Below are 71,390 nucleotides of genomic sequence, written 5' to 3'. Positions count from 1 at the left end.
GTAGAGGCAGTGTTTGTGGTGATTGTAGTCGTAGGATCAGCAGTTGTGGTCAGAGTAGATGTGGTAATGGTGGATGTAGACTCTGGGGTAGTGGTTGTAGTTTTAGTTTCTCGGGTGGTAGTTGTAGTTTCAGGAGTTTGGGTTGGAGTTGTAGGGTCTGTGGTTGTAGCTGTAGTTTCAGGGGTTGGGGTTGTAGGGTCTGTGGTTGTATCTGTAGTTTCAGAGGTTGGGGTTGTAGGGTCTGTGGTTGTATCTGTAGTTTCAGAGGTTGGGGTTGTAGGGTCTGTGGTTGTAGCCGTAGTTTCAGGGGTTGTGGTTGAAGTTGTAGGGTCTGTGGTTGTATCTGTAGTTTCAGGGGTTGCGGTTGTAGTTGTAGTTTCATGGATTGTGGTTGGAGTTGTAGGGTCTGTGGTTGTATCTGTAGTTTCAGAGGTTGGGGTTGTAGGGTCTGTGGTTGTATCTGTAGTTTCAGGGGTTGTGGTTGAAGTTGTAGTTTCATGGATTGTGGTTGGAGTTGTAGGGTCTGTGGTTGTATCTGTAGTTTCAGGGGTTGAAGTTGTAGTTGTAGGGTCTGTGGTTGTAGCTGTAGTTTCAGGGGTTTGGGTTGTAGGGTCTGTAGCTGTAGTTTCAGGGATTGTGGTTGGGGTTGTAGGGTCTGTGGTTGTGGTTGTAGTTTCAGGGGTTGGGGTTGTAGGGTCTGTAGCTGTAGTTTCAGGGGTTGGGGTTGTAGGGTCTGTGGTTGTGCTTGTAGTTTCAGGGGTTGGGGTTGTAGGGTCTGTAGCTGTAGTTTCAGGGGTTGCGGTTGGGGTTGTAGGGTCTGGGGTTTGAGTTGTAGTGTCTAAGTTGTAGGGTTTTGAATTGGAGGAAAATACTGGAGTTGTTATTTCGGGCGTTGTGGTTGGAGTTGTTGGGTCTGTGGTTGTAGTTGTAGGGATTGTGGTTGTAGTTGTAGGTGTAGGGGTGGTAGTTGTAGTTTCTGTGGTTGTGGTTGTAGTTGTAGGGATTGTGGTTGTAGTTGTAGGGGTTGGAGTTATAGCTTTGCTGGTTGTAATTGAAGGGGTTGTGGTTGTAGTTTCTATGGTTGTAGTTGTAGGTGTAGGGGTGGTATTTGTAGTTTCTGTGGTTGTGGTTGTAGTTGTAGGGATTGTGGTTGTAGTTGTACTTTCTGTGGTTGCGGTTGTAGTTTCCGTGGTTGTAGTTGTAGGTGTAGGGGTGGTAGTTGTAGTTTCTGTGGTTGTGGTTGTAGTTGTAGGGATTGTGGTTGTAGTTGTACTTTCTGTGGTTGCGGTTGTAGTTTCCGTGGTTGTAGTTGTAGGTGTAGGGGTGGTAGTTGTAGTTTCTGTGGTTGTGGTTGTAGTTGTAGGGATTGTGGTTATAGTATCAATGGTATATTGCTTATTCACCTTCAGCTGTTGTGATGCAATGTTGTAATTCTGAATGAATATACTTTTCACAATTGCACTGTTGATGAATTTTGTATCAAACATAACGGCGGCATTCGCTATGACTCCAACTGATGCAGGCCTGTGGATAATGGCAATATTAGAACAAGGGCAAAGCAATCAACCTGGTGACTGAACTGTAACATATTTTCATCATGTACTAGTTTTCTTGATTATTCTTAAAAGTATTGGTATGGTGTGTTGAAGTTGAAGAAGAACAGTACCTGAAGGTCATTTTTGCAACTCCACCATAGAAGTTAGAAGTTGGGCATATCGGCAACTCACAATCGTACACACTGTCGAGCTGCAAAATATAACACAATGTTTGAAAACGTATACAGTATAAGTCTTAATCAGATTCCAACAGATGTGCGTAATGTGACGTCTGCTGGTTGCTGATTTTCTGGGCTAGTAGTGTTCCTCCCCGCCCCTTTTCCCTATGCAGAAGCAGACTTCAACATAACTATTATTGTTAACAAAGTCTTAAACTAGCAGCTGTAGACATGAAATGAATCCAGATTGAGCAACTGCACGGCCTATTTTTCACCTAAAAATGTATGTATAGATTGTTCACAGACAAGATGGGTCGAGACTCGAGAGTGTGTCTATTTCTCCTCTCCGCCTGTCAGCTCTCCGGACGGGTTATGTTAACTGCCTTTCTCGAAAATACAACTCCACGATGAATGTAACAAATAAGATATCACTATATTAGATAATAATTAGATTTCTTGTTGAACTCAGTTATGTGTAGCGCAGAATATCCATAGCACAATACACAAAATATTGAAAAACATGTTGTGGACATGATCCCTTACGGGTCTCAAGCCATTTCATTCCAAGGACCCCCAAATTCACATGCATTTAGCCACAGACCCTCATCTGAAAATGTTTTGTTCCAGATACCCCTTTACAAGCAGTGTTGGGCAAGTTACTTTGAAAGCGTAGCTTGTAAAGCTACAAGTAGCTCACCATGGCAGTAGCTTGATCAAGCTACATAGCTACCCCTGGAGAGATGTAGCTTGTAAAGCTACAGCTACATGGAAAAAGTAGCTCAAAGTAGCTCAGCTACTTTTTATTTTTCAGCGTTAAATTGAGAAGACCCCTCCTCCCCTCTGGGAGACCCCTCCTCCCCTCTGGGAGACCCCTCCCACCCTGCTCCCCTCGGGGAGACCCCTCCTCCCCCTGCTCCCCTCTGGGAGACCCCTCCTCCCCCTGCTCCCCTCTGGGAGACCCCTCCTCACCCTGCTCCCCTCTGGGAGACCCCTCCCACCCTGCTCCCCTCTGGGAGACCCCTCCCAGCCTGCTCCCCTCTGGGAGACCCCTCCCACCCTGCTCCCCTCTGGGAGACCCCTCCTCCCCCTGCTCCCCTCTGGGAGACCCCTCCTCACCCTGCTCCCCTCTGGGAGACCCCCCCACCCTGCTCCCCTCTGGGAGACCCCTCCTCCCCCTGCTCCCCTCTGGGAGGCCCCTCCTCACCCTGCTCCCCTCTGGGAGACCCCCCCACCCTGCTCCCCTCTGGGAGACCCCTCCTCCCCCTGCTCCCCTCTGGGAGACCCCTCCTCCCCTCTAGGAGACCCCTGCTCCTCCCTGGGAGACCCCTCCCACCCTGTGATACCAGGGCCAATCAGAGGCCAATTAGAGGCAGCTGTCAAGTGCTGATATGCCCTCAAAGCAATCAGAAAAAGGAACAGTCCTTGATTTTTCAAAGGGGGTTCTAGTACAAGAATTAACACAGCAACCAATGGTCAAAATTAATATATTTCTTTCATGTTATTGCCCAAAATTGTAGCTTGTAACTTGAGTAGCTAAGCTACAAGAAATGACCCAAAAGGTAGCTGAGCTACTTGACGAGGTACACAAATATGAATGTAGCTAAAATACCACAAGCTACAGCAAAATGTAGCTCAGCTACGTAGCTCAGCTACATGTAGCTTAATACTCCCCAACTGTTTACAAGATGTAAAATGTTATTTTCTAAATGCTATTTTCAAATAGCCGATGTATATAGGGTTAATGCTGCACTATGTATAACTTGCCTATTCAAGCGGGGATTTGAACCTGGTTTGTGCTGACATTTTTACCATTGATCTAATAGAGCCTGTCTGCTTGCTCAGGGAATAAGTTGAATATTGACCATGAGGTAAAAATTGTCAGATCCTGTGTCTATGTGAGACATGACCTTTGACATGATCTAAACGTCTCAATAGAGCAGGGAGACAAAACCTGAGACAAAACCTAAACCTACCAACCTTGGACAATATTACATTTAATTCATAAAACAGTAGAGTAGAGTAGAGTAAAGTAATGCCGCTTTAAAGTGGTTGCTATTAACTAATTTAGCTGGGGACCCCCTGGAAACCTCTCAAGGACCCCTGGGGGTCCTCGGACCCCACTTTGAGAACCACTGCCTTACACAGTACTTAAGGGTTACAAATGGAGTTAACCAATTAAGCCCTGTTTGATATACTTATTTATTGTCTCCACCAGGCCGAAGGCATGTGGGGAGAGTATGTTTTGCACTCCGTCCGTCCGTCCGTCCGTGTGTCCGTCCGTCCGTCCGTCCGTCCGTTAGCAGCTAATCTCGGCCACCGTTAACCCGGTCGATGCCACATTTTGCACACACACTCCCTGGATGCCAACAATGAACCTCTGCCCCAAACTTTCCAGAACGGCCTGTTATAGCGCCACCAGGAGGCCGCTTTGTGCAAAACAAGTTTTTGCACAGTACACCTACAGATTTTGTCCAAACATCACGCAAATTGGTACACAGTCTCTCTACAGCCATTCAACGAAACCGCTCTTTCAGATTTCTCACACTCCATCCTGATTGGTTAAGATTGGCTTCCAAAGTTCACAGGAGTGCTCAGTTTCAAACAAAATGCTGCAAATCATGAACACATCGCGTGATTTCCGTGAAATTGTGCACCCACATTCCCACTAGGCCGAGGACAAAATGCCACATGAACAATTTCAACTCAGCCTCAAGGTGGCGCTATAACTGGCCAAAAAGTGTTTTTACCTCTAACTGCACGGATCTGTGGATAACTTTGTATGCCAACTCCCTAGAGGCCAAGGAAAAATCTTTGTCTGGAATTTTTCACATCTGCTCTTTATAGCGCCACCAGGAGGCCGACATATGTAAAACACATTTTCTATTATTACTCCTTCAGATTTTATCCACATTTCACGCAAATCGGTACACATCATCTCCATAGTCATGTGATCAAGACAGGTTTGTTTGATTTCTCATATTCCATCCTGATTGGCCACGATTGGCTCCTACAGTTTTCAGGAGTAGCAAATGGCCACAACTCCTCAACGCAGCGTCCGATTGCGATGAAACTGTGCATGCATATTCCCACTAGGCTGAGGAAGAATCCTGGTGGAGACCTGTGCCGATTGGCACTTTATCTAGTTTTTCATACAACGGCCAATCTCACATGTCTGCCTTGATCTACTACTTTTGCTATTATGCTATTTTTATTGTCTCCACCAGGCCGAAGGCATGTGGGGAGAGTATGTTTTGCACTCCGTCCGTCCGTCCGTGTGTCCGTCCGTCCGTCCGTCCGTCCGTCCGTTAGCAGCTAATCTCGGCCACCGTTAACCCGGTCGATGCCACATTTTGCACACACACTCCCTGGATGCCAACGATGAACCTCTGCCCCAAACTTTCCAGAACGGCCTGTTATAGCGCCACCAGGAGGCCGCTTTGTGCAAAACAAGTTTTTGCACAGTACACCTACAGATTTTGTCCAAACATCACGCAAATTGGTACACAGTCTCTCTACAGCCATTCAACGAAACCGCTCTTTCAGATTTCTCACACTCCATCCTGATTGGTTAAGATTGGCTTCCAAAGTTCACAGGAGTGCTCAGTTTCAAACAAAATGCTGCAAATCATGAACACATCGCGTGATTTCCGTGAAATTGTGCACCCACATTCCCACTAGGCCGAGGACAAAATGCCACATGAACAATTTCAACTCAGCCTCAAGGTGGCGCTATAACTGGCCAAAAAGTGTTTTTACCTCTAACTGCACGGATCTGTGGATAACTTTGTATGCCAACTCCCTAGAGGCCAAGGAAAAATCTTTGTCTGGAATTTTTCACATCTGCTCTTTATAGCGCCACCAGGAGGCCGACATATGTAAAACACATTTTCTATTATTACTCCTTCAGATTTTATCCACATTTCACGCAAATCGGTACACATCATCTCCATAGTCATGTGATCAAGACAGGTTTGTTTGATTTCTCATATTCCATCCTGATTGGCCACGATTGGCTCCTACAGTTTTCAGGAGTAGCAAATGGCCACAACTCCTCAACGCAGCGTCCGATTGCGATGAAACTGTGCATGCATATTCCCACTAGGCTGAGGAAGAATCCTGGTGGAGACCTGTGCCGATTGGCACTTTATCTAGTTTTTCATACAACGGCCAATCTCACATGTCTGCCTTGATCTACTACTTTTGCTATTATGCTATTTTTATTGTCTCCACCAGGCCGAAGGCATGTGGGGAGAGTATGTTTTGCACTCCGTCCGTCCGTCCGTGTGTCCGTCCGTCCGTCCGTCCGTCCGTCCGTTAGCAGCTAATCTCGGCCACCGTTAACCCGGTCGATGCCACATTTTGCACACACACTCCCTGGATGCCAACGATGAACCTCTGCCCCAAACTTTCCAGAACGGCCTGTTATAGCGCCACCAGGAGGCCGCTTTGTGCAAAACAAGTTTTTGCACAGTACACCTACAGATTTTGTCCAAACATCACGCAAATTGGTACACAGTCTCTCTACAGCCATTCAACGAAACCGCTCTTTCAGATTTCTCACACTCCATCCTGATTGGTTAAGATTGGCTTCCAAAGTTCACAGGAGTGCTCAGTTTCAAACAAAATGCTGCAAATCATGAACACATCGCGTGATTTCCGTGAAATTGTGCACCCACATTCCCACTAGGCCGAGGACAAAATGCCACATGAACAATTTCAACTCAGCCTCAAGGTGGCGCTATAACTGGCCAAAAAGTGTTTTTACCTCTAACTGCACGGATCTGTGGATAACTTTGTATGCCAACTCCCTAGAGGCCAAGGAAAAATCTTTGTCTGGAATTTTTCACATCTGCTCTTTATAGCGCCACCAGGAGGCCGACATATGTAAAACACATTTTCTATTATTACTCCTTCAGATTTTATCCACATTTCACGCAAATCGGTACACATCATCTCCATAGTCATGTGATCAAGACAGGTTTGTTTGATTTCTCATATTCCATCCTGATTGGCCACGATTGGCTCCTACAGTTTTCAGGAGTAGCAAATGGCCACAACTCCTCAACGCAGCGTCCGATTGCGATGAAACTGTGCATGCATATTCCCACTAGGCTGAGGAAGAATCCTGGTGGAGACCTGTGCCGATTGGCACTTTATCTAGTTTTTCATACAACGGCCAATCTCACATGTCTGCCTTGATCTACTACTTTTGCTATTATGCTATTTTTATTGTCTCCACCAGCCGAAGGCATGGGGGAGAGTATGTTTTGCACTCCGTCCGTCCGTGTGTCCGTCCGTCCGTGTGTCCGTCCGTCCGTCCGTCCGTGAGCAGCTAATCTCGGCCACCGTTAACCCGGTCGATGCCAAATTTTGCACACACACTCCCTGGATGCCAACCATGAACCTCTGCCCCAAACTTTCCAGAACTGCCTGTTATAGCGCCACCAGGAGGCCGCTTTGTGCAAAACAAGTTTTTGCACAGTACACCTACAGATTGTGTCCAAACATCACGCAAATTGGTACACAGGCTCTCTAGAGCCATTCAACCAAACAGGTCTTTCAGATTTCTCAGACTCCATCCTGATTGGTTAATATTGGCTTCCAAAATTCACAGGAGTGCTCAGTTTCAAACAAAATGCTGCAAATCATGAACACATCGCGTGATTTCCCTCAAATTGTGCACCCACATTCCCACTAGGCCGAGGACGAAATGCCACATGAACAATTTCAACTCAGCCTCAAGGTGGCGCTATAACTGGCCGAAAAGTGTTTTTACCTCTTACTGCATGGATCTGTGGATAACTTTGTATGCCAACTCCCTAGAGGCCAAGGAAAAACCTTTGTCTGGAATTTCACATCTGCTCTTTATAGCGCCACCAGGAGGCCGACATATGTAAAACACATTTTCTATTATTACTCCTTCAGATTTTATCCAAATTTCACGCAAATCGGTACACATGATCTCCATAGTCATGTGATCAAGACAGGTTTGTTTGATTTCTCATATTCCATCCTGATTGGCCACGATTGGCTCCTACAGTTTTCAGGAGTAGCAAATGGCCACAACTCCTCAACGCAGCGTCCGATTGCGATGAAACTGTGCACGCATATTCCCACTAGGCTGAGGAAGAATCCTGGTGGAGACCTGTGCCGATTGGCACTTTATCTAGTTTCTTGTGTTTTTGTGGTGGAAACTGTCAGAAAATATTGTATACCTTTGACAATAAATGTCCACCCATATCCCTTCCCAAAGCAGGTTGTAACCGGTAACACTCAGGAGTGTATGGTATCATGGTTACTGTTAGGGACCTCACCAGTTAATTGACTTCCTATTTAAGAGTGTATATGGTATCATGGTTACTGTTAGGGACCTCACCAGTTCATTGACTTCCTATTTAAGAGTGTATGGTATCATGGTTACTGTTAGGGACCTCACCAGTTCATTGACTTCCCCGTACAGTTTCCCATAGTCTGTTGAAGAGGAATCCGACAGGGAGCTGTTGTAGACCCTGTTTTCAATCTTCATGGGGATGTAGAACTCTCTCATGTCTGCCATGTAACTCACTGGCAATTCTGGAAAACTGTAACACACCAACCCTGTGGAGGGGGGGATATAGAGAGATTGTGTTGGTCGAGTTGATTGATTAGTGTTTGTTTGTTTGTTTGTTTGTTTGTTTGATTGATTGATTGATTGATTGATTGATTGATTGATTGATTGATTGATTGATTGATTGATTGATTGTTTTATTGATTGATTATTAAAATAGGTTATACAAATCAGCAATACATTGTGAGCTTGTTCCATTGTTGTATGACACCTCAAACTGAAACTATTGACCTTATGCACACAGCTCGCATCTTGCCAGCAACGTGCTAACTAGGTGCAATTTCCCATAGACATATAAAGCCTCTTCCGGCTCTGGGCTGTCTGTATCTCATTCTCAACCGAAGGCAACATGGAGGCAACGGTAGGCGATGGCGATGCAGGTTCAGGTTTATTTGTCATATATATTGTATAAAATACAATGACATTCTTTTTGCTCCCAGCACTCTCAGTCTTACAGACATATATATACAGGACAACAAACTATAGTCCAAAAGAGAGAAAAAAAATAGAGCTTGTTTTCAATAAAGCAACCTCCGGCTGCCTCCTGCATTATGTGCAAATTCAAAACAGGTGGTACGCAGGGTGATATCTAACAAGCATTTCCAAACTCCAACACTTTGAAACAAAATCACATGCAAGGAATTTATTGACAGGAAGTAGCTCATAATATATCTTTGGTGGATTTTTATGAAACAAACACTTTGCAGATTGAAAGAGGATAATTCAAGCTTTCGGTATAGCTGCAATGTTGGTGAGTTTGACATAATTTAATACAAACAGATAGGACTTTTCTGTTTGTATGTATGGGCTGTCAATCAATGGGAAATTGCATCTAGTTAGCACCTTGCTGGCAAGATGGCAGCCGTGTGCATAAGGTAAATTCCTTTATGAGGCTGCAGTCCTGCAACTATACTGCTGCCGATTTATTTTGTTCATTATTACATATACTGTATATTGTTACAGTATATGTTAAAGAAAATAAAACGCACTAAGGTGGGGGGAAATGGCCACACTCCCAAATAAATGGGGAGGCATACTTTGGTTAGACATAGCATTGGTTAGACATAGCATTGGTCCGACTGGATTAAGGTTGGTGAGGTTTGCGTTAAAACGACCGGATTAAGGTTGGTGAGGGGTGTGTTAAGACTACCAGATTAAGGTTGGTGAGGGGTGCGTTAAGGGTTGGGAGAGGGTTAAGGTTGGGTTTATGTGTTCTGCCCCGTGGGAGGTTTAGGGTTAGGGTGAGGGTTTGAGATATCGGACCAATGGTATGTCATGTCTAACCAAAAGCATGCAGGCCTAAAATAAAAGAGAACGTTCCTTAAAGGAGAATTCCATGCTAGAATGCTTTCTTATCTTTCTTACCTTTCTTTGTAGTTGTTACGTCCCCACCAAAGAGGTCCAGGTGTTTTTTTGTGCAAAAACTCCTTATTGGTTATTTTCCCTACCATAAGCCCTCAATGAATTGCATTGCATTGAATGGGAATTGAATGGGGCTATGGGGTGTTATGCTAATTTGCTTATTTCCATCGAAAGAAGTAGTAAAGTGTGCCGCTTGGGATATTATTTACATTATGAAGAGAGGATATATACAAAGAAATTATAATTTTGAGCGATGGAAAAAACGAATTAGCACAACACCCCATAGCCCCATTCAATTCCCATTCAATTCAATGCAATTCATGTAGGGCTCATGGTAGGGGAAATAGCCAATAAGGAGCTTTTGCACAAAATAACACCTGGACCTCTTTGGGGGTGACGTAACAACTACAAAGAAAGGTAAGAAAGCCTTTTAGTATGGAGTTCTCCTTTAATAGTCGTTTGTGTGGCTGAGCATCCCCTGCTTAGGAAAGCACACACCTACTCATGTCAGATGTATTTGTCAACGAATCAATATGAATATTTCTGGATATATATATATATATATATTTAAATAATCGTCTAATTGAATAGTCTGATTAACAAGTAAACCCCCCTGGCCTGGGCCGTGGCTCAGCGGCCCAGGCACCTTGGCTGGTAATCCAGTCTGGCAGTGTGCCGTGGGTTCGATTCCTGATCCCAACGGCCTTTACTGCAGTCTCCATGTCACCCCCCATCTCTCTCCCCATTTCCTGCCAGCCTATACTCTCTATCCCTGTGGCGAAAGCCAGAGTCCCTCTGATAATACTTGGTCAGTCCATTATTCCCTCTACACCAAATCTCTTTGGCATCTACAAGCTCACGTTGTGACTACTATTAATCCAGAGCGAATTACAGTAAGCATTGCTTACAGGTTTAGAACAACACATTATATAATTATATAGTAGTATATAAATAGTCATCAAGAATCATAAGCAAGCTAAGAACCTATAGCATCTGTCTAACAGTAGAATATCTGTGAAGTGAAGCACAGCTAGACTTTGTTCACTGAATTTGCTGAATTCAAGTCAAATAATGGTGGCGCACACACTAATAGCAGAAATAGCTACAAATACAATTGTGGTGGTGTCTGTTTGCTAGGATTGCGCTTACAAGCATTCCACTTAATTAAGTGTTTCTCCCAATTTGTCCCAGGCTATAGTACTCTGCCTTGGGTCTAGGGCGGCTTATTATCCCGCCCTGTCTTCACATATTGTAGGCCTACAGTAAATATTAAACAGGCACATTTTCTTTTAAATTCCTATTTTAATCTTTAGCTTATATATTTTAAATATCGTTTTTTGCTTAAAAAGGTATGCTATTGACACACTATTTCTATTTACTATATTCCACTGCGCTAAGTTTGATTTGATGATTCAGGACTCTTGAAAGAGAGTCCTAATAAAGTCAAAATCAATACCGTTACAATTTATCATTGTTACTTTGAACCTATACTATTTGTCTTCAACTGCTGTCTATATTTATTTATTTTCAGGAGTATTAGCTTACTTTATCTGTTCAAACAAACCATCCAATGCCAGAAACCCTGTTTCAAAACAAATAAGAATTTGCACCATTGTCTTACCTGAAAGAAACGAAAGCAATAAGCATGTGAGCCTGCACGTCTGTTGCAGTGACGGTGCCATGTTGATGAGAGGTGTGCAGAATCACACTGGGCTAAATACAGCTCCTTGACAGATGTAGGCCTATATGTGATGCTATTGGACTAGTTTATCCTTGAGGATAGCGTTCCATCTCAAGGGTTTTATGCATGGCATCATGGGCAGGTCCTATAATAAATCACACCTCTGTTTTATTAACTTGTGATTCACTGATTAGAAAGGCATATTTGATTAATGTGCAGCCTACTGTATTTACTTTCGGTTTAAACGTTTGTGAGTAAACGTCAATGCATCTGTAATAAAAGTAGTACATTCGGACAAGCCTACGCAGTCAAATCAGGAGTATTTACTCAACTCATGTGTTTACACAAAACAAACGTTTACTGTGTAAACGAGTTTCGGAGACACTGCTCAGTTAGATACAGAGATGGAGATCTCTGTATCTGTCTGTCCCTTTTGTGCCCATATATGAAGATCACTGATGTCATTAGTGTATGCCCATTTTGAAGTTTGAAGTCGGCCCTACAGGGCCAGGCCCTACAGGAGCCCTCAGACAAGGTTTCTTCGACTATGCATGCACCTCATGGTACCACGTCATATTAAATTGAACACCCTTAACCCTGTAAAACCCGGATTCATTTATGGAAAAAAAATGATTTCAACCTTACTACTACTTTTTACTACTAGGACTATAGGAAAATAATAATAATAAATTCATAATTTACATTTGGGAGATATCTTTCACAATAATAAATTAAACATGTTCTACATTCTAATGATCACAAAAAACATATATTACAGTTATTTGACTTAAATTTGACTTTAAATATACTTAATATCAATATTATTTTGACTTAAAGGTCAAAGGTCATAGGTTACAAATTGTTCAAAATTCAGAGTCCAGAGATTTTTAATTTGTGTGAATTTCAGCCTCTGTGGGGGTATTTATATGCAAATATGACCAATGGCATTGCAATGAACATCAATGAGTCTGACTAAATGACGTTTAGTGAAAAAATAACCTAAAAATATATTAATTAATTAAAATATGTTGTATTATTGCAACAAAACAAGACAACAAAACAAGACAGTCCCAGGCCAGAAGCCCAGAACCCACTCACCCCCGCTCATTTTGATAGGTTGGGAATGGTTTAGGGTTGACAGTTGACACTAGCCTACACTAGATTCGCTGCACGACTTCGATACGGTAACTCACTCAATCAGAAGTGCGAACATCTCACCCCGAAAGTCCGGACAACTCACCGGTCATGTCGCCCAGGGTGAGAGATGTATTACTTTCGGGGTGAGTTATGTTATCCACTAGCTCAAAAATGAGGAGAGGTCCAGGTAATAGGTCCGGGACGGCTGCAGTGTTAACTGTTTTACTAAAATAATCTTAATTGACCTGGCAAGGAGAAAACTAGACTGAAGTGATTAATGTTTCAAGCTATTATGGGACATATTCATCCCCATTATAGCCCACATTTGGTGTGCTATTAATTATAAATGATGGGTCGATTATTTAGTGTGAATTATGTGTGATTTGCCTGATAGATACCCTCTGTCTATGTTGGTTTGGTTGGTAACGTAATGTTCTTATATTAATGCCTAGTTTTACTGTCTTCCATGGTCCTATACGACAAGTGCACAGTTCTGTGTTTTGTCAAAAGATGTATAAAAACTATAGCCTACAAAACGTCTCATTGCGCAAAACGGACTTTATTCTGCGGTCCTTTTTGCCCTCCTGCGGACAATTTGAATATTACAAGTGAGGCTTTTGATTGATTGATTGAAATATTTATTAACAGTTTGTAGAATTTACAGTACATTTTAAGCACAAACTCAATACAAAGACTGAGGCGCTTGCAATGCATTTGATTGATAGGCCTATGTTAGACCTAGAATGCCTGTGATCATTTAATTATACTTCGTACATTGATTGCATCATTGCAATGTATTTGGTGATACCTGCAAATTCAAATCTACATTTTGTGCTGAATCTAAACAGATTACAGATCAGAACAAGGAAAATCTAAAATGTAAATAATAATAATAATAATAATAATAATAATAATAATAATAATAATAATAATAATAATAATAATAATAATAATAATAATAATGGGGATGATGAAGTTTAAAAAATATATATTCCACTTTATTTTGAAGTCCACTGGCGGAAGTGTTTATGTTGTCGTCGTAGACGCCACTCTCTAGCTCACCCACTGCAGCCTCAGACCAGAAATCGTTGCAGCCCGGCGTTGAGCGCTGAAGAATTTCTCCGTTGTTTCTGTGTTTCCAGTCACCAAAACGTCGTACGCAATGAGGTGACTATGATACTTTACATGTGTATTTATATAAACGTCAATAACATGGACACGAGGACGGGACGTAGTTTATATGTAGTAATAATAAGCAGCTAGCTGTTGGCTAAACCGCGCGTGCAGCGTGAGATGGAAGAGGAGGCCTTGCGAACACAGCTTAGCCAACGTGCTAACGCTGCTAGCTCAGCCGAATGGATGAATGGAGATGGATTTATTTAGCAAAGAAATGTCTTGGTCACTTATTTTTCTATTTTTTAAAACATTTTCGTAATGGCAAATAAGCTCACAACGCGTCGTGGGCTTGATGCTCGGGGTATTTTCACAAGCAAGCATAAGCACGAGAGAATGAATGGGTTCAAATGGGGGTGGTGTGTGTGTGTGTGTGTGGCAACAAAGCAGTCGACCTAACACTAGTGGACAGACGGGCGATGCTATATCGATATATCGATATATAGGTCAACATTTTATATTTCCCCTAGCCCCAAAGTCCCACTCCTACACTTGGTGTCTAATATTTAGGAGTAGGACCCACAATGCTCACAGCACATCAAATTGTGCTGTGCTTTTAATTTAATGCACATACTAGGTACATGTTTTTTCTTGGGTGGCCATACTTTATGTATATATATATATATATATTATATGTGTTAACTAACATGTTATTTCTGCTACAATGTTGAGAAAAAACCAAAAAATTGGAAAATGAGTTCATTTCGATTTTTGATTGAATACTTTATTAATTAACAGTTTGGAGGAAAAAAAACACCACCACAAGCCCAGGGCTTATTTCCATTGAGGTCCTGTGTGTTAGATTCATCAAGAAATTTAAAAACATACAATGGGCTATATACAATAGTTAGATTATTTTCTTAATTCAGTTGAATTTAATTGAATAACTGAAACTTTTTTATATAATCAATAAATCGATTAATTTCATTAGCCACTGAAGTATTTCATGCAAGGCCTCTATTGTTGTTATACATTACATTCTGATTCAAGTGTTTCCATCTTTCAAGTTGCTAAATCATGTCTTTTTGTCTCCACAGAGGCGATCGGGGCCGGGGAAGGGGAGGTCGCTTCGGCTCCCGTGGAGGACTCGTACAGGGGTAAATGACAAATGTTGTTGCTCTGTTACACTGTATCTATTCATTGTTAACACTCCGATTGCCTGGGGTTATTTAATCCATTAAATCATATCAGCGATTTATAGCAGTGGAGCACTTTTCCCGATGGACCGGATGTGGATGTAGCAGCTAAAAGTAGCCAAAACACTCTAGAGCCGATCGACAACAACGGGAGTTTTTATTACTTCTGTCGCGACTAGTGACTGGACCGCGGTTGGCCGTCTAACACAGGATCCTTTCTTAGAATTGGACGGGATGATTTAGATCGCGAGTTATTAACGTTTTAAGATTGTCGTTCTCGTCGGCTAAACAGAGGGGTAACATTTTCGACGACGTACCACTGTTGCGTAACATCGAGTATTGCGCAACAGGCGCTCCTAGGCTGTGGAGCGATGTGATCGGTTTTCATATCAATAAACGTTGTCTTTTGGATAAAACTTCATCCTGGGCACTATGTGTTACTAATTTAAAGGACAGTGAACTTCGTCCTGGGCGATTGGAGTGTTAACTATAACTAATGTATGGCATAATTTGGTATTTATGGAATTCATGCAACTTGTATAACTTTATCCTATTCCGTTTTTTAGGTACCGTCCCTTTGTGCCACACATCCCGTTTGATTTTTATGTGGTGAGTAAAGGAGTATGCTTTGAGTGAACATCTGTGGTCATGTTTCTTTCAGAGAGTCAAAGTTCATCCTTATGAAAAGAGCTGGTGATGTATTATAGGAATGATCTCAACAATCTCAAGTCAGGAATCAAGATCGTTTTCTTTTCTTGAAGCCTTTTGCGGCTTGTTGTGTTTTCAGGGTTTTTGTGGAATTAAATGATACAATTTTCAATGAATTGCCCCAGAATTTAATTTTGTACGCTAGGGTTCATGTAGTAGAAAATAGATGGATGATGCTGAAATCAGCATCATTGAATTACCCTATTTCTTGAGTGCTTTTGTAACTTGCAAAGATCTCATATGATTGATGAATACATTAAAAGCCTATAAATAATATTAATACGCTTTTTATCTATTCACCAATGTTATATTGGGGGCCTACAGCTAGATAACAAGATTATTAGCAGTAGTCATGCGTTGCATTTGTTTAATGCATTTTTCTATCCTGTTAAACAGGATTGGTTGAAGAATATATATGCCTCTGGTAGAATACATGCATGTCTTTCTTACTAAAAAGAGTTTGTTAGAATTTAGAACTGTGTTGTGCTAACCCTATGTGCTTGTTGTGTCCAGTGTGAGATGGCCTTTCCCAGAGTGAAGCCTGCGCCTGATGAGACGGCGTTCAGTGAATGTTTGCTGAAGAGAAACCAAGACCTGAGCCCCACGACAACTGAGCAGGTGACCCTACCCACACCCCTATGAAACTAATTGATCAATTAACTTAATGAAACAATTGATTTATAATGGCTGTCATAAGTGAAAGGTTTCAATATGTGTCAAAATATGAAATGCCCTCACAACACGTGAGCTTGTAGATGGGCTATCTCAAATATCTTTGCATGCCACCATTGTGTGGCAAAGTATAAAATAGCACCGGAGTGGTTATATAGTGGTTATATAGAATGCAAAATAGAGTTGTTGTTTCCGATGTTCTTTTGCCTCAGGAACTTGACCTGCATGTGATTGTCCAAGCACTGCTGCTTTAACTCTTTGTCTTGCTTGTCTTCTCTTTGTTTAGTCTTCCATTTTGTCCCTGGTCACAAAGATCAACAACGTCATTGACAACCTTATTGTTGCTCCTGGCACCTTTGAAGTGGTGAGTCTTTATTTTTAACATGTCAAACATTAATGCAAGCCCCATGTAGCCTATACTGTAACTACATTGAGTATAGGATGCATAATACTATAATTACTAGAATCTATGCTGAATGTAATGATTGTTCCTAAAGTTAGACTGAAGTGTTTTTTGTCATTTTAAACATGGATCAAAATATCTTCTAAGATGAGGAATATATTCCAAAATGACTTATTCTTAAAATACATACGACTACTAGCGAATATTGGTAGTGTTGGTAAATGACCACATTCACAGGGGGTTTAGCTCTTATGTCACACACAGGGTGGCATAACCTCATATTTTATGCATGTTATAGGTGGAAACTTTCAAGTTCAACAAATAAAGTATAAATCTTCAAAAACGGCACAAATAGTAGATATATTCTACAAGTTGCTATTTGTCATATAGCGAAGTACTATATACGGCATAACCGCTTTAACTATATACATATACCACCTTCCCTTTAGAGCAAAATGTATGAATGTTTCTTGTTGCATTGTTCACAATACTCTGCTTTCCCCCCCATAGCAAATTGAAGAGGTGCGTCAGGTGGGATCTTATAAGAAAGGCACCATGACGGCAGGACACAATGTTGCCGACCTCGTGGTCATCCTCAAGATCCTTCCCACCCGTAAGTCAACACAGAGGGTGATGTTTTCATTCTGAAGATGCAGATAATCTATCATCTGCAGCTACATTTAAAGCATTATACCCTATTATACCCTATCCGTATATTAATTTGGAGTATGTTAGCCCATTTAGGACGGGAAGCCCTTTATGGGTTTTTTACCTTTCAAGACTGGAACCCTTTTGGGGTAGTTATGTACAGGATATAGCATTTTTCATTTTTTATATATATAATTTTTGAATATATATTAAGTTTTTTCAGAAAACTGGCATTTTTAGAATCTGGTAATGGGTTAATACAATATATAGTACATACATCTGGCATTTATTATTATTAATTATTATTACTAGCCCTTACCCGTTAGATATTTGCCCCTCCTTGTGGCCGTGGGGGGTACTGTGCCCGGGTGCGTTTGTAATTGACTAATAAATTCATTAATAATCATTAATGTGTCAAATCGAACAAAAGGGCTTTGTTACGCCCTCCATATTCATATGGTCAATGCCTGTGTGAAAAGGGGGTGATTGGTGCAGGCATTGAGGAGCTACGGCGGTGTTTCTGACACAGACACACACTCAGACATTGTTAGAATTATAGTATGATGATGATGATGATAGTATGATTATGTGGTCAAGTAGGACACCTACTGGTTGACGGGAGGTATTGCATTGAATTCTGGGCGGGACATGAAAGTTCCAGATTGCAGCTTTAAACACGCACACGCGCTCTCAGACGTTTTTGAATGTCACATCTCTGATGTATTTTGTCTCATAACAGTGGAGGCAGTCGCTGCGCTTGGCAATAAGGTAGTGGAGACCCTTCGCACACAGGACCCCGCTGAAGGTGAGTTCTGATTCTGTGTGTTATTTTAGTCCATGTGTCCAGAACCCAGAATTAACTAAAAACATAAAGTTAAAGTAATTCTCCTTATTACCATGTCTAGTTTAAAGTAATTGATATATAGACTCTCTTTACTCTGGTTTAGAACAATAATAACTACACGTGTGTGTGTGTGTGTGTGTGTGTGTGTGTGTGTGTGTGTGTGTGTGTGTGTGGTGGGGCGGACACAAAATATTCTCAGTCAGATATTTTTTTCCTTCCCATAATCCCCTTTTCTTCCTGTCATTGTCAGTGCTGTCCATGTTGACCAATGAGACAGGCTTTGAAATAAGCTCGGCTGATGCCACGGTCAAGATTCTCATCACCACTGTACCCCCAAATCTGCGCAAGCTGGACCCTGAGCTGCACTGTATGTATCCACACCATAGACTGTAAAAAATATGGACAAAGCGTTCCCCGGGTCTAACATGAACGTAAAATGAAGCCTGTAATAATATGCTAATTCCTGATGTAAGTCGCCATCTTTGGTACCAGCTGGCCATTGGCTGGCTCCGTTTTGTATACCAGCTGGTCATTGGCTGCCCAGACAACGAGGCGGGACTTCCCCCCTTCTTCTCCGTTGGTTTTTATTTTGACTCGAGTGGGAGGGGAATCCCGATCATAGACTGTAATGGTAGCCACGCCCCTCAGAACATACGCGATGGTTTTTTTTCTTTATGGTCATTTTTTTAATTAATGGGACCATAATTTTCCCAAAAGAATATTATGACATTAGAAATGAGACTTTAAACTAGTGACTGGAAGAAGAAAGTATTCATGACCATGTTTATTAAGGTAATACAGTCTAGGTGAAGTTGGGGCAAAATACATGGGCCTCTATGGAGCTATGGGGCTTTTTGGGTCCGGTCCAGCGCCACAACAGGCCATTATATGAACTACCGATTTCAAATGAGGCTTCACGAAATATCTGGCTGACTGCCCCCCTGATCCACACGCATGAACTCATTCACACAATAGTACTCTCATAGTGGCGTTGGAAAATATGGATTCTTAGATTAATCGTGATTAATTCATCGATTCACAAATGTCAAATTGATTATCCAGTTGACAGTGACACATCTTCCATTTGTTCTTATAAGTAAATTCATGTGTTTTCATTATGGATCATTAGAAAGCACTTTGTTTTTTAGTCACACACTGAGGTGGTAATAAATCATCTATTTGCATCGCGATGCATCTGTAATTGGATCGTAATTAGATTGTAGCCCTTCTTTTTGAGAAATGCACATATGGATGTGGACTGCTGTTATCACTTGACTAATCCAAACTGTAGACAAATCCAGAGCTGCTTGTTGGAGCTGATGGTCTCGCTGTGCCTCACTGCCGCTACGGAGGCATCCACACCCAACTAACTAACCTCTCCTGACGAAAATAAAGCAAACGGGAGTGTAATATTTCTCGTTATTTCACATGGTGATTACAAAATACAAGCCTAAAATTACTGATGAATGCAGATCCGCTAGTTTGAGCCGATGTTATGTGAACAAAATGCAGGTCACACAATCCCAACTTTTATTTTATATATTTTTCCTTTATCTAATTATCTAATGTAATTCTGTGCACTACACTTCCTCTGCCAACCTGTGGATGGCAACGGACTGACCTCATGCTTCCTTCTATGCATGAGGAGTCCAAGCCGCTTCTTTTCACCTGACGGGGAGTTTAGCTTTTCTTTCTTTCCATCTTTATTGTCTGCAATAAAATCCCTCTGATATTTCTGCATCGACGTCATGAATGATACCACATGATCAAAAGAACCTGTTTAGAGGTGAACTCAATGCAGTACTTTGACTCTGGATGTTTGTGTCTACAGTGGATATCAAGGTGCTGCAGAGTGCCTTGGCTGCCATCCGTCATGCCCGTTGGTTTGAGGAGAACGCCTCTCAGTCCACGTAAGAAAAGAGAAAGACATTTTAATAAAATGTCAATGTTTGACAATGGTTAATAGAGCAGAATGAACTGTGTGGCAGTGGCTGGGGGAACCAGCCTGTCAGATTTGTACTGAACCACTTTCTTTTCCTTCAGGGTCAAAGTGCTGATCCGTCTGTTGAAGGACATCCGACAACGTTTCCCTGGGTTTGAACCCATGACCCCCTGGATCTTGGACCTGCTGGTGAGGCCACAGACGCCTTGCTAATGATAAAACATGAGGCTATTAACTATTTCAAACGTAGTGTCCCCATTCTGTCCAAAAGTAGACCATTTAGCTATAACTGCATTGATCTGTATACAATATACAACTTATGTATGCGCACTTGAGAGAGAGAGGCCATGGAAAAACATTTGTCCCTGCATCCCTCCACATCTGCCGTTTATAGCGCCACCATGAGGCCGATTTCTGCAAAACACAATGCTGCACATGTCCTGCTCATCCAGAATGATATCCTCAGAGACTCGGTGATCTGGCTCTGCATTTTCTCAACAAAATGAAGAAAATGGTTGCAAAATAAATAACAAACAAAAAACATGTTTATATGGCCCAGGCCGTAGCGTAACGGTCTGGGCACCGGACTGGTGATCCAGTCGCGGTGTGCCGCGGGTTCGACTCCCGGACCCGACACGGCCTTTACCGCATGTCATCCCCCCATCTCTCTCCCGTTTCCTGTCAGCCTACTTTCTATCCCTTAAAAAAAAAAAAAAAAATCAATAAAGGCGTAAGCCGCAAAAAGATATCTTAAAAAAAAAAAAAAAAAAACATGTTTATATTACTCAACATTTCACATATCATACAGTCTTATCCTCCTGGTGGAGACCTGTGCCCAGAAGGGCACATTTTCTAGTTTGCCAGCTTATGAATATTTGTTTAATATGCAGTAATTGAGCAAACCATGCCTGTATCGTTCTGACTTTTGGAGATCAAACTCGTTGATCCATAGGGATGGAAACCTGAATGTTAAGTACCTGGCAGTGGGCTATCATCCAGGTACCAGAACTAAAAAGTTGCATTCCATTAACCATGCTTCCCTTTCTCCTCTCACAGGGTCATTCAGCAGTCATGAACAACCCTTCCAGGCAGCCGCTGACCCTAAACGTGGCTTATAGGTTCGTAACCTTGTACAGTTAACGCTAGGCCTGTCACAATTATTACGTCATCGTCTAATTGCAATTATTTAGCATGATTGTCAAATCGTTTTGATCATGTTGAAAAATGTTCATGCATTTTCAAATTGCAGATCTACAAGCTTGCAGTGTAGATCTGTGTTGTAAGCTTGTAGATCAGTATGTATTTGAAAGTATAAAATTGTGATTGTGATAAAAAAGAGTGTCATTTATTTGTATATTTCAGTTGTCATATCTGCTCTGTTCAATTTGATTATGAAGCCTAAAAAGGCAAATGGAAATATAATTTGTAATGTTCAATGCCCAAAACAAAAGTAAATTGCAATTATTTGTATGACAATTAATCGTCAACTTTAATTTTGCAATCATGACAGACCTAATTTACACATAATTCATTCTTCTGGAAGATTATTTGGAATTTAGAATGATAGATTAACTTTAGGTCAAGCTTTCCTCTGTGGTCACTTGACTTTGGTCTCCTGTTTGGTTGCTTTTCTAGACGTTGCCTCCAGATGCTCGCTGCTGGACTCTTCCTGCCCGGATCAGTGGGCATCACAGACCCCTGTGAGAGTGGAAACCACAGAGTGCACACTGTCATGACTCTGGAACAGCAGGTACATCTGATCTGCTTGTCACCATCTGCCCTCCACATTATTTCATAGGATCTCTGTCCTCATGGGGTTCAAGTCGGGTTTACTAGAACAGGGCATGACTGTATTTGACAAATATTGTTCTTGTGTAGTGTTGTTCTTTTATAACTGACTGACTTATCATTATTTATTTTATCCAGGACATGGTGTGTTTCACTGCCCAGACTCTGGTGAGGGTTCTGTCTCATGGAGGCTACAGGAAGATCCTAGGCCTGGAAGGAGACGCCAGCTGTAAGTTGATTTCCTTTACTAAATGCATGCACGCTTTCACTGTCAACACTTTGAGTGCCACCTTGTGGCCAAAAGTCTTAGTGCATGGGTGCCACTGGATACAGGCAGATCTTATTATGATGCACTTTTTTTCACTAGCTTAAATGCATGTACGATTAGTGCTAGCAAGCTAATGCAATGTCCATCTTTCTTTAGAAACGTTAATGTTCTAATCGCGATGCACCGTAAAATCAGACATGACCTCTGATCTGATAAACACCACGGACAGTGCCGTAGTTTCAGAGAAAACGGCGTCTAAAATCGTGACTAAAACGGAAGCTAATGGGTGTGCACATGCATAAACAGAAAAGTATTTTGTAGGCAAATCCTGCCTATTTAATTTGCATTATTCATGATCTGAAAATATACGGTACGCTGTGTTAATGGATGATATTTTGGCCTGTGCGTGTCAGACCTGGCATCTGAGATGTCCACATGGGACGGAGTGATCGTCACGCCGTCAGAGAAGGCGTACGAGAAGCCCCCGGAGAGGAAGGAGGAGGATGAGGAGGTGCAGGAGGAAGGAGCTGACGGAGAAGACGAGAGCATGGAGACCCAGGAGTGACAAACTTTAAGGTAGGAACGTCAAGCCTCATTTATACTTGATTTATATAGTCACAGTTGGGCAGAAACCTTGTATCTTTTGTAAATCAATGCCATGATGTTATACATACTTTGCTGGGTGACCGTTTTGTGCACAAATAGATCTACACACACTGTGATGCGGTGTGAGCTTGTAGATCCGCGATATTGCATGACATGCTATTGTGAGTGTTTCAATATAGTTTTTGCTCCTGTATAAATTATATAGCTGCCGCGTATGTTTGGTCCTGGTGTAACTTAAAGCATGATTGTTGGGAGTAATTCTGAGATGTTTGATCAATACAGGCACTGATCAGTTTGTATTTCTCATCTTTCATTCTAGTTCACCACAAGAATTTTTTTTTTCTTTTCTTTTTTGGAAGTGTCCCTTGTCCCAGGCTGAAGCAACTGTCACAGGCCTCGACCAAACTGCACCAACATGTTCAACTCATCTTTGATTGCTCCCTCAATGTCCTTAGAAACAAATTAGATATTCATGTCATTGTTCAGTGTTGTTTTTTTATGGGTTGTTGTACTTTGCAAAAGCAATGACTAAATTAAAGTTTTGTTTTTTTATTATTTTAGTCGGTCTCTCTAGTTATTTTATACCGTTTGTTTCAAAAGTGCTTCATAGATGATCAAAGATAATCACTTATCGCAGACAAAGCTGAATTGTGCTTCTCCACAGACCTGTCAAAGATGACCTGAGGGGTCAGGATGGTTCATGTAACATTGCACAAGGTCAGACCTAAACCATTAAATTTTTCACAAACCAAAGCTCTAAGATGAGCTTGAGTGATATGGTCAACCTTCTTGGTATTGGCAAGTACTCGAGCAGCAGCGTAATCAACTGTAGACGTCTGATCGATTTTTACGGCGACCATGATTACAGTAGTCTAGTTGATTTGGTCCTTTCATTTTGTCATATGTACTGTACACTTTTCTATTTAGGCGATAAAACGACTATAATGTGCAGGACAGACTAACTGTGACAGCCAGGATATGTAAATATGTTGCATTGACGCAACAAGCAGTTGCATCAACAATTTTAACTAATTTTAGTTAATCTTCCGTTCATTGTAGAGCCGTTGAGCTCCATTGTGATTGGGTTTGAACATATGCATCATGGTCTTTGGGGATTGATAAAGTGAGGTCGACCTGGACTTCTGAGCTGCCGTATGAATAATTATCAATTCATGGCTTTACTTAACAAATGCTTACAAAGTCGAGGGATCCTAGTAAATGTGTCATGATCACCTTTAACCATTATCTACGGCAGTAAGAAGTCTGCTTAAGCACTATTTTATACTTTGTAGTGGATACAAGCTGTTGATGCTTGCTTGTATCCACTACATCTGCAAGCTCACATATAATAGGTCCTCACTAATGATCATGATAAAATGGCACAATATTTTTTTCTACTCTGTCTCATCATAGGTCTGTGGACAGTTCAGAAACCCGTCCACTAGTGACATCGTTAGGCAGATTTGTTTTTTCACTTTTTTTCTTACAAAAATATAAAGATTTGTATTATCGTGAGAACGATGGCTTCCATTCCACGGGTTTCTGAATTGCCCACAAGGCTTTTGTGAAATGATGCATGCCATAGTGGCGTTGAGCCAAATGCTGATGAGGCCATATTTTCAAATGTGAAAATATTTGACAAAGATTTTAGAGATGCCTGTTTTATCTGAGTCATCACTTCACTGCCTGGGAACTCTGATCCTACATACTTACCAGCTTTCTTCCCACCTATAATGTGGTGCTTTACACATGCGTGCACGCAGGTTTGAACAAGTATTGTCATTCCTAAGTAAGTGATAAAGGGTTGAGGACTGCTGGGTTATTTTCTGTGTTTCAGTTAAACTGTAGGTAGTTCTTAGTAAACTGTTTTCACGCACAAACTAGGCTTTTGTAGAAGTTTTGTACTTGTGAAAAGGTTAGACCTTATGGGTCCATTTGGACAATGGGTTTTAGTACATAGGTGTGAGATTTTGATAAATGCACTATAGGTCACATGTATTGAATTAAAATGATTATATAAAAAAGTAATTTGTCATTTTGGCTCAAACCGTTTTCAAATGGTTCCACCTAACAACCTGTACACTGGAAGCACTGAGAATTGAGAAGACGAGTTTACATATCATTTAAAACTATTGATTATTGGAGTGGAGGAACAAGGAACAGTATAGTGTGTAGATAATAACATTGATTATTGAGGCACATCTGAACAATATAAATAATAGAATAGAATTGTAGTGTAGAAAGATAGAACCAAGGTCAAGCTGTTTCATATTATGTGTATGTAGGTCTACATACAAGGCATTTTATTTTGTTCAGTTTCCTTACAGCAGCAAAAATACCAAAAAACAACCTTGTGACAATGACGAGGTGGAAGACGTGTCGTGTAACTCATATCCGATCCCACACAATTGATTTGATCCTGCTGGGTGTGGTCTCTCCGTGTGTGTCTGTCTGTCTGTCTGTGTAGGTTCTGGCACCCTTTTGTTGGACACTATTCATCCTAATGACACATGAAGCCTGCAATCCACTACTTGTTAATACTATCTACTCTGTATGGTAACGAGCCTACATATAATACTGTATGCATAATTATTCTGTATGTGTAGTTTATTTTAATACAATACAACTAGTCTAGTACACATGCAGTGTCTGGTAGATCGGTCACATGGATAGTAGTACTGCCTCAAGCACATAAGCAAGTAGGCCTAATGATTGCCTCTTCTTCTTGAGCCAACAATACCAGAACAATAAGTTGTGTTGCTGGCATCTAGGTGGTGGGTCGTTGGATGAGCAATATAAACTCTCAAATCTTACCTGGGTGAGGTATTGAAGACAAAAGTTGCGTATTGCACCATTAATACATAATCCCACCTCTGGGTCTCGACTTGTTTTACTCTCAGGGTTGAGTCTGTTTAAAGGAGAATTCCATGCTAGAATGCTTTCTTATCTTTCTTACCTTTCTTTGTAGTTGTTACGTCCCCACCAAAGAGGTCCAGGTGTTATTTTTATTGGCTATTTTCCCTACCATAAGCCCTCAATGAATTGCATTGAATTGAATGGGGCTATGGGGTGTTATGCTAATTCATTTATTTCCATCGAAAGAAGTAGTAAAGTGTGCCGCTTGGGATATTATTTACATTATGAAGAGAGGATATATACAAAGAAATTATAATTTTGAGCGATGGAAATAAGCAAATTAGCACAACACCCCATAGCCCCATTCAATTCAATGCAATTCATTTAGGGCTTATGGTAGGGGAAATAGCCAATAAGGAGCTTTTGCACAAAATAACACCTGGACCTCTTTGGTGGGGACGTAACAACTACAAAGAAAGGTAAGAGAGCATTTTAGTATGGAATTCTCCTTTAACCCTCCTAGGTGGTGTGCGTGTGCGAGGGTGTTTTATTTATTTACTTTATTTTTTTATAATAGTACCTATTTGTTTGATTTTTATTATCGATTTCATTTGTACATTTTATTGACATTGGGGACACATTTTGACAGGAAAAAAGAAATGTTAGGCGACCGAAATAGACGTAGACCCTAACCCTATGCATTATTAGGCTTTATTTGTAATGGTGATGTGAGGTTGATGGGGGCTACCTTATATACTGCTTATAGGCTATCTGGGGATGGGTCACCTTAACTTTCTAACCTGCCCCAGGGGAGCGTGTCTGTATGTTGAAAACTCAAAACAAGACTGTATGGAATGTGGTTGTTCCTGTTCAGTGTTTACATTCACCTTATAGCTACACCGCCATCTCAATGAATTAGAATAGTGTGTAAAAGTTAATTTCCCCCCCCTAATATAATTCAAAATATTCATATATTCTCAGTTCATTGTGCATATAGTGAAGTAAGCACAGTAATACCATGGTCAGTACACCAGTTAGTAGTTTTGGCACTGTGGGCAGGTGCCAAATCAAGCTGGAAAGGAAATGTACTCTAAAAAGATGGATATATATTGAAACCATTGTTACGTTTTCCCTGTCAGTTGATCAACACCAGCAGATAACGTGGCCAAAATCATCACTGTGTTTTGTCAAGTCTAGAGTCTCAACACAACCATCTATTGTGATATTTTACAGCACTGTGTGCCTCCGTACATTGACAAGCTTTATGTTGATGCTGATTCTTTTCAGGCAGCACTTGGCACCTGCCCACAGAGCCAACACTACTAGTAATTGGTGTACTGACCATGGTATTACTGTGCTTAACTGAGCAGCCAACTGGCCTGACCTGAACCCCACAGAGAATCTAGGTTGTGTTGTCAAGAGGTGTGAGACATGAGCCTCGGCAATACAAATTATTTTTTCAGCTGTTATCAAACAAACACATCAACGTAACACCTCAACAGCTAGCTCGCCTCCATGCCACGCCCCATTGATGAAATAATTTGTTCAAAAGTAGCCCAGACATACATTAATATACTTTTCAGATGGTCGACATTTCTCGTTTAAAAAAATATTTTTTTTAGTGGTCTCGTAAAATATTATAATTTGTTGAGATAGGATTTTCATGAGCTGTACGCCATAATCATCGAGAAAACAAAACAAAAAAGGTTTTAAATACTTAACTTTATGCACACGGAAGAAAATGAACTTCTACACAATATTCTAATGTAATTCATTGAGAGGCTACTACTCTCTGTCTGTCTGTCTGTCTGCCCTGATAGTAGGCCTAATGTGAAACTAACAAAATAATCTTCCGTGACGTGTGGTCTTGTTTTTCCTTCGTGCACTTTGCCCAATTGTGTAAGCTTCACATTGTTTTATTACAGCCACTCCTGTCTGTTTTTTTATTTTTATATTAATATTCGCCATCATCGGCACAGGAGGGGTTTAACGTCTACTACAGTATAATGAGAGCGTCCTATAAACTTACAGGGAGTTATTGTGTAAAATAAAGGAGTTCCAAGCATTTGTGTTAAAATGCTTCCCAGATGTGGAGGTCGGAGATGCCGAGTGGATTTCTTGCAGCTTTCCCATGGAACGCTCCCAAAAGAGAACAGATCTACAAGCTATCAACGCACCGCGAAATGAGGCGTTGATAGCATGCAGATCTGTTCTTTTTTGCAAACGACACCGTGGTACGGCGGAGCACAAAACTTTAGAGGGAGGATTTTTGGGATTCTTGCCAGACCAGTGTGTGAGTCACAAAACTATGGTAGGGCCGAGGAGAGAAAGAGTTACTGTTTAACAAACGTTGGAGAAAGACGGATTGATCCATTTGTAACGGCAAAACGCATCAGCAACATGGCACAGGTGAGCGCAATTTTGCACTATAATCTTTAAAAATATATATATAATCCTATTCCCAATTATTTACTGTAAAGATCACTCTTATAGAATGTGTAGACGTGGGCGTCATGAGTGTCACAGAAAACACTACAGTCATTTCTAACCTTTCCCTCTTATTTTCTTTCTTTTTCCCCCTCAACCTTTTCATTTTTACGCGTGGTTTACACCGCGAGAGGAACTTGTGCAACGTTATTTATGGCAGATTCTCTTCAAACTTATTTTTTTCACAACGCATAGGTACACTGAGTGACACAGTAATCCAGACCAGGACCAGGACCTCTCCCTACGCTCATTCTGTAGCTCGGGAAAGGGCACATACCTGTATGGGGCTAGGACCTATACAGAGTAGGCTACAGTCTAGACGGCTAAGACGGGTCATAATTTTATTTTAGACAAATAAGGGACGCTAAGCAGGAGGAGAATGACATTATCCAACTAGACAGAGGACACTTTTATGACAAGACGTGAGAGACTGCATGTTGTGTTGACTGTTGAGTAACTTGAGTTGTTGTGTCACTGCTGGGAGTGGGAGTCTGTGGGACAGACTGTCATGAGGGAGGGGGGAGGGACACGGGGATCAAGTCCTGTGACGCTCACACAGGTGACATATAACTGACTAACTGTAGACATACAGTAGGCTATCTGTAGGCCAGGGTATTGTCTTGTGACTCAACCGTTTTAGTTTCAACTTTCAAGGTGTCCGGATTTGTCTCAGTGGAACCCAATCTGAACACGTCTATTGTTATACATTTTGGTCTGACGTGGTCCTGACTCCTGTCATTTGGACGGTCCACAATTCCTCAACTATCTATGCAGCCTGTAGGCTGCATATCTCGACATTCTTGTACATTATCTAGGCTACTTGAACATGTGATTATGGTGAAGATTAGCTAGCAATCATTTGGCATGACCCTGGACAAATGCAAGAGAACTGGACACTTTTGCAAAGTGGAACGGAGGAGATGGAACAAAGTGGGCCCTGTGCAAATCTGTAACTTTACCATCTATATCAGAGCTGGTGTTTTGTTTTTGTACAAAGTAGGATTTATGTGAAGCCTATTTGCTAATAATACACTTCAACATAGGTTAGGTTTTAGGGTTTTAGCATTGTTTGGTATGCAACACATATCTGGAACAAACTCCCAACAGAGAAAACTTCAGGTCTGTGATTCTTTTAACCATCAGGTGACTTTATTCCCATGTGTTACACTAAATATCTTCACCAATAGCCGATCTATAAGCTCACAACTCATCGCAATGTGACTCATTGAATGAGTTTTGCACTGAATGTGAATGCTCTTGAGTTTTGGGTAAAGAACTTTGAATCAACTGTCCTACTGTTGAAAGAACATAAACTGATTTACCTTTCAACCTGCCTATCTGGTATTGTTCCTGAGATTAGAGAAACACCTTGAATTTGTTTTTAAAATGTGGGTGAATCGGTTAGCCAAGCTGCCTGTGAGTCAACCATGACTTGAACATCGGAGCCCAGGTTGCAGATATGTGGAAACATTCAAACTATGTGCTTTAAGCCAAAACGGATGTGACTCGAGAGCAAAGAAATGCTGCTCACTGGGACATAATGAAAACACAATGTGGGGTGACTGGTACAAAGGTCTGTTTAACTGTAAGGAATGGACACTTTCAGGTCATCCTCTATGGGTCCACTTGACACTCTCAGGGTTTAGTGCTCGAGCAGGACGCACAGGAAAAGGATACCAATTAAATCCTTTTGGATTTGAATGATTAACGATTCTCTCTTAATGTACAATTCCTTAACAGATGGTTGATAGATCTATTGATTCCACGAGGGAAATTCAGTTGTCATAGCAGCACCGCAGTATGAGACACAGGACAAATACAGAGAGATATATATGTACGATCTAAATTTCAAGAATAGCAAAATATGAAATAAGAGGGAGTAAATGGGTACTAACATACAGTGATTAGAAGTAAGGTACCAAAATCCAAAGAGGAGATTCAGGGTCTTACTTGTCTCTCTGTCTAGTCAGTGTCTACACATAACCAGTTGACCACAATGTCTACAAGCTCACAACACTTCACCAGATATTAATACTTTTCTTTTTCTTTCTTCTTTTAAATGATTAATTTCGGTATATTATGACGAGCCCAAATCTTAAACACCTGGGATAAAGTGGTTAAAATGAAGAAGCTGCTGAAATGATTGTGTTGTAGTTGGTGGTCACTGTGAATTAGAGTGCTGTCTAACCCATTCTGACCGGGCACCCATTTTGGTGTCGGCATCATGTTATGCTTTATCTATTGAAAAATAGCAGATCTACAAGCTCATATCGCGCCACCGAGTGGCGCGATACGAGCTTGTAGGTCTGCTATTTTTGAAAAATCGAAGAGCGACTGACATTTCTAGAATCTGATCTCAGGTCAGAATGGGTTCATCAGACCAGTGTGTGTCCGGCGGAAACCTCGTATGAATCTGATCTGAATGACTAAAATGTGAGCATAACCCCTCTCTCCCCTGCTCCACTCCCACAGTGCTCTGAGCTGGAGAACGCCATCAAAACATTGGTCACACAGTTCCATTCGGCTGCCGGTGACAACAGTCCCACGCTGAAGACGGATGAGTTCAAAGGGCTTCTGTCCTCTCAGCTGCCCAACCTGACAAAGGTAGTATACTTAACATGTGTATCGTTGCTGTCGGACCGAAACCTCTTATCTCCATATTTTATGGAGTAGTAGCACAGCTTTGTGTGTCTGTCTGTCCGTTTGTCCGTGACGTCATGTTGTAGACGATCATCAGACGTCATCATTGTGATGAAAGGCACCGCTCACTTAAGTTAACAAAAGTGTGATTTTTTTAGAGTCTCTAGCACCTCCTATATACAGCATTTGTCAATATTTGCCATTGACAATGAAAGGAGAAATTAGGTCAAATGTCCGCCAAATATGACGTAATTCTTGTCCCCACACGTCTCATATTTACCATTGACAATGAAAGGAGAAATTAGGTCAAATGTCCACCAAATATTACGTAAATCTTGTCCCCACCTGTCTCATATTTGCCATTGACAATGGAAGGAGAAATTATGTCAAATGTCCGCCAAATATGACGTAAATCTTGTCCCCACACGTCTCATATTTACCATTGACAATGAAAGGAGAAATTAGGTCAAATGTCCACCAAATATTACGTAAATCTTGTCCCCACACGTCTCATATTTGCCATTGACAATGAAAGGAGAAATTATGTCAAATGTCTGCCAAATATGACGTAAATCTTGTCCCCACACGTCTCATATTTGCTTTTGACAATGAAAGGAGAAATTAGGTCAAATGTCCACCAAATATGATGTAAATTTGTGGCAACAGAAACATTAAATGCCATTGACAATTGATGTACGATGACAAGAGCACCCCTCACTTCACACGGTTGTGTTTTTTTATATATATCCTGAAAATAACAGTTTGGGATGAGGTTTCCACCCGACAGATACGATATAATATGTACATACAGTATGATGCTCAACAATTGTGACAGATAATTGTCTGTGACTAGTTAATGCCAGTCGGGAAAAACAAAAAACAAACAAATTGATGGTGGAATTATTATGGCCATGAAAAGCAAGATAACAGACTAAGGCAATTTACCTCTTCATGGCAACATTCGTATTTCCTGGTAAGTGCTGTCAATGGCGCTGTGCGTTCTCAAGCGCATTTCCAGCTCGTGCCACGGTGTGATTCTCTCGTGAGAAACGCCCCAGAAAATTGCTGATCTACCAGCTCACAACGAGTGCAGCTAAGTATAATAAAGTTTTGAGTCACTTCCACACTCTGAAACCTCCGTCAAAGTTGACTTGCCTTGCCAAATAGGGTACAGCCACATTGGTCACTGGCTCTGAACATATGGCGCAGATGACAAAGCTCATTTTTCAAAATGTTGCTATTTCTCAACCCGTTAGTATTAGTCTGGGCAAGAACTATTGCTTAAAGGAGTCTATCCAAAAGTACAGGACTACAGGAAGTTCCTGTAAGGCGGGACAACATGTACTTCCTGTATTTCTGGTTATACATTTTCAGCAGCCGTTTTTTTCCAGGCTTTATGTCCTCATGAGATGGAGATGAAACTGGGAACGATGCTACTTTGCATAGACATGAAGTAGTACGGTACATTTTTAATGCAATGGCTGTCACCAGGGCTGCGGGAATATATATAATAGCAGGTGCTCTCCACACGTAAGTTATATGAACAAACTGACACAGGCAATTAACTAGGATAAGGCGCCGATACTGTGATACAGCATATTTATTAGGCCTAGTAATAGAAATCTGTCTTGAACATATAAATAAAATTACCGGTAATGCAGAATCGCCACGCAGGCTATGGCACAGAAACCCATTAGGGAAAGGAATGGCATATTACACACAGTGTATGTATGGCAAGGCGCCGATTATCAAAATATTAATTATAAAAGCCTATATATTATTATTATTATTTGTATGTCACTGATCACAGAGCCAGGACACGTTCCTTGTACCTTCCCCATACTAGCGTCGACTCCTCACCCCACCCAAACAAAAAGGATACACCGCCAGCAACATGCACAGACCCACCAGACTGCATGAATGACTCTCTCTCTCTCTCTCTCTCTCTCTCTCTCTCTCTCTCTCTCTCTCTCTCTCTCTCTCTCTCTGCATGCACAAACACAACCACACCCTTGTGTGAAATGGGCCTGTTTGAGCCGTTTTCCACATGTCACTGCTGGTTAACATTCTGACAAACTCGCGTTGAAGGTGCAATCTGGGACTTATTTATTTTATAAATTATACTGTATAAAGAAAAGAAAGGGAAATAAAAAAGACCAGGGTCTAAATGTTGTATTAGAAGATTTGGGAGACCACCTCTAAGCCCTGCAGACGACGTACTAATTATATTCAACAGTATAAACATGATACTACCATACACATTGGTTAACACAATCCCTGTGTGTGGCTTCAGTGTAGGCAGCGGTGGATCCGCGATAGAGTTGTTTTGATGACGTCCGCGTGATGTAAGAACAGCGAATAATACCAAACGCTGGAGTTGGCAATACTAGAAGCAAGCGGTGTCTATCCACATTGGAGCTACACAGTTTCCATGATTGCATTTGAAGTTTTTCAATAATTTTGCATTCATTATGCAATCAATACAAGAATATTACTACGGTCGATGCTTATTGGTCAGTTCAATTTGAGGTGGTATTAACCACTTCCAACCTGGTGTCCCTAAGGCTTTTCCATAATCTACAAACTGACAAATCGGCAAATTGCGACTTGTATACTTGTAGATCTACTATTCTCGCATTTCATCATAATCATATATGAGAAAGTACAAATCAGGGTTTAAGTTGTTTATGTTTTCTCTCTGATTGTTCCTATAGGGTGCCGGCTCGGAGCAAGGCCTGACAGACATCCTTCAGAAGATGGGCGTGTCTGATGGCGAGGGAATCTCCTTCAAGCATTTCTGGGATTTGATCCAGTCTCTAGCCATCGGCCAGCACGGTCTGCTTAGTGCGGAGAAGGTTTCCAAATGCACCTGCATAATGATGTGAGGAACACCACACCGTCGAGCACAGAGACAAGGCCAACTCCACAACTATTCCAAAACACACTACGATGCACTTTGAGAGTGCTCTAATCCTTCGGCGTACTGACAAACACATTTAACCACTTGAACCCCAGCGTTAGAGGGCGGCCATAGCTAAATGGGTAGAGAACCTGGGAAGCAGGAGGTCTCCGGCTTGATTCCCCGCCGCAGCAATGTAGCAGTGGTGTCCCCCCGCCCCCTGCACTCAAGTCTGACCACTTGGGCAGCATTCAGCTGGGTAAAGCTGAAAAACAAAATGTCCCAGTGGGATCAAGTACTGTAGGTCTAATTATTAGTTTGCCAAACAAAGCAGATCTACAAGCTTACAATGCTTTGCACGAGAATACCAATACAGAGAATACCAGTACAGTTGCGATCCCGGTCCGTTTTTATTAGTAAGTATAGATGGTTCAAGTGCTTAAATGAGATCAATTTGCTTAAATATCTGTTTGGATTTAATATGATTTAACAGGTAATGCTGCAATCCTTAACGTTCGAACGCGGGTCCCCCAAGCGAACACGAATTTCCAAAATGCCAGTTGAGCTATAAGGGTAAGCCTGTTTGGGCAGAAGATGAATTGCAGGTTGACCTTAATGCAATAGCACTTGTCAACCAATAGGTGTCCTTCCTCACCACAGGATGTTATAGAAGAGCAGCTAAATGTGTTAGTTATGAGTTATGGATTGCAGCTCCAATTAGTCTTATTGTATGGTAGCTACATTAACGCTATTATATGCAGTTTACAGTATTTTTTATTTACATTTTATAAAAAAAAATCCTGAAAATTCCTAAAACATGTCACAGACTTGTAAAACGTTTGGGACAGTAACTATTTGATTTAATATGTATGAGAATACCACTATACTAGTATCTGCATTAGATTGCTTCATCATCATTATTCCCCCCCCCCCCTGCAGTTACTATATTTATATTTTATAATTCTCTGTATTCTGGCCTATGCAAATGCAATAAATAATAGAAATGTGTTTTTCTGAATTCAGTTTGATGGTCTATGATTTATCCTTAAACGACAGTTATTGTAAAACAGTAGCCTACTTTGTGTACCTTTACCATGCAAATGTTTTGCGGTCTGTTATCAAACTGTGCTTATCAGTGTGAGCGCATTTTCATTCTTCTAGTCATTGCAGTGATTTGCATAGTGTGCTTGCCTGCTTGGGAGTTAAACCAGAAGTAAAACAAACCGCCTGCGGTTTCCAAGGGGCCAGTGAGGCTCTCCAACGTTGAAGCACTGGACCCTAGTGGTAAGCGGAGGGACTGCAGGCGGACCCGTGGAAGTATGACGAGGAAACCCCGTGCAGCTGGGCTTTAACGTTGAGCTCGTTTGCACTTCCGCATTTCCCAAATCGGAAAAAGGCGGAAGTAGACAGTCCTTCCGGGTGCGTCGTAACGCCACTGAGCGTTACTCAAAATACTTAGGCAAAAATACGGGGATCAAGTTCTGAAGCAGCAGACAGATGAAGAGGCTCAGTCAGGCAGAGATGTTCTTGGAGGTCGGTTTTATTAGTACAGAATAAGTACAGAATACAGCAGAGGACAAGTAGGAGCCTGGCTGACCACCGTGGTGGCCAGCTCAACTGAACACCATTCTTACATTGAGTCAGAATATATAGGTACATGCACAAAGGCTGAGGGACAGGCAGTTATTTTGGCCAGGTTCATCCTGGCAGGCCTGCTGAGACCCTAGCCTAGGTGTCATGACATGTTTAAGCAGATGGTCAACAACTGAAATCATCTATAGAAAGAACATGAAGCTTGCACTTAACTTAGAAATAATATATATGCAATGCAAAGCTCATAAGATAAATGGTGCATCAGTTATTCCAGCAATTAAGCAGTTAATCAAGACAGTAGTTAAGTAATTAGTCAAGTAATTATCATAATAATAATTCATCTTCTTTTTTATTTTTTTTATATATTTTTTATCCCACGATTTTGTAACCCATTTTTTACCCCTGTGTCAATCATCTAATGTGATTATGTGATCCTGGGCTCTACACACCCTCCACCAACCAAGGGAGAGCAACGGACTTAACTCATGCTTCCTTCATGCTTGAGTGTCCAAGTTGCTCCTTTACACCTGACAGGGGGGAGTTTCCCTGGTTGGACGTAGCACGTGGAAGGAACACGTTATTCCAACCAGTTCCTTTCCCCTCCATCAGGCGCCCCGGCTGGCCAGGGGGAGGCAGTTTAGAGACCAGGATTACTGCATGTTTTTGTGAGGGTACCTACCCTAGGCCTAGGGGACACGGGGCGAACATGCAAACTCCACACAGAAAGGCCCTTTTGCCAACCCCGCCTTCGGGTATGGGCAATAATAATAATAATTCATCTTCTGATTAAATCTGAGAATGAATGGAAACTAAAATTGTGCCCTCATATTAAAGCTCACACATTTGGAGAAATGGACCAAGTGAACTCGGACATCCCAGAGTCCTTCTGGCCCAAAGTATAGTTAAGAGTCAAATTGCAAACAAAATCAAGACCAAAACAATCAACAGTCTTGAGAGACAGGACTCAAGAAGAGGCCAGTCTGGAGTACTGTACGTACTAGTAGTATGTGTAAGACTGACCAAGGGAGAAGGTGCACCCTCGTTTAAGCCTCTTCCCCTCAACTGTACCTCGAAAGTACTCAAGATAAGAAGAGAACACGTACTTATTCATGACCTTGACCCTACCGAAGATGTCCAGCTCTGTCTGCAGGTCATGGTCAATGCCACCCATCATTTTCTTGGACTTGGCGTAGAGGGCGTCTTCCTTGGCCACTATTTGATCCAACCAGGCCACTTTGTCTGATTGCACCTCCTCTGCACTGTCCACCGTGCATCCGTAGAATCCTCGTCTGTCGCGTTGGGGCCAGGGGTCTTCCGCCATCATGGGATGGTCGTCTCCCACGAAGGCTGAGCAGATGGAGCTATCCGTGCCTCTGGAGCGGCCCACTTCGCATGCGATGACGCTCATGAGGAAGAGGGAGAAGGTGCGGAAGTTGCGCACGGATGCTGTAAACACCGCCGCCATGAAGTAGTGACCCCAGCGTTCACAGTTATAAGTGCATTGCCGCAGCTGGAACGTCTGCCGGCAGAAGTCGTTGAACTTCGATGCCTTCAGGCCCTGTCTCAGGTCGGCGAGGGAGGTCAGGTTCTTCTGGTCTTGGAAGTTGTCAAGGAAATGCTCAATCGCATCATCGGGGCTCATGAACTTCCCGGCCAGAAAGACAGAGAAGGTTTTCTTTTGCACCTTATAAATGCTGTCGTTCAAAACGTAGTACAGGTCAGAATCACTTTCCTCTCTTGCGTTGTACCGGATCTCCACAAGTAGATCTTGAATGTTAGTGAGATGTTTGAACGTTACTCTCTCCTGTGGCTCTAAGAGCCAAATGGGCTGTTTCTGGTGATCTTCTGGAACATATTCAGGAGCTCGCCTATGTTCGCTCTGCTCAAAGAACAAGCTCCAGGTGAGCCCCTCCAGACAGTCCATGGATGTATACTTTTTACGCAGTTCAGCGGGTACAAACATCTGAGGGTGTGTCGGCCATTCCAATTTATTATAGTACAATGTTTTTCCTTGGTATCCCGGAACCGCTTGTCCTCTACGACAGGGTCCCACCGTTGTTAACAGGTTGCCCCGTCTACTAAGTTCCGCAGTGACTCGACTGCAGCTGTCATTGTACTTCCAGACGACGTCATCCTTTGTCAGAATCTCACCGTCGCTCCTGACAGAGATCGTTGAACTGTACAGGTGCAGCCTCGTGTGCACGTCGAATGATCTGAGGGTCTGTAGCAGGTGCATCGCAAAACTGATCTCTTTTCCTAGATCGCAACCGATGAGCCTCACAGAGTCTAGACGCCCATATTTGCTCTTTATGGCCAACACGGCCGTGGCGAGGTCCTCCGGTACGTAACCGCCTAGCTTACACGTTCCATCGGTGCCACTGCTTCCATGACCAACCAATGAGATGTGCCTATGTCTATTTGGATGGGAGATGGCCCCAGTGAGAACATGCAGTGCCCCCTTGTGGTATGTTAGTAAAGTTGATAAACCAGGATGCCTTTCAAAGAGGGATGTGGCCGCCTCGATCACCACACTGTCATTCTCCATGATCACTATGTAATGTTGGTCATGTGTAGGTGGAACCACACACAGCGTCACATTTTGATTGGAGGATGCAATGCTTCCCTTAGATGATCTGTCAAGATGGTTGAATCTATAAAATTGTGAAGGATTTAGAATGAATAAATTGCATGATTAGCACAGAAATGCGCTGACACTGAAATGAGGTAAAGGCAGGGTAATTGATTTTTTTCCTCCTGTTCACTAGCTGGAGAGACAGGGAGACTCCTGCTACTGAACAAACACTCTAAGCAACTACTTATATGAGAATATAAAGCTATTTTACACATATTTTAACAAAAATATCATTTTAATACCCTACCTTTAAGCCTGACTTAATTATCGTGACATGTGCTCCAAAGATTGCTGACCTACAACAAGCTCACAACTCATTGCGAGCTTGTAGATTCGCTATTTTTTTAGCTGAATGTATGTTGCAATGGCTATAAAAGTCAGTCAACACATGAATGGTATGATTTGCACAGAAAGGTATTGCCACTGAAATGAGTTATGCCAGAATTATAATTTGTGATTCTCTCACATTTCTCTCACATTTCTCTCACTCTCACATTTAAATAAATTGACACTGAGCAAGCAGCTACATGTAATTTTCATGTAATTTGGCTAGAATTATTAATTGTGTTGGGCAACTAGATTACACAAATACACAACAACAGGACCTGTTGCTTTCCACTGGATCAGGGGTACAAACAGCAGCATCACCAGAATTCCATCGGGTTGGAGGAATGTCACCCTCTGGTGGACTGATTTCAGGATGTGGCCTGTACATGTACAGAAGTAAGTCACAGGGGACAATATCAGACAGAATGGTGATGAATTTGATGATCACTTATAATGATCAGATTGAACATGTCCCGTGAGCTTTATTAAATGGGATGCTGCTGACATAGGCTACTTTTGGTTTTCAATTCTATCATACAAGCAAAACAAGCAGATATCTCACCAATGTCCTATGTCCAGATTCTGGGTACCGGTACTCCAACCTAGAATTAGAAACACTGTGAATGTTCAGTACACAATCTACCACAAATCTAGTTAATAGTTTTTTTTTTGTTTTTTTTTTCATTATTCTTTTTTTTTTTTTAACACAGAATACAGAAACCTATCATCAGCCATGTATAACCTGGAACTTAAACACACACCATACACATTGGCACATATGCCACTTTGAATATCAAATGTATACGGTATACCCATGTACAGTAGTAGCACACAGAACCTACAAGCATCTTAATGTACCTTTTATGACCTATGGCTTTTTGTGAACTGTTAATATTCAATCAATCAATGAATCAATCAATCATGTTGCTGCTAGTGATACTATTGTTGCTTCAAGGCTAAGGAGACCAACCAAACAAAATAGGCTTACATCTATTTTTTTCTTTCCTTTTTATTTTTTCACTTATACTTAAAAATCTACAAGCTCAGCTCAGAATTGTTTTGAAACATTATCATCCCTGAATAGCGTTACTATAGGTTTCATGTGATTAAATCATAAATAACGTTCTTACCTGCATTGCAGGTAACTGCATTAACCATTATTATGGGGTCCAGAGACAGATGAAAGGTTACAAAGAGATAAAAGTGAAAAGTCTGCATGGCAACAGAAGGATGATGTAGCCTAAACGATGGGAACAGCAAGTAGAGAGCCTGCACCGTGCTCATGTCTCACTGTGCTTTTATGACAGGCCATATTTAACTAGATAAGATGGACAATGACACGTTTATTTAACATGAGAGCATAGTAGTTGTTAGACAAGACACTTGACTTGATGAATGCTGCCAAAAGTCTGTTCAGTATTTTAGGTATATTATATGCATTAATGTTATTTTGAGCACTCTTATATTAAGCAGACTACATCACATTTGATTTAATGTAGGCTATAAGAAACGAAGTTATATAATGATATGAATAATATAATATAATAATAATAATGAATGAATAATAATATTTTGTAATGCATCTTTAGAATTTAAAAGACAGGTTGACATCAGTACAATAAAGTAAGAAGTAAAGCAGAGAATAAACAACTGACAGATGGTTAAACAACAGACTCATTAATAATAAATAAACTGCTGGCAGATAGAATGATACGTGATATAAATGAAAAGTGCATTCATTTGAAAAGAGAAGTTTCAGTTCTCATTGATTGATTGAACACTTTATTAACAAAGGTCATGAGGAGATTATCTATGTTTCAGAGTCAGACCAGTTTCGGTTTTTACATCTTAAAAAAAAAAACATAAATATACTAATTTATGCCTTTCATAAATGTATATTACGGTAGTAGATGAAAAGCCTTTATTTACTATTCAGCACTCATATCCGGTCTAAAGCCCGCCTGCTGTATCGGGTCATTTAACATTGATGCAATATGCATGGAGACCTTGCTTAGAGTATGGAGACAAGTTACCTATCCGTTGTAGACCGGATCTGCAACATGCAAACTGAATAGACCAGTCCCTGCATGAACAGAGGTTCCTTCCTGGCTCGTCCTGTTGGGGGCGGTAGTGCACCGAAGAGGCGGAGCCAAAGCCAGGCATTACAGGCATACAGGAGGAAAGGAAAGGAAGGACAGAGCCGCCATTTTCGTGAGGTCGAACGTGCAAAAAAGGTGATATTGAACGCTTTATTTGTGCATCTGTAAAGTAATTGGACGGTATTTTTTTAAGTAGGATTGAGAGTGTTTTCATTTCGTACAGAGAGTGTGTTGAAATAGCCAGACATTTATCTGTAGAATAAATAGCATAACAGACCTCTCTGCTTTTTTTTTTTCTCCCTTTTTTGTTTCTTTTTCTTTTTTTTAAAAAGAAATATCGGTTTACACTTCGTCGTACCACGGTGTCGCTCGCCGAAAAAGGAACAGATCTACAAGCTATCAACGCAACACGTTGTTAGCTGATCTGTTGATCTGTTCTTGTTTTAATACTTATATTTACTCTTTAGGCTTTGGAACTGTTTGCCTTTTAACTTGCATGGGTTGAGAACTTGAGACAACAACAACCATAATAATTAACAACTTAAATCGTGCAGAAATCGGCGTCATTCCCATCCCATTGGGGCTGAAAGAAGGTTTTGTTATTGTTTACCTCTTTTACCACCACCTACAGGAAGGAGGTGGTTATTAAACATTTACTAAAGTATTAAAGTCAAATTGTATTATTATTATTTTGTTTTGTCGATGGGTTCCCAGCTAGATTGTATGAAAAGTAACTAGTAACTAGAGCTCAAATAAATGTAGTGAGTACAAAGTATTTTTCCCACTCAAGTAAAATGCAATTTCCTTTTAAGTTTAATCAAGTACTGTATTTGATGTTATTTTCCATCACTGGTTATGGAAGACAAGATATCCATATCGGTTAATGGGCCTACTGGGGTTTGGCACATGAGGCACAATGGCACATGGTTTGACACATTATTCTACAGAGTTCTCTGAGCACAGGGAACCCCAGAGGTCCTTGATTGATGGGGGGAATTGTAAAGGTTGAGAATAATCACTCATGTCATTATTCTCTGGCCCTATCTGACCTGTCAGAGTTGTAGTTATTTGTGTGATCCATGTAAATAATGCAAGTGTATTGCAGTGTTTGGCGAGCATTAGCTCCTTTCTACTGGCTTGTCATCGTCACTCTGTCACTTTTTGCAGATGCCCAGACACTGCTCGGCAGGAGGCTGTAAGTCACGTGACACCAGGGAGAGTCGCAAGGCTGGCATCACCTTCCACAAGTGAGACCCACCTCCTCACAGTCACAACAATGGCAACATTAAAGTTTAACCATTTATAAAAATTATATTGTTCTGAAAACACAGAGGCCAACCGGGTGGAAGTGTATGCTTCTAGCATCAGCGGGAATGTAAACTTAAAAAGGAAAAAAAAAATGGTGATCTGAGTGCTCCAAAAATGTGAAGGAGAGGAAGTAAAGTTATTAAAGTTTTTTTTATATTGACAACATGTTTCAACCAGTTAAGGTCTTTATCAGCTCTCCCCTGACAAAAGTTTTAAAAGCGTATTCTCTAGCCGTCATGTCAGCTTTGATGTGTTGAATGACTTTTGGTTCAGTCTTTTGTGCCATGTGTCACTCTTGTGTTCAGGTTACCGAAGGGAACAGCGAGAAGGAACCTATGGATCAATCAGTCCCATCGGGATGGCCTCTGGGAACCACAGACTGACTTTGTCTATTTCTGCTCCAAACACTTTACCCCAGAAAGCTTTGAGCTCATTGGATACAGGTAAAAGATAACTCTAGTAGGCATCGAACTAATCAATGTTTTCGATTCTAAAAGATTCTAAACTACAGTAATCAATTTAATTAAATGATCAAATACTGGATAAGCAAGTGAATTTAGAAGCGTTGAAATTCTGAATCAGTATCAGCTTTATTGTCACATCACAGAAGAAACAAAGTGGAAATTGAAATTCATTTTTGTGCATAGTTCCGATCGTATCATTATTTTTGTGCATAGTTCCGATCGTATCATTATTTTTGTGCATAGTTCCCATCGTATCATTATTTTTGTGCATAGTTCCGATCGTATCATTATTTTTGTGCATAGTTCCCATCGTATCATTATCTTTGTGCATAGTTCCGATCGTATCATTATTTTTGTGCATAGTTCCCATCGTATCATTATTTTCCATAGAAGAAACAAAGGGAAGAAGAAGAGTGGGGGACGAGGGGGGAAAGGAGATCAAACAAGAAAAACTAAATACTAAAAATAATAAATATCTACATATCTACAATACAGTATCTACTAAATATGATCTATTATTATTCTATCTATAAACAAAACACGCAAAGAGAGTAAGAGACAAAAACTCAAACACTTAATTTTAAGTTATATATATTTGACCTTTTCATTGGTTTCTATATAGTGGGATCCGGAGAATCAGAGAAGATGCATATCCAACTCTGTTTGAAGTTACTCCAGAGATCAAACGTAAAGGAAGACCCAGGTAAGTTAAACTGATCTACAAACAAGCATTCTCTAATGATTTCCTGAACTTGAAAGCTTGCAAAAATTCAGAAATGTTTTTACAAGTGTGTAATTGAGTAGTCTATTTGAAGTGTCCATGGTAAAACATTTTTGTTCAACTCTCCTTTTTATTTTGAGAAACCAATAACCTTCTATTCTGAACTTGTGTCATATGTGATGCGATGCGAAGTTCACATTTTTGTGATCGTTTACAGGATTTTTGTCAAACAAAAGTGATCTTCTGTGTCTCAGGAAAATGTAAATTAACGGCAAAAAAGTCACTAACAATGAAGATCATCAATTCAAGAGCAAAAAGTTAAATGTTGGTTCATTCAAGCAAGATGCCTTTTGAATGAAATGAAAAATTTAGTTTTTAATTTTTTTGAAATTTGGTTTTACCACTTATGTTTACTAATGCCTAGACCTGGAATTTAAAAAAGAAATAAAAAAAAACATTAAAACTGTTTGCACCAACTTAGTTGTAAATACTTATATACTGTACATACCCGGTCGCCACAAACCTGGATACCAGGGTCTTGTATTAATTCTAGAAAAACACAAAGTAATGGTGTTTATGTTCTCTCATACAGCAGCAACAATGGTGCTAAAAGAAGGTTTGCTTTAAGAATGATCTGGGTCTTGTATTATTGATACTGTTGAAGAAACCGACAATGAGAGACCTTTAGAGGTTGTCTGTGAGACTCTGATCATGACAGGCCAGTAGTACATCTTTTACCAAAAGTTACAGCCAGGTGCGAGAGGCCAGCAATGAAGTCCACAAACGATAGAAAAAGCCTTGCATATTGGTAAAAGCTCATTGAGGCTCTTAGGATGCAAAGTTGCAAACATATATTATTTAATTACAAAAGTGGAAAGAGTGACATAGTGAGAAATGGTGACACAAAGAGTGACCGTTTCGGTCCTCAGACCATCATCAACATTGAATGCATGTTGCCCATATTGGCTATAAGTAGGCCGTCAGTCCATTGGAAACATCAGAAACATATTGTTGTCTCCACCAGGCCGAAGGCATGGGGGGAGAGTATGTTTTGCACTCCGTCCGTCCGTCCGTCCGTCCGTCCGTCCGTCCGTGTGTCCGTCCGTCCGTGTGTGTGTGTGTGTCCGTGAGCAGCTAATCTCGGCCACCGTTAACCCGGTCGATGCCAAATTTTGCACACACACTCCCTGGATGCCAACGATGAACCTCTGCCCCAAACCTTCCAGAACGGCCTGTTATAGCGCCACCAGGAGGCCGCTTTGTGCAAAACAAGTTTTTGCACAGTACACCTACAGATTTTGTCCAAACATCACGCAAATTGGTACACAGTCTCTCTAGAGCCATTCAACGAAACCGGTCTTTCAGATTTCTCAGACTCCATCCTGATTGGTTAAGATTGGCTTCCAAAGTTCACAGGAGTGCTCAGTTTCAAACAAAATGCTGCAAATCATGAACACATCGCGTGATTTCCGTGAAATTGTGCACCCACATTCCCACTAGGCCGAGGACGAAATGCCACATGAACAATTTCAACTCAGCCTCAAGGTGGCGCTATAACTGGCCAAAAAGTGTTTTTACCTCTAACTGCACGGATCTGTGGATAACTTTGTATGCCAACTCCCTAGAGGCCAAGGAAAAACCTTTGCCTTGGATTTTTCACATCTGCTCTTTATAGCGCCACCAGGAGGCCGACATATGTAAAACACATTTTCTATTATTACTCCTTCAGATTTTTTACTTTTGTTGCCCTTTTATCCAACCACCAGATGAAGGCAAGCTGCAATGTCCTACATTCCTATCCTGGTGGAGACCTGTGCCCAGAAGGGCACTTTTTCTAGTTTAAACTGAAGTTTGCCTCAGTGTCCATTTAACGCTGTGAATCCCCTCACATCATGACACAGCCACACAGCCATGTTTACATTACATCACAAAACGATTTGATTTAAAAAGCATAGTGTATCTAATTCTCGGTGTGATGTACCTATACTTTTGTATTGTCTAGGAAGCAGAAAGCAGAGCCTGCCAGCCAGGAGGGCAGTCGAGAAGAAACTGAGGCTCAAACGGACAAAGGAGAAGAAGCTCACAATGTGCCATCAACAAATGGATCAAAACACGACCCAGCTGTGGATGTGGAGACAGATCCAAAAACAACATCCTCTTCTCAAGGTAGGGTTGGGCAAAAAAGAGATATCAAAACCGACATTTAACCAGTACATCCTAATAACCAAGAAACAAGTTGTTTTTGTAATAATTTCCCCCCTTTTATCAATCATTCTCATTTGTCACAAAAACATTCAAATAGATTTTCTATAATCAATTAAATAGATTACTCTGACATTACTCTTATATTATACTTCATTGTACAATGTTGACATGGAAAGAATTGTGAATATTATAGCCAAGCTACAAGATCAACTTGTACATTTAAAAATGTAGTACGGGAACCCCTTTTGGTGTTAGCATTGTTATGTTATGTTTTAGCTATTCAAAAATAGCAGATCTACAAGCTCATAGCACGCCACCGAGTGGCGCGCTACGAGCTTGTAGATCTGCTATTTTTTACGACTGACATAGAAACATATCTTTTTCAGAAAACTGTCAGGATGTAGAAGACATTTTTAGAATCTGATCTCGGGTCAAAATGGGTAATCGTGGCAAAGGTTCTAGAAATAATTGCGAGGTTGACTTGACCCAATGCAGCTCCAGGACCAGCAGAAGAGGCTGACGGCTCCTCCCAACAGCAGGGCAGTGCGTCGCCCTCCTCTCCTCGCCCCGTGTCTCCATCACGCTACATGAGGCGGCTGCCCCCTCCCCCGGGATTCCACCTGCCCAAGGAGCACAACTACGCTCAGCTCTGCCCCCTGGTGGGTGTATAAGGCCTATCACAATTATTAGTACATACTCCCTCAATGGCAATTATTGTTTTAGATCACCTCAATGGGCTCTCTATGCACAGCAGCCATATTGGAAAGAAATTGGGCCCCTTTCTTAGTTCCATCACAGGTGTCACCAATTATTCTAATGAAGGCTCAAGGCTCTGTTCCATTTAGTGCAGCACACTGGTTCTTAAAGCTTTTAATTTCATGGACGCCCATAACTCTGAGAGTGTACAAATGGATCGTTTGCACACTCTCATAGTTATACTGCACATCCGCAGGCCCTTCAAGTAACCATGATGGTCGACTGGTGTAGCTGACAGCCTGGGCACACTTGAACTTCCATGCGCGGCCAAAGGAAGCTGTGTTTTGCTTAATCTCCAGGGTTTTTAGACCGCTGGTGGATGGAAATGAAGCTCCACCCACGCGGCAAAATGCCGCTGGGGAAAGCTTTTCCGGGAATCTGTCCGACGCTGCAATCTGCCGTGTGGGTGGAGCTTCATTTCCATCCTCCAGCTGTCTAAAAAAACGGAAATGATGCAAAACACAGCTTCTTCTGTCAGCACATGGACTCTAAAGTGTGCTCAGACCCAGAGTGTTTCCAGGGACCAGCACAATAGCAGCACCCTGACTCTTTGACCACAATGGAACACAAGTTACACAACCTTAATTAGCATCATTGGTAAGTGAAGGAAGTAAGGAAGAAGCCCAATTTCTTTCCAATATGGCTGCTGTGCTTAGAGCCTATTATATTTGCATAATCAAATTGTTTCCATTAATCTATGAATTAATCTATTGGAAAGTAGTGAAAATATCTTGTCTTTAGCATAAGATTAGTAAATATATAGCCTGTTTTGGTATTATTATTATTATTATTGGTACCGGTCATAGTCATTTCTTTGTATATTTCAGTTGGAGGCTTTGTATATTTGTTATTTGTCATATGCCTTGTGCAAATTGTGTTTACAAGGCATAAAAGGCAAACGGAAATGTATTTATTTACATAATCAATGTTCAATACCAAGAACACATCGTCAATCACACTTTTTTATATGGCAAATGAATCATCACCTGGCTATAATTTCCTGATTGTGACTAACAACCAGGTGTGGAGACGGCGGTACGACCGGGCCATCGACTGCTTGGAGAAGGCCCTGCGGCAGCTCAACGCCGCCAGGCGACGGGAGAACCGACTGCGAGGTTCCCTCCTGAGACTGCGGGAGAAACGCCTCAAACACACCCTGCTTCTGTCCAGAGACAAACCCAGAGGCAGGGGGGGAAGGATGCCTGGCAGAGGTGGGTCTGTCGCAGTTATGACATGATAGGTTATTATGCACAGCAGCCATTTTGGAAAGACCATCTTCTTACTTCCGGGACCTTTCCCTACTTCCTTCCGTTTCCGATGATTCTAATTAAGGCTCTGGATGGACCGCCATAACTCTTGAGTGTACAAATGGAACCAAATGGACCCTTACAGGTCAATTTGGTTCCTTTGTACACTCTCAGAGTTACACACCCATAAGGGGCCATCTCGACCCACTCAAGGACACTTTGAGATCTACTGGTGTAGCAGGGTTTTTCCAGTGAGCTGCACCCTGACACTGTTTGACCCTTAGAGTATATATATTTATAGAGAAGGCACCCAGAGGAAATCTTAAGGCGAAATGGACATAGTGGCCGAATGAAGGTATTGCAGCCTGGCCCCAAACACATGAACGCGCTGTCTGTTGACTATCATTGTACACGTTCACGACGTGCGTTCAACGGCAGCGCGTTCATGTGTTTGGGGCCACTCACCATTGCAATCCGTCCCAGAATGCACTCTGTTCCTACCAGGAAGGAGGAGTGAATCCGCCTCATGCGCTTTTGAGCAACTCAATGCAAGTGGATGGGAGGAGAACTCGGGTGTCTTCTCTATAGATATATATACTCTATGGTTTGACCAGAATGGAACAGAGCCTTAATTAGTATCATCGGTAACACCTGTGTAGTGTGTAGTAGGCTAGTAGGGAAGGAGCCCGGAAGTAGGAAGAGTTATTCTGTATGCATATTGTCCTACCGCAGCTATTTGAGATAATCACAGTTGCTTTGCAGAATCAAGTGAGTTATGATTGTTTTGTTAAATAAGTATTACTATCTCTAATCTGATAGTAATCGGTTTATTCAGTAACATGGTTCTCCTTGTCAGTCCAGCTCTTTATTATATTAAATAAAAAATAAATGTTCAGGTAGGGATACCAATTTTATCCAATCAGGAGCTTTAACATATTTGACCAAAAAACAGTTTGAACAAAAGCAAAATCACTTACACCACCTTTAATTCATCAATTGCAATTATGTGTATGACAACTAATGATCAAATAACATTTCATGATCCTGACAGCCCTATTCAGAGGAGAGGCGGAGGAAAGACTTTCTTCACCGACAAACCCAGATGAGAATGACACGGATGCAGAGCCTGAGGATAATGGGCTGTTCGTGGGGGAACTCGGGGAAGCTGTAGACTTGGCAGGCTGGATTCCCACAACAGACACGAAACAAGGGTCCGAGGAGGGGGGGTACTGCTTTTACTGTGGGAGAGGTCGAGAGGACAGCGGAGGTCACGTGGTACCGAGAGGTTCTAAGATGAGCAGAGACGGACAAATATCCCGGGTTAATAAGAGAGGCGCAGAGTGTGACAAACGCGTTGCGGTTTCCAAAGGGTTGGAGAGAAAATTCCAAAAGAAGCTAGTGACCGAGAGTGAAGCGGAAGACGACGTCTGCCGCCACCCTTGCTTCGCGGCCAGTAAGCCTGAAGACGTTCAGGTGCTCGTGATCGAAAGTCCTCTCGGAAAAAGCGGCAGCTCACAGCTTCCCGCTCCCGCGCTTCTGCAGCAAACCCACGTTCACGTCGACCTGCAGCAGATGATGTCAGCAGGGGGTGATCACTTACAGCCCGGCCCAAGTTCTCATGGCATGCTCCTCGCAGAGTCGAGCGCAGGCGGCGTTGAACACGTCGGTTGGATAGAGGGCTGGATAGAGAGAAGCACAGAGGGACAGCTGCTTCTGATACCTGTCCCTGATGACAACAGGATAGTCAATTTGGTCCAGACGGAGGATGCAGATGACGACATGCAGACTATCGAAGCTATTGAATTCCCATTTCAAAACGACCAGAGGCTGATGGCAGAGGGCGACGAGGGACAGTGTTCAGAGAATGTTTCAAGAGACGTGAGAGTGGCAATGGCCTCTGATAACACTCAGGCCAGTCATCAGTGTTTGTTAGGCACTACTGTGGTTATGAGGGAAGATGTTAAGGAGAAACTTAAGGAACATCTGGAAGGATTTCAGCTTCAGTTGAGCAATGAGTTTATTGACTGAAAGAAAAAGAAGAAGATTACGCCATTATTTTATTAAGAACACATTTATGTGTTATAAGACATTAGCCAACTGGAACTGAATAAAACAGATGTGGATTATCATACGCTTTATACCCAATTGGCTGTCGTGTTAAGTGGGCCCACAGGTTAAGAAACAAAGATTATCGATAGTTGTAGCTCTACACTCGACTCTACTGTGTGTGTGTGTGTGTGTGTGTGTGTGCGTGTGTGCGTGCGTGCGTGCGTGGTTTTGTTTGGCTTGACAACAGCAGCTACTAAAAATCTTTGACATCTGCAAAAATGCTTTTGCCTTTTGTTTGTAACAGTGCCTAAGCAGTGCCACCCCCATGGGTCCTTGAGGGGTTCCAGGGGGTCCCCTATAGTTAATGTAGCATTGAAATCAGTTCAACCCTATATCAATGGCTATTTAAAAATAGCTGATTGACTATTAAGAAAACATATATATATGGGGGGGGAGAGAGTAAAATATTTACTGATGGGATCTGGCCAATTACATTCATTTGGGGGGTCCTTGAGAATCTCTGGCCTAAGCGGGATTGAACACCAAACGTAATGTTCTGGCCATGATCATTTCCATGGTTAGAAATAATAGCATCCATGTTGAAGTGCAAAGTGCAAATTAAACATGAGAAAGAGTATAGTCTCAAACAGTGATTGATGTCATGTGTACCTAACTGTCAAACTTTAGCATATGTGCTTAAAGAATAAACACCGCACAAGCTGCCATCCTATAGTCAGTAAGCATTTTTTTCTCGATAATTTTAACTGTAGGCTATGTATTCATGTGGTGTTATCTATCCTCTAATCCTCTTCATATAATATTTGTTAGTCATAGATTGAGACTTGACTTTAAAGGTCCAGTAAGTAAGTGATATTCTTTTGTTAAAATATGTGTCCAATAACTATTATAATAGCAACCGTTGCTATAATGTTTGCTCAGTAAAACATTTGTATGTCGGCGTCACTCACTAATAACTATAATGTCCACAGGACCTTAGATGGATGGATCAGGACCACAGCTGCCCCCTCGCTGCTTTGTTGATGGGACAGTTAAGACTAGAGACGCTAGCGCCACTCAGCCAGTAGGGGGAGCCCTTAGACCAGGATAGGGATGCTTTCAGCCCCCCTAATTGCATAACGATATCAGAAATCAACTGTTCTATTACATTAATATCATTTAGCCTAGTGGCCCTAGACTACCGGTAGTTTGCAGCTTTGCAAGTCTCCAATAAGGTATGTATTAAAAGCTATGGAGTCCAGTGAATTATAATGCAGTATTTTCTGGTGAATTAGGTGCCTTACAAAAAAACGTGGTGAAAGACTACCTTAAGCAGCGACCTCCCATGATCCCATGTGGTTGCTTAGCAACCTCCCAAACATCATTCAGCTAGGAGGGGAAATGAATGTTCTTTGCTGGTTATTAGTGCTTCTATCATATACAGTATAGAAATAACTAATGAACTTGTGTTTTATTTAAATGAAAACAATGGAGGTAAGTACTTCTGTTTCTCTGTTTCTCACTCAGAGAGGTTACTTCATATAGTGTAGGCTAGGTATGGAATTGTCAAGGCGCACTACAATTTGCAATTCAGGCATTCAGCAGACACTTAATCCAGAGCGATTTACTAACTCCACTGACGCTGACTCCAAACCTGTGGTTCGGGGACCCCTGAGGGTCCTTGAGGGGGGTTCCAGGGGGTCTGACTCTGCAGTAAAATCTGTTAAATTAGCATCAAAACCAGTTCATCTACTTAACCCTATTTTATATTTGGGCCACAGCGCCTGTTGCGAGCATGTAGATCGGCTACTTTCAAATATTAGCCTACTCTTTATTTTATTTTTTATCATGAAGAATTGTGACACATTTTGAATAGTTTATGAAAATGTTAACAATGCAAAAATGTAAATGTGTATACCATGTAGCCTACCATTGGAACAAAATATTTTAATAATGTATATTATAGGTAATATTAGGGAGGGGGGGGAAACAACCACGCTCCTTATAAAACTTGCGCGCTCTGCTTGTGCACAAGTAGGCCATGTATGCCTACTTGTGCACAAGCAGTGCGCGCCATGAAGTGTGCTCACCACTGCTGGTACGACTGCTGCTCGGAGTCCTAGAGCTCTATGCTATTCTAAATCCTTTCAACCCGTTATTGACCTTATACCAAACTTGAAACGTACTTACGTATAGTTACATCATCAAGAACAGTGGTCCCTTATTGGCCAATTTCTAAATTACCACAAGCATATTATGCATTATGTTCTGTAAAATAAAGAAGAACAAAAAAAAACTTGTATTGATACAGATATCTGTGATGGGCCAATATCGACTGACCAAATAGCATTTTAGAACACTGGTTCGTCTCTCATCAGGTCAAAGAGCATCATGAGGGAGAGGAGACGTTTGAGGGCTTGGAGCAGGAGTTCCAGCTGGTTCTCTCTGAGCTGGTTGGAGGTGACAGCAGGGACAAGCTGCGAGTCACCTACCAGAAGCTGACCGACGCTCTGAAGAAGTCCCACGACAGCGAGAAGAGGCTGATGTCCAAGTGCAGAGAGCTGAACGCAGAGATGGTGTCCAACTCCACTAAAGTTGCAGCCGCCCTGAAGCTGTCGCAGGAAGACGAGACCACCATCACATCACTCAAGAAGGTGATGTAGGCCTACCACGAACACTGCAAGAGAGGATGTGCATTTGTCCATAATGTGCCAGACGAGACAGGAGAGATGAAATTGTTGCAAACGAAATGTTTTATTGCAGATTAGCTTTTAATAGGGAGAACCCCCCTCCTCCTAGTCAAGACGCTAGTGGTGGCAGTGCTGATGAATCTCCTTCTCAACTCTCTACGATTGGGACAAGGTGGAGTTGGGGATGAAGGGATGGAGGTGGGTTGCTCGTGTAAAGAGAATGACATGGTCAGAGGCAGGAGGCTGAGTCCAATCACTTGATTGGCAGATTGGCATCAAGGTTTCAAACTGTGAATGAGTGAAGCATCCCCAGCCATAAAGTGTGAGAGAGAGATGTTCCTTATTGAACCTACGCTTAGTTACACTTTCGGTAGATCTTAAAGGGGGCATGAAACCTTAGGCTGATATTGTAGTTTGCTTTCCAATTCAGTATAAAAACAGCAGATTAAAAACATGGTAGGATATGGGCACATTGACACACCTAAATCTAACACACCCATTATTAATTTGATTTGGTTTAAGCAAATCAAATTAATTAACTGACATAGCAGATGTAGATGTACAAGCTCTGAGCTTGTGTATCTGCTGTTTTTGAATCGCCAATGCTAAAATCTAAAATGACACAGATGCTTTCCCGGTTTGAATGGCTTAATCTTCTGTAGTTTTTAACCTGGAAGCTGGAAGCTGGAAGGCAAACTACAAAATCAGTGTTATCAGTGTTTTATCAACATTTGTCCTTTCGAGTTGAAGGACCCTTTTCATTTTCATTGACTTTGCCGTCAAACTCATCTGCTGTACTTTTTAGGAGTTAGAGAAAGCGTGGAAAATGATTGACGCAGCTCATGATGAAGAAACCAGGGCTAAGGAGACCATCAGCACTTTGAAACAAGACATCGCACATCTGACTCAACTGGTGGAGCAAGGAGCCGGTTTGACCTCATCAGGACAAGACCACAGGTCAGGCATTCAATTATCTCTATCAATTAGGAGGTGCTTCCTTTAAATATAGGCTCATTGCTTTAACCAAGAGATTTTGTGTATTTTTGAGGGGAAGAAATCTGACCAAATGTACAACCCTGAGTCTATATGAATCTAGTTCAAGTCTGTCGAGTGTGTCTATGTTCCCTCAAGACTATATTACCTCAACCTCATATTCTTCTATTATATTATGAATATAAGTCTTGAACCACACTTAGATTTTGTATATTCAATATGAATTATACTGCCTAGCAACACCATTAAGAAACCATGCCTCATACCAACCCATTAACTTAACCTACTGTAGTAACAACCTAGCAACCACTAATAACCATTTAGCATAAGCATCCACTAGTAAAATCTCTTCATCCGCAATAGTCCTGCAGTAACATATTTATCATGCATGCATGCTTATTGTTCCCATAAGGGAACAATACACTATAATGAACATTATATTAGAGAGAACATAGCAGGTATCACCCATTTCTGTGTCTTATATCTTTCAGTGTCAATGATTTGCTTAAAATGAACGAGGAGTTGAACAAGGAGAAAGAGGAGGTGCTGACAACCTTGGGGAGTTTGAGAGAGGACTTAAACAAGGCAGCCATCACACAACAGGAGATGGAGGCTCTCAAAGACAACAGCATGGAGACTGTTGCACAGGTACATTCAAATGCCACACAAAACGGTTGCAAGTATAGGACAAAGACAATTCTTCCTCATGTCACTTCAACTTCAAAGTACATTATTTTCCTTTCAGACCTTCTTTTGTGCAGTGGTTAAAAAGGCAACACACGGCCCAGGCCGTAGCGTAACGGTCTGGGCACCGGACTGGTAATCCAGTCGCAGTGTGCCGCGGGTTCGACTCCCGGACCCGACACGGCCTTTACTGCATGTCATCCCCCCATCTCTCTCCCGTTTCCTGTCAGCCTACTGTCTGTCCCTTCAAAAATCAATAAAAGGCGTAAGCCGCAAAAAAATATCTAAAAAAAAAAAAAAAAAAAGGCAACACACATTCACAATACATAGATACATATAGGCCTGTGGTCAAAAGTGTAAACTTGCCTTGAGGCTCCACTTCTGTCTGTACAGTGACTACTATATGTTTGTGTCACTTCATAAATGAAGTGACACAATGTGTGTGTGTGTGTGTGTGTGTGTGTGTGTGTGTGTGTGTGTGTGTGTGTGTGTGTGTGTGTGTGTGTGTGTGTGTGTGTGTGTGTGTGTGCGTGTGTGTGTGCGTGTGTGCGTGTGTGCGTGTGTGTGTGTGTGTGTGTGTGTGTGTGTGCGTGCGTGCGTGCGTGCGTACGTGCGTGCGTGCGTGCGTGCGTGTGCAATCTGTGCATGCGTCCATGCACAGCTCCAGCAGGAGCTGCAGGTGCGTCAGAACGACATCTACAGGGAGACCAGGCGGAAGACCAAGCTGGAGAAAGAGCTGAAGGAGCTGAACGCCCAGACAGAGTCTCTCCTGGAGGAAAACAAGACGCTGAGTCTGCAGAGTCAGAAACACACAGAGGAGCAGCACCGTCTGGAACACCTGCTCAAAGACACGAAGGTACTCGCCACGCGCACACGAACAAAGCACGCACGCACGCACGCACGCACACACACACACACACACACACACACACACAATCAAACATGCTTTTTGTTTTTGTTTTTTAAGATCCTCAATGAGCGAGTGTCCAAGGATCTGGAACAGACGCAGCAGAGATGCAGCAAACTGCAGCAGGACGTGGAGCAACAGTCACTGTCCATGGAACAACTGAACCAAGAGAACCAGCAGAGATCCAACGATCTGAAGGTACAATAACACACCTAACACATAACCTACTTACACATACTTTGTGATGAAACCTTGTCATGACATAAGTCGAGACTTACACTCAAAGTCACTATTTTCGCACAGAAAAGCAAACAAAGCAGATTTTGCTAATTTGTTATTTTGTTCTTCTTTTAAGACAAAATGTCCTGTTTTACTGTTGATCTACTAGTCTTCTTACTAGTACAAATAGCAAAAACATCAAGTTGACATTTTTCATGGCACGGTAACTCCAACTCAAACCTCTACAAAACCTTGAATTACTGTTTTGAAAACAGCACAAGCAAGGTCAAAACTGTTCCTCTGGCTGTGCTCGCTGTGTTCAGGTGAAAGAGGAGCAGGTGGGTCACATGCGACAGGAGATGGTGAAGCTCACCAAGATGAGAGAGGCTGTGCAGAAGAAAAGCCACCAGATGGAGGAGCACAAGGCCAACGTGGAGATGCAGAGAGACATGCTCAGAAGCCAAATCGCCACCCTGGAGAAAGGCAAGGGAGAGTGCACGCATGCATATTCATGCACTCACACATTTTGTATAAATTAATTGCATGGATCATACACACATCAGTTGCTGCACTGATGGCCTGGTGGTTAAGGCACATACCACATATTTGCTCTAATGCAGCCTGACATCGCAGGTTCGATTTCCAAGCCTATTTCCTGTCACTCTTCACTCTCTCAATCAGTGGTACTCAAACCGCAGGGGGTCCCAAGTTGATAATCTTAAGGTGCAACACTGTTTTCTCACTCAACAGTAAACAAACAACTGTACTGTACCCATTTTGGGGTATTTTGTTTTGGATGAAAACTAACGTGTTAAACCTCAAATCTATATTACCTCCTCCTGCAGAAATCGAGGCTTACCAAAAGCAAGTGGAGACAGACAAGAAAACCGTAGAGGAACTGGTGCGAGAGCGAGACAATTTGAATAAGGTGCGTACCTCACTAATGGTGTTTGCATCAAAAGATATTTACTGTACCAAAGTAAATTCTTCAAAATGTTTTGGTTAATGCATGTTTTGTTCATTATAATCTAAATTATAAAGTAACTTGTGCGTAACCTATTGAATAATTTGAAGTAAAACGTACAATATTTGGCTCTGAGATGTAGTGGAGTAGAAGTATTGAAAAAAAAGTAAAGTGAGGTATATTTAACTTTTTCTTTTTTAATAGTTTTATTTCTGCTCCACTACAACTCTGAAGAAAATATTGTACTTTAACTAATAGGCTACTTTTTAGATTTCGATTTTTATTACTAAACATACATTAACCACTTATAGCTCACTAGTCTATATATTTCGGTTATTTCAAAACAGCCGATCTACAAGCTCACAACACATTGCGTTGTGAGCTTGTACATCTGCTATTTTCTAAATATTTTAATACTTAAATATTTTGCACAATGAGTACTTTTACTTTGGGTACATTAAGTACATTAGTGCTAGCCTAACACGTTGGTATTTTACAAAAAAAATTATTCTGAATTCCAAACTTTTACTTGTAAACAGAGTATCTCCACATTGTGGCATTGCTACTTTTACTTAAGTAAAGACACGTGAGTACTCCTTCCGCCACTCGTCCAGAACATGACGCGGGCTGCGGACGCCACCCAGAAGCAGCAGGACATGGTGAAGGTGCAGGAGCAGCTGAAGAGGAACCTGGAGCAGGAGATCCGTAGCTACCGCGACGAGGCCCAGAAGCAGCGCAGCATCATCTACCAGCTGGAGAAGGACCGCGACCGCTACATCAACGAGACCAGCAGCCTCACGCAGAAGGCACGTCTTGCATGCCGCGGATAATGCTTTCAACCTCGTGTCCCTGCTTTGGGAATGTTGTTTTATGTGAGGCTTACACTCAAAAAGTCACTATTTATGTGTTTTGTTCCTTAAAAATGCTATGATTCCCCCCCCCCTGAAATACTGAAAATTGCAGATTGCGACATGTAGTGAGCTTCTAATTTAGATAATGCTATTTTCAGTCTTCGTCATACAACTGCTAAGTATTTAATGTCTCAGTTTAACCCATTCTGACCTGAGATCAGATTATAAAAATGTCTTCGATTTTTCAAAAATAGCAGATCTACAAGCTCGTATCGCGCCACTCGGTGGCGCGATATGAGCTTGTAGATCTGCTATTTTTCAATAGCTAAAGCATAACATGATGCCAACACCAAAATGGGCGCCCGGTCAGAATGGGTTAAATAAGATACTCAAGTACAGTGTGACTGTGAAATCTAAGTTGATTTTGATTGTTATACATGCAGTGAAATGCTTAGACTACAAGCTTTCCTCAACAGCGTATAGTGGGACTTTTTTTTTATTAAATTCTTTATAATACTAAATAAGATTAGTAAATCTAGCTGCATGTCAGCAAGGTCGTCCCATTCCATTGATCGACAAGGAATGTAAAAATCATGGAGGCTAAATAAGAACCTTAAAGGCTCACGCATATACTTCAGTTTTTAGGTGATAACTGATAACCTACTCGCCACGGTGGTTGGGAAAACTACAACATGGCGTCACAGTACAGTACAGTACAGTACAGTACAGTACAGTACAGTACAGTACAGTACAGTACAGTACAGTACAGTACAGTACAGTACAGTACAGTACAGTACAGTACAGTACAGTACAGTACACATTACTTCTCGTGATATTGGACGGTGATATCCTCATGCTGAGGTTTCCCGCTCTCTCCCACAGGTGCTGCAGCTCATGGACGATATCAAAGTGCGTGAGACGGAGATCTTTGAGTACAAGAAGAAATCGGCCGAGGCAGAGAGTAAAATCAAGCAGCAGCAGAACCTGTTTGAGTCGGTCAGCTTTGAGAGGAACCTCTACAGCAAAGACCTGACATCTGCTCAGGTAGGAAGGGGGATCCCACTGTAGTGGTTCTCAAACCACAGACCCCCCCTTTGATGGCATTCTCTTGGAAGTTTACAGTAAAGTGAGTGTACAAATGGAACAAAATGTACCCAGTCGGTTCCATTTGGTTTCATTTGTACACTCTCGGAGTGACAGACCGATAACTTTTCAAGGACCCCTGGGGGTACCCATGCCCAACTTTGAGAACCACTACTCTAATGCCAGGATTTACTTTGGCTTGCCTCTGCTTTTGATATATACCCCCTTCTGGTCATACAGATTTTTCTTTTATGGCTGGGTGGGGGATATGATTCATGCCCTGCTTATGGTCAGAGACCGTCAGACTGAATTAAATACATGATTAAAAAATAAAGTAGCCTGGGGTATTTATGTTGCATTCTTTCCTGTCCTCAGGAAGAGATGTTGGAGATGAAGAGGAAGATGAAGATGAGAAACCAGCAGCTGGAGCACCTGAAAGAGGAGATCAGTGGGAAGGAGGCAGCGCTGGTCAAGGAGCACCAGGAGTTCCAAAGGTCTGAGAAGGAGAAGGAGGCCCTGAAGGTATAGGACTGCTCCCTACATCATTGCTATAAACCTATGTCTTTTGGAAACAGCACGTCTACAAGCTCACGGCACATACGTTTCCTCCCAGGCAGAGCTGCAGTCCATGAAGCAGAGCGTGGAGGAGATGAAGCAACACATTGACAGCCAACAAGCAGAGGAACAGAGACTGCTCCGGGTCATCACGGAGGCTGAGAACCAACACATCCAGCAGAAGAAACAGCTGGACCAGGTAGAGTAGAGAGAGAGAGAGAGAGAGAGAGAGAGAGAGAGAGAGAGAGGTACGGCTGGATGACATCAAATAATCATGATTATTTGAAATGTTTGCCTCTACTTCGATTCAAATAAACATTATAGGCCTAGTGAAAATAGACGATCTATAAGCTCACAACACGTTGCATTGTCAGCTTGTGAGATGCGATACAGTACATTATTCATTATTCAGTGCATCATTATACTTAAAAATAACCGATCTACAAGCTGCGTTGTGAGCTTGTAGATCTGCTATTTCCATTACTAGTATTATTGATTATTTATTTTGGGGGTACATTTTCACATTTTTAAAACGGCATTGCATTGATACTGAAAATGCACTTTGCAATTTGTACGTTTGAAAACTATTTTTTACTACTACTTGTAGGCTACTCCAGTAGCCTACAAGTATTGCAATGTCCACGTGTTACCATAGACCATATTCGCACGGTGGCCATCTTGCCATTACGTTGACAAAATTGCACCCCGTTGCCACCCTGCTTTTTCAATGCAAAACGCCAACATGGCCGCCGTGTGAATATGGTCTATAATATAATGTCCCTCGTCCTCACAGGTGATCAGTGAGAGGGACATCCTGGGCACCCAGCTGCTGCGCCGTAACGACGAGCTGGCCCTGCTGTACGAGAAGATCCGCATCCAGCAGTCTGTCCTCAACAAGGGAGACTTCCAGTACCAGCAGAGGCTGCAGGACGTCCGCCTGCTCAAGCTGGAGATCAAGAGACTCCGACGGGAGAAGGCCATCCAGGACAAGACCGTGTCCAGCGCAGAGGACTTGAGGTACAACATGGACGGAGAGAGAGAGAGAGACAGAGAGGGGGAGGGGGGGGGGGGGGTGATTGATTGATTGAATACTTTATTGGTACAAATGTAAACAGCAGTACAGTAACCCTTGGGCTATAGAGGATAACACAAAAAAGCCTTAAAGGACCACTTCACCACTTTTCAACCTATCTTCATATAATAGGTCCTCATTAATAATCATGATAAAATGGCACGATTTTTTTCTACTCAGTCTGTGTCTCATAGGAGGGCTGTGGGCAGTTTGGAAACCGTCTTCCAGTGACATCATCATTAGGCAGATATCTTTTTAAACAAGATTTTTTTACAAAAATGTTTAGATTTTCATTATCGTGAGAACGATGGCTTCCATTTTCGCATTGCAACTTTTCAGGACTAGAAAGCCTGCAGTTTCTATTAACTTGTATTCCCTATCGATGATGTCACTGGAAGACGGTTTCTGAACTGCCCAAAGCCCTCCTATGAGACACACACAGTAGAAAAGAATTTCATGATTATTAGTGAGGACCTATTATATGAAGATAGGTTGAAAAGTGGTGAAGTTGTCCTTTAACATCAGCATAGAATATTATCACATTAATACATCATCAACAAATACAAATAACTATATAAAAACGGGGAAATCGGCGGCAGTGTATCTTCCCTCATTTCAATGTAATTTAATATCTGTATTCACGTGTAGTTTTCAGACAGACAGATGCTTCTCAGGCCCCTTTTGAAAGAAGCCAGTGATTCACATGGTTTAATGAATGATGTCAGGGCAGAGTATAGTAGAATGAATATGTCCCTGTGTTTGTGCTAAATGTGGGAGGTAGAGAGAGAGGTGAGGATAGGTTTGCAGGTGGAGAAGGTGGAGGCTACAGCCAGAACGGAACAGGGATTGAAGGTTAGGATGAAGGCAGGTAGATTAGAACAGGGGTTTGGGCTCCCAATTATTGAAAACAATAGCCAATCAAACACGACGTCTCACAACGCCGGTTTCTCACGAGTCGCGATGCAGTCATGCAATCGGCTGTCATTTATTTCGTTCTCAAGCGGGGAGAACCCCACAAAGATCATTCATCAGTTTCGGCTTTATTGTTTGCCAGTTCCAATGGATTGCTTGTTGTCAGTCAGTGCTATATTGGAGTATAGTGAAGTATCATGGTGTATGCAGGCGGGAGCTGTTCCACATGCAGAGAGAGCTGCTCAGAGAGAGGACCCGGTGCAGAGCTCTGGAGGAGCAGCTGGAGAACCCCATGAATGTTCACCGCTGGAGGAAGCTGGAGGTCTGTGCGCGTGCGTGCATGTGTGATCGCGTGCGTACGTGCGGTGGCCAATAACCACATAAGCTTTATACAGTATACTCGATTGACGAATGCTGTAAAAAGCAAATCAACAAGCTCACCTGTTGTATTGCATTGCAATTTCTGTATCATTATTATGTATAAAATAAAATCACACCTGTGTGAAGTGAGGGGCGCTCTTATCATCGTACATCATCATGACGTAACATTGACACTATGCCTATTTGCTCAGACACTGTGTAACACAAAAATACACATTTGCTCAATGGAGAATTTGCATCATATGTGTGTGACACACATATGATGCAAATTCTCCATTCATTGTGAATGGGAATTTAATCATTGCATAGAACAGCCGATTTGCTCAGACACGTACAGTATGACGTACATTCTCCATTCATTGTGAATGGGAATTTAATGTTTGTGTAAGACGAAAATCTCCACTAATAGCTGAATATAGGAGGGGCTACGGCCCCTCAAATAAAATCGTAAATGTTTGGAATTTGAAATCATTTGCAAATATTTTCCTATAATAACACTCCCAAAAATGGTGACGCCATATTGAACCGTGCATGTTCCTCCATGGCAGGCGACCGACCCCAACAAATACGAGTTGATCCAGAAGATTCACGCTTTACAGAAAAGACTGATCTCCAAGACCCAGGAGATGGTGGACAAAGAGCTTATGCTGCAGGTCAATCACGCACGCACGCACGCACGCACGCACGCACGCAAACACACACACACACACACACACACACACACACACACACACACACACACACACACACACACACACACACACACACACACACACACACACACACACACACACACACACACACACTACTCCCGATAAACACCATTATCTCCAGTAGGAAACATTTTGTGGTGGCACCAGTTTCAGTGTCTGAAAACACTGTTTCAGGCAATCATGACGTTTGCCATCTCCCTGCTTGCTGCTTTGCTTGTAGTATTCAGCTCTTTCCTCGTAAGGATGTCTGACATATTGTTGTGGGGGGTTTTTTTAGGAGAAGGAGAAGTTGTACGTGGAGCTGAAACACATTCTGGCCCGACGACCCGGACCAGAAGCAGCAGAACAGCTCCACCAATACAGACGCACACTCATCGAGAGAACCAAGAAACTCAAGGTCATCTCATCTGTAACTTTCACTCTTCTACCCCGATTCGAACACGGTTTACTGACATTTTTTACCATTGAGCTAATAGAGCTTGCCTGCTCAGGGGGTTGAACTGAATCTTGACCATCAGGTCAAAATTGGTGTCAGATCCTGTGTCTAGGTGACCTTTGACACGATCTAAATGTCTCAATAGAAGAGCAGGGAGACAAAATACAACCACCCCATTTATATAAGTTATATTGTATTAACATGCTCTACACACTACCTCCAAAGGAACTGGTCGGACTATCGTGTTCTTTCCACACGCTACGTCCGGCCGACATAGTGTCGTTTTATTTATTCTTCTTGTATTCATTCCCTATAGAGAACATATTACATTCTTTTTACACAAAGTGTTTCTTAGGTTTTACACAAACATTTCCTAGGCATTAAACAAACGGTCCACCCATTTAAACTGGGAAAAGGAATACTGATTTAGAAGTGCATTGGTAGAATCGTCCCTCTTACCAAACATGTATTTTTTTCTCTCCTCAGGTGTTGACTGCAGAGCTGAACATGTTTGAGTCCTCAACGCAGGAGAGTAAGAAAGAGAACCTGAGGCTGGCCAACCAGCTGCAGGACATCAAGAAGAAGTACCTGAGTCAGAAACAGCAGTGCAGGTCAGATAGGATGATACTCACATTAAGTAAAAGTATTGATCAATACTACTGTAATGAAGGCTCTCACTCCCTCTCACAATAGTTCCATATATGGAGACGACAGAGACATCTAGTGCTGACATCAGGTCAATGAAGAAACCGATTGGCAGTATATAAGAATGGTTGTTGCCCTTGAGAGCTGAAGAGGCTAGCAGCATTTGTTACGCTCCTTGTGAGAGACTCCATCGCCTTCCATAACAGACAGCACTATTTGACCTTCCATCCCAGATATAATTGTGTCGGATATTTCGACATCCCGATTAGGTTCTCACCAGACACCACTGTCCTAACCCAGACAACCAGCCCTAGTTTGAATAGTATTTTATAACCACAATGTACAAATTCTCTGTTAAAGTGTGGTATTCAAAATGCACTTGAGTGCAAAAGTATTGGCATCAAAATATATAAAAACGCGTTCCACACCCCCGCAGGGAGTGCAGTGCCCGGAATCGAGTCGGTTGGTCAGGCTCTGCCAGTGGGCCTAATGAGATGCAGCATCTCATTTTCAAGAGGTACACATGTAGGCTATAAACATCTTTTAATAATTTGCCTAATAGGTGTGCGGTCAAATCCACATAATGTGTGTGTGTCGTCAATGCACATACAGTATGGAATGGATATGAACATGAACTGATGTCAGACAATATTATCCAAATGCACATACCGGTAAATGGAAATTAGATGCATGCACTGATGTCAGACACAACGGCAACAGTGTCAAATGTGCATATGTGGAGGATTTCAACATGCAGCTAGCTCACGACGCATCGCTACTTGTTGAGAATGTATGTCCCCACTTGAGAATCATTCACGCACGGGAATCTCATCTCATTCCCTGGATGTATGTGGGTTTCCTTTGCAGGGAGGAGAGGGCCGCAGCCAAGGTGAAACAGCTGGTCATCCTGCCCCAACTGAACGACGGCCCACGATTCATGGGCGGTGGCTTCAGCCTCAACACCCCCGCCGTGAAATGATGGCCACCTCCCTTCCCCATCACAGTAGCCCTGAGTTAGAGTTGGTTTGCATGTGTCACATGCTGAAAATGTCAGATCTACATGTCTGCTCTTTTCACTGCCGGCAACCAACTCTTAATTGGGCGCACGTTTATGCAGTACACACTACACAGGAATGTATGTAGATTTTTTAAATTGCCAACAGTGTTGTTGAAGTTATTTAATAAAGACATCGGTATAAGGATTTTCAGTGTGTTCTCGTGCGTGTCTCAGATGGAGGGTCTTGCGAACAAGTGCATATTTATCTGGGGATCCCTGACATGAAATTATTTGAGAAACACTAGTGTTATCCTTCTACCCTAATGGAAAGGGGGTGCAAAGCAATATGCCCGTTTATCTGTCCACCTTCTCCTACCAAACGACTCCGTTAGCACACATCTCTCCTTGCACGCGAAATCCTGCATTGCTTCCACACAACTGTCATATTTACTGTACAAATATTACTTTTGTCTGACACACTGTTATTGCGCAACATTTCGCTGTGATGCAAATTCTCCATTCACCCACCTCTCCCCATTTCACTGCACGCACGCACGCACGCACACACACACACACACACAGGGCGCAGCAGTACAGCACAGTATGCTACAGCACAACTACAGCAGTGAACAGCGCTACAGTACTGTACAGTATGTTAAGGTACAGTACAGTATGGCACAGGAACACGCCCAGGGGGGCGGCCCGGTTCCGGCAAGCCTTCCTGCGCCTGAACGGTCGAGAAATTATTTACCGTGTTGCAGCTTTCTGTGCTCGGATAGACATACACACACACACACACACACACACACACACACACACACACACACACACACACACACACACACACACACACACACACACACACTGCTATGTAATGGAGCGGTTAGGCACCGGCCAAAAACGTAGTATCCCCGACTTAGATCACTGACTTATTAATTTGTATTCGCCAAACGTATTAATTTAGTATTCACCAATTTATTAGTATTCACCGACTTATTCATAGTATTCACCACCAACTTATTAGAATTCACCAACTTATTAATTTTGTAGGCTAGTGTATTTTACACAGCATGATCGTTTGGGACACACCCAGACTGTCTGTCTTTGTTTAATGTGTCAAGTGGTGATGGCAAGCAACTGTCATTGACAATAAGTAGTGAGCTGTCCATCAGAGGCTGCCAATGAGACAGCATGGTGAGGGTGCCTGCACTAACAATGATGGCCAGATAATCATATTTGAATACTCTAGTTGTGAGGTAGTGGCCTATACCGTACCGGTTCAAGAGTTATAGGGCGAAACGTACTGTGGGCTGTTATAGCGCCACCATGAGGCCAGCTGATGCAATTCTATTGTAATTATTTTTTGTAATTATTATGAACCTCCCTCCAAGTGTTGTAACTTTAGCCCTTACAGTTTCAGAGAAAAGAAATACTTGAATGTGAGTTTTTGCATTTTCTCATTATACGTCAATGGGAAAATGTCCCTGCTTAAAATGGAAGTTTGGATTGCTCCGTTTCATTAATGTGCACAAAAAACAAAGCTGGAAACATTTGTTACAGTAGGCCTACTTAAGGATTTTATCTGCATGTCTACTGTGAAAAAATAACGCCGTTCCGAGATGGGGTCCTATGAAATAATATCCTATGGCCCACGGCTTAAAGGCTCCAGACTTCCCAAAACAAACTGGTTAGGCTATTACTTGGCCTCACTCCCCGAACACACCTCACCTCTGCCCACTTTGACAGGCTGGAATGGCTTAGGGTTGACGACAGAGTACAGCACCTTGCAATGGGTCTGGTCCACAAGATTCGATACACCACCAATACCCATGTAGCTGTCTAGGGTACATGGGACAAAATTATTTTCGCTCCTATGCCACCAAAATGTGGAACGCCCTACCAACAGTCATTAAGACATGCAAATCCCTTGACTCCTAGAGACTGTAATTCTGCAAACTGTTAATAAATACATCAATCAATCAATCAATCAATCAATCAATCAATCAATCAGTGGATTGTAGTAATAGACGACGTATAGTAGTAGTAGTAGTATTGCATTAATGTAACATCAATGTTTACAGCTGGTAAAGGTGGGGTTCATTTTAATGATTTATGTGCTGCTGAATATATATAAATAATAATGCATCGTGATTTATCACTTAATGGTATATCTTGAACAAAACATTTAAAGAAACTACTTAAATAATTATAAGTTGCAATATTTGCCTTTGAGATCAGTTTTTAGGAAATAATGAGTAAAGTTTAGAACATTTGGGACGCCAGGGTGAACAACACTCCAGTAGGTGGCGGAATTTCACAAGTCTACCATTAAACCCAAGGAAGAGTAAAAAAAGTAAGAATATTTACTTCCGGGGACTTAACACAAGGGGGCAAAAACAACTCTATGGGCAAAACAAACCGAGTTAAAAAGCACATTCAAATATACAAAGTATATCTTTTTTATACAGATTTTGCAGGTATGCAGAGACGGTTTGATTGGACGGTTTAAATTGGCTCGTCAGCTGGAGGAACGATCATCACAGGTTGACCCTGTGATCCCTGTCCACTAGTTGGTCAACGTGTTAGCTAATGCTAACAACAACAACCAAGAATATATTTTTTATTTAACAAAATATTTATTATGGATTCCTGGGTTCGATTTAATGCTCAGAGTCAAGCCAAGGAGAGAGTTTTTAGGTAAGGATTAAATAATACAAATGATAATAATAATATAATTATAATCAGGGTACAAATAATAATGATCATTATTATTATTATCATTCATTTATGTGACTGTCATTTGTTGTGTATTATTGTCCACGTAACTGACCTACATTTTAATTTGTTCAAAGCCTTGAATGGAGAAAGTTTCGATTTCTGCTAGTCCACTGACTCCACACACACCAATGCAATGCAACATTATTTGCAACTCCTTGCGAAACCATTTAAAAAGGCCAGTCCACACCAATGCATTGTGTAGTGCCATTTAGGTATAATGGTCGCAAGTTAGTATAGTTGTGCAAGGAGTTGCATTGTGTGAACTGGCCTTAACCTTAGAGTATACTGTAACAAACAGGGCTGACAGGATTTGATGGGTCACCTGAGTCCACGACTGAGTCCACGCTCTCTCGGTTGAATAGAGGGTGCGCATGCATAAAGTGAATGGCAGATCGAGTGGCAAAGTGAGTCACAAAGTTAAGTTAATGTTGTTTAAAGTAATTTATTGTAATCAAACTTTTCTATTTGAATGTATGGGCTGTCAAGGCCAGAAAGTAGGTTTTGCCACTCGGTAGGCATTCCCGCATAACTTCCAGGTATGATGATGATGTCACGCGCATTCCCTCTATTTGCACAAACCCGCTTTTCCTGTATGAGTCTGACCACCAAAAAAATATTTTCAAAAAAGTAGCCTACTGCAGACTTACAAAGAAAGAAATCCAAGCAAGGCACACTGTCTGATGAAAAGATCAATGATGTATTTTTTGAAGATAGGCAAGCTTCTTTCTTTCTTTCTTTCCAAAAGGTAAGTACACTTACTGTTGCTCTCATTACAAACATATTTACAGTGACAGGACGAAATTGATTATTCTGATAATAACCAATATTGTCTCTAATAAAACTCTGTCTCTATTAACCCCTTTGTCCCACAGCAGTGGTCTTCAACAGGGGGTCTGGTCTCCGAGGGACTACAGTCCAAATCTTTGTGATTGGAACTTTTGTGCCTAGATAACATCATTGTATTCATTGAACCCAAATCGAAATACATTAACCTTAATGGGTTAATGTATTTCATTATTTGTTGTGTATTCATATGTACAGTATTTGTCGTCATGTTGTAACAGTCTTCCTATGTGTTTGTGTATTGTAACAGGGCCACACAGTATGCGTGTGCTCTGCTGGGCTCCACTCTCCAGAAGGCCGGTGGGAGCGTGGCTCTATTGAACACCATCAGTCAGCTGGAGGCTCATATGAGTCTCACTAGAAAGCGTGAGTCTCAAACCCTTATCTCGTTTTGGTTCTGAATAGAGATACACCGATGCCATTTATTTCTTCCCGATTCCAATACCCACAAGTTACCCGCATATTGGTCAGTACAGTACCGATCCGTACCATTGTGTAATTAAGACATTTTCCAAAGGGACTTTTACAGGTCTGTAACTGTGAGAGTTATGGGAACGTTTTGAGAACCACTGATCTAGGCATAAATATGCATACCTCCCAAGTGCAGCTCCAAGTTAGTAAAATAATAATACATTGTACAGTAAGAAGGTAAAACAGTGGTGCAACATCAATTCAAAATATTACTATGAATGAAATCTCGTTATGTGCTACATAACATGGTATCGGAATGGCATAGATTGGCATACTTGCCGATAGCCACATTTTAGGCAGTATGGGCAGCTTTTCCGATTCTGGTATCTCTATCGAAATAACTAGTACTACTGAAGCTGAAATGTCGGGTAAAATCCACCATGACGGTGATAAAAAAACACAGAAAGAGGCAAACACTTTGAAAATAGCCGAGCGGCCTGAAAAAGGTCGAGATCCACGGCAATACTTCCATGTTGAACTTGATGTTGGTTTGTGTCTCCACCCCAGTGATGCGTTTGGGGAACTCGGTAGAAGCGTTAGAGGCGGCCAAGCGAGCCATCCACCTGTCGGACAGCGTACTGAGGCTGTGCCTCACCGTGTCCCACCTCAACAGAGCCATGTACTTCGCCTGTGACAACGTTCTGTGGGCCGGGAAGACCGGCCTCCTCCAGAACCTCGACCAGCACAAATGGAGCCAGAGGTCTTTCAGGTGAGAGTGATTTTATTTCTTTTATTTAGTGAACCTTTTATTTAGCCAGGAAGACCATGTTGAGGTATAAAATGCCCTTTATGAGAGGGAGAACGCACAAAGTATAGTGCAATGCGTTCTACGAAGCATAGAGGGTGACGTGATATTGATTAAATATGTGTCACGGCACCCACTTTGAGAAATCCTGCCCTAGAGTCCCATTCTGGGGCAAACATTTGCCAAAAGGGACTGGGGCACTGTCAACCTGTAGGGTTTGAAAGTGGTCAAGTTCCCACCACCTGGTAGGTCGTAGTATTCAAATCAATTTAAAGCTTTCCTTTGGACAAATTGGCAAGAAATTGGCTTTAAAATGAATCCATGGAATATTTTAGATCTGGTTTGAGACTCTCTCTCTTTGTCTCTGTCTGTCTCTCTGTCTCACTCTCAAAGAGAAGAATCAGACCTCACAGATTTTATTTAGCAGTTAAGGAGTGATGTTTTGAGCCCAAGCTCTTTGAATGACTCAAAACGTTACTCTATAGCGGCAAAATAAAATGTACCGAGAAAGGGAGCTAACAGTGAGCGGCTCGATTGTTCTCTTTGACCTCAGTTCAGTTCGGGGCCAGCCCTTCAAGTAGTCGAATGTGCGATACTTTAATCTTGTACTCTCTCTGGCTGCCTCTTTCTGCCTCACTCTCTGTCTCTCTTTCTGTCTCTCACAGGTATTACCTCTTCGCCCTCATCCTCAACCTCACCCGTGACCTGTATGAAATCCACCTCCTTATGGAGCACGAGGCCCGCTCCCACGGATCCAAGTGCAGCAGGGTCGCCTCGCCCTCGCCTCTGGCGCCGTCTCCAGCGTCCGTCGACCAGCATCTCTCCTTCCCACTGGACGCCGGCGATCCTGGCGCAAGCCTCCTTCCAGCCTCTGCGATACTCCCTGTCGTGGTCGCACCGCTGCGCAGGTAGGCCCGTCACCATTATGACATTTTGGTTAAGAATTAAAGCTGCAGTAAATAAAGGAAATGAAGCAAACAATGTGGCGGGTGAGGTGCTGAACACAGTTGGAGACGGATAAGGCATATTTTACGCAGCACAAAGATGTCCTGTTACCGTGGATAGACGTGGTCAAATGAGGAGACTGAAGCCCTGATCAAAATGAGGACGATTACATCAATCAATTGCTTAAGGAAACACATAAACTTGTAAACATTTTGCGCTGCTGTCTGTTATATCAGTGTGCTCAGCACTGTGCCTCCATGCCCAAAATAACAGTGCGTGGCTGCGTGCGTATAGTGAGAGAGTATAATTATATCACCATAGATTTCACTGTGTAGGCTAGTTTATGAATGGAACACATTGATAAAGGTCCCCCCTGCTGAGTTTCCAATTGCTGCGGGTGACAAGTGTGAAGGAAAACCGCAGCAAATTAAATATGCAAGAATCCCAATTTCTCCACCCATTCGCATCGAGTCTACCAAAGTATTAGGTGAGAATGTGACCTTAGATTTCGAGGTTAACTATTTAAACCCCAGAAACCTTATTGTGGAGAAGTCTACCGCAGACAATAGCAGATCGACAAGCTTACAACACGTGAGATGTCGATCGGCTATTTTCTGAAAACTGAAAAAAAAAAGCTCTCTGGTCAACCAAATAGGTTTAAGCGGTTAAACCTAAGGTGCCAAAGTGGCAACACATTGGTAGGTCCACAAATAGCAGCAGGTACACGCACATGAGATTAGACATAAGCTGCACAAACAAAAACATTGATTGATTGATTGAACCACACCTTACCACTTAAAGAAGGTGTGCTTGACCTTATGCGCAGGCTGGCTTCCTTTAAAACGGGTCTGATTTTACCTGTCACTGTCAGCAGGTCAAAAGGAGAGAAGGTGATTGCCCCACATCTTTATAACCCCCCCCCCCCCCCCCCCCCCCTGTTTTTTAGATATCTCAATTGTCATTGTTGTGATTGTGAATGAATGCATGGGACACGAATTGAAACAAGAGGATGCAAGGACTTTCTTCGGTGCTGTCCTTTTCGACCAATGTGCCTGACTGTACCCTGTACCGTTTGCATTTCTTATTGTCTAATAAAATAATCAATCAATCAATCAAAGGCGCCTGGAGCTGCTGACGGCGGTCCTGCGAGCCAACCCGCCCCTCCTGCTGGACCTGCTGAAGAACAGCTGCGACGTCTTCATCCCGCTGCACCGGCTGGGCCTGTACCCCACTGGGCCTGCGTTCGTCGGGGCCTGCGGCCTGGCCTCCTCCATCCTCTCCATCCTCACCATCCTCCACCCCTGGCTCAAACTCAAGCCGTAAATGACGCCATGACTCTGGGGAAAAAGGGAACCTTATGCAGCGTGTGTGTGCGTGTGTGCGTGCGTGCCGTGTTGAAATAAGGAACCTTGTTCAGCACGAGGTGTCGCGACGTGGAGATGGATGCGACATCTGGTGGATGAATGTTGTTTATAGCACCTTTAACTCTTTGACTGCTAATATTGATTCAGTCTGTATATCATTAACTGCCGCTGGATGCAGCGGGGCTCTTATTTTGAAAGTCATCAGAAGCATTAATATTGTAACCATGAGGTAGCGATGATTGATTCATGAGCCACTAACATCGACATTCTGTTCAAACTGAACATCTAAGCCTCAATTCCGAGAAAAAAAAGCGTTTTTAGATTGCGCTTACAATGGCGGTGGACGGGGGGAATAATTTAATTGACGGACCACAGCGCAGCAGAGCGTTGCCACGCGACGGGGACACTGCTAGATGGTGGATAGATGGGAGACCATTCTGAATCAATAAAAATCTAAAAACACGTGAAACACATCAACTACAGCAAGCGTCATTGGGAAAAAATGTGAAACACATCATCGGCAGTAAAAGAGACAACATGTATGCACTGTTAGCTTGAACATCTGTTCTTTTTGACAAGCGACGTCGACATGCTACAGAGTATAAATGATGCTTTAGGAAGCACCGAAAGGGTACCATTTTGCAGGCTGTTATAAGGTCAAGACATGAAGATGTGAATCAAGAAATAAGGAATCGAATGCATTTTGTAACCAGTGGCAGAGGTTCATGGATTTTATGTTTTGGGCACTTCAACAGAAGTTTTCCAGCTTGCAGTTGTTTGTTTATTTGTATTATTTACGTGAACCATGTCCAAGCAGTTAAATCTCTTAAAGGAAGATGTTAGCTTGCCCTCTCTGGCACCTTTTGAAAGGTGCCAATAGTAAATTGGCAATAAAAACAAATATTTTCATACTGTCCCGACTCCACAGCGTTATTAAATGCCACATCGCAGGGTAAAACAATATCACTGCATGCATCAATATTACTTAAAGCTGCTATAAGCAATAATATGTCAACATTTTAATGACCTTTTTATTTATTTTTTGGAATTCAGACAGCCAGCAATGGGTAAAACATTTTTTTTTTGTCTCTGACACATCTAGGAGCCACAATCTGCATTCAAAGATTTTCCTAGAAGCTTTGTCATTGGTCGATTTGCCTGTTTACTTTGTCG

The 71,390-nt window shown here is 42.0% G+C and overlaps 6 protein-coding genes across 6 annotated transcripts; 5 read left to right on the top strand and 1 right to left on the bottom strand.

Moving 5' to 3' along the window:
• The first annotated feature begins 13,545 nt into the window (after nt 1–13,545).
• Nucleotides 13,546–23,249, top strand: ilf2 (interleukin enhancer binding factor 2). The gene is made up of 15 exons (XM_083767146.1): nt 13,546–13,668; nt 14,712–14,771; nt 15,377–15,419; nt 16,032–16,136; nt 16,477–16,554; nt 17,104–17,206; nt 17,981–18,046; nt 18,336–18,452; nt 19,917–19,995; nt 20,129–20,216; nt 21,084–21,145; nt 21,663–21,777; nt 21,954–22,044; nt 22,497–22,659; nt 23,009–23,249. The coding sequence occupies exons 1-14, from the start codon at nt 13,664–13,666 to the stop codon at nt 22,646–22,648; spliced, it is 1,164 nt and encodes a 387-aa protein (XP_083623272.1). The 5' UTR covers nt 13,546–13,663; the 3' UTR covers nt 22,649–22,659; nt 23,009–23,249.
• Nucleotides 23,250–27,801: 4,552 nt separating this feature from the next.
• On the top strand, nt 27,802–34,589 carry s100v2 (S100 calcium binding protein V2). The gene is made up of 3 exons (XM_083788602.1): nt 27,802–27,954; nt 30,505–30,636; nt 33,387–34,589. Exons 1-3 carry the CDS (start codon nt 27,946–27,948, stop codon nt 33,555–33,557), a joined length of 312 nt encoding a protein of 103 aa, XP_083644728.1. The 5' UTR covers nt 27,802–27,945; the 3' UTR covers nt 33,558–34,589.
• Nucleotides 34,590–36,161: 1,572 nt separating this feature from the next.
• Nucleotides 36,162–39,333, bottom strand: LOC310871352 (uncharacterized protein; the record flags this gene model as incomplete). The annotated part of the gene is made up of 4 exons (XM_083782838.1): nt 39,254–39,333; nt 38,686–38,725; nt 38,402–38,503; nt 36,162–37,797 (listed from the first exon to the last, which is right to left on the bottom strand). Exons 1-4 carry the CDS (start codon nt 39,279–39,281, stop codon nt 36,162–36,164), a joined length of 1,806 nt encoding a protein of 601 aa, XP_083638964.1. The 5' UTR covers nt 39,282–39,333.
• Nucleotides 39,334–40,330: 997 nt separating this feature from the next.
• thap7 (THAP domain containing 7) lies at nt 40,331–49,371 on the top strand. Its single transcript, XM_083782731.1, has 8 exons — nt 40,331–40,357; nt 41,390–41,469; nt 41,836–41,973; nt 42,617–42,697; nt 44,718–44,881; nt 45,422–45,579; nt 46,698–46,887; nt 47,975–49,371. Exons 2-8 carry the CDS (start codon nt 41,390–41,392, stop codon nt 48,949–48,951), a joined length of 1,788 nt encoding a protein of 595 aa, XP_083638857.1. The 5' UTR covers nt 40,331–40,357; the 3' UTR covers nt 48,952–49,371.
• A 1,086-nt stretch (nt 49,372–50,457) lies between these two features.
• On the top strand, nt 50,458–63,071 carry cfap58 (cilia and flagella associated protein 58; the record flags this gene model as incomplete). The annotated part of the gene is made up of 18 exons (XM_083782622.1): nt 50,458–50,463; nt 51,348–51,623; nt 52,465–52,616; nt 53,144–53,300; nt 53,998–54,192; nt 54,304–54,441; nt 54,786–54,945; nt 55,308–55,390; nt 56,041–56,232; nt 57,160–57,321; nt 57,736–57,882; nt 57,974–58,114; nt 58,709–58,932; nt 60,110–60,221; nt 60,829–60,933; nt 61,271–61,390; nt 61,916–62,040; nt 62,942–63,071. The coding sequence occupies 18 exons, from the start codon at nt 50,458–50,460 to the stop codon at nt 63,051–63,053; spliced, it is 2,607 nt and encodes an 868-aa protein (XP_083638748.1). The 3' UTR covers nt 63,054–63,071.
• A 2,382-nt stretch (nt 63,072–65,453) lies between these two features.
• On the top strand, nt 65,454–71,131 carry pex11b (peroxisomal biogenesis factor 11 beta). The gene is made up of 5 exons (XM_083773124.1): nt 65,454–65,768; nt 66,943–67,058; nt 67,671–67,872; nt 68,574–68,816; nt 69,972–71,131. The coding sequence occupies exons 1-5, from the start codon at nt 65,713–65,715 to the stop codon at nt 70,174–70,176; spliced, it is 822 nt and encodes a 273-aa protein (XP_083629250.1). The 5' UTR covers nt 65,454–65,712; the 3' UTR covers nt 70,177–71,131.
• Nucleotides 71,132–71,390: the final 259 nt, after the last annotated feature.

Source organism: Protomyctophum parallelum, assembly GCF_964188405.1.
Source record: "Protomyctophum parallelum genome assembly, chromosome: 1".
NCBI classification, from domain to species: Eukaryota; Metazoa; Chordata; class Actinopteri; order Myctophiformes; family Myctophidae; genus Protomyctophum; species Protomyctophum parallelum.
Note: the sequence above shows the minus strand (reverse complement) of the source record. Positions and strands in the feature narration are given on the sequence as shown.

What these genes read in the sequence shown, in the direction of transcription:
- thap7 (XM_083782731.1), top strand. Translation starts at nt 41,390, where the DNA reads ATGCCCAGACACTGCTCGGCAGGAGGCTGTAAGTCACGTGACACCAGG. An exon ending in AAACGTAAAGGAAGACCCAG is followed by an intron (nt 42,698 to 44,717) that starts GTAAGTTAAACT and finishes TGTATTGTCTAG; the next exon opens with GAAGCAGAAAGCAGAGCCTG. An exon ending in AACAACATCCTCTTCTCAAG is followed by an intron (nt 44,882 to 45,421) that starts GTAGGGTTGGGC and finishes ATGCAGCTCCAG; the next exon opens with GACCAGCAGAAGAGGCTGAC.
- ilf2 (XM_083767146.1), top strand. An exon ending in TCCCGTTTGATTTTTATGTG is followed by an intron (nt 15,420 to 16,031) that starts GTGAGTAAAGGA and finishes TGTTGTGTCCAG; the next exon opens with TGTGAGATGGCCTTTCCCAG. An exon ending in CCTGGAAGGAGACGCCAGCT is followed by an intron (nt 22,045 to 22,496) that starts GTAAGTTGATTT and finishes TGTGCGTGTCAG; the next exon opens with ACCTGGCATCTGAGATGTCC.
- s100v2 (XM_083788602.1), top strand. An exon ending in AGCTGCCCAACCTGACAAAG is followed by an intron (nt 30,637 to 33,386) that starts GTAGTATACTTA and finishes TTGTTCCTATAG; the next exon opens with GGTGCCGGCTCGGAGCAAGG.
- pex11b (XM_083773124.1), top strand. Translation starts at nt 65,713, where the DNA reads ATGGATTCCTGGGTTCGATTTAATGCTCAGAGTCAAGCCAAGGAGAGA. An exon ending in GCCAAGGAGAGAGTTTTTAG is followed by an intron (nt 65,769 to 66,942) that starts GTAAGGATTAAA and finishes GTATTGTAACAG; the next exon opens with GGCCACACAGTATGCGTGTG. An exon ending in TGGAGCCAGAGGTCTTTCAG is followed by an intron (nt 67,873 to 68,573) that starts GTGAGAGTGATT and finishes TGTCTCTCACAG; the next exon opens with GTATTACCTCTTCGCCCTCA.